The following is a 60948-nucleotide window of genomic DNA, read 5'->3' on the forward strand; positions in this document are numbered from 1 at the left end:
AAAAAAAAAAGAAACTTACAAGAAATGACAAGAACCATATTTAACGAACATAGCCTACCCAAATATTTTTGGGCCAAAGCCGTTAATATGGCATGCTATGTCATGAATAAAGTTCTAGTAAGACTATTACTTTCCAAAACTCCTTATGAATTAAAAAACAACAAAAAACCTAACGTTTCATATTTTAAAGTTTTCAGTTGTAAATATTTTATCTTGAATAAGAAAGATACCTTAGGAAAGTTTGATGAAGAGATTTTTCTTGGCTATTCTTATATTTCTAAAGCCTTTTGTATTTTAACAAAAGAACTTTGGTTATAGAAGAATTTATTCATGTTGTCTTTAATAAAGTTTTCAAATTTAAGAAAAATGAGTTTGATGATGATCTTAATTTTGATGCTTTGAATTTAAATAAACCTTCTCCTTCAACTAGCAACTTGGATGTATCTTCTTCCAAAACATTCTTACCCAAGGAATGAAAGTATATAGATACTCATCCTAAGGAGCTAATTATATGAGACACATCAAAAGGGGTTCAAACTCATTCTTCTCCTAAAAATTTTTGTGCAAATGCTGCTTTTCTTTCTCAAATTGAACCTAACTGCATTGACAAGGCCATGAAAGATTATTCATGGGTTATCACAATGCAAGAAGAGTTGAACCAATTTCAGATAAATGAGATGTGGAAGCTTGTTCCGAGGTCAAATGACCATTTAGTTATTGGTACTAAATGGGTTTTTAGAAACAAGCAAGATGAATTTGGTATCGTAGTTAGAAACAAGGCTAGATTAATGGCCAAATATTTCAACTAAGAAGAATGTATCGATTATGAAGAAACCTTCACTCCTATGGCATGATTAGAAGCCATAAGGATGCTCCTTGCCTATGCTAGTTGTAGTAACTTAAAGTTATTTCAAATGGATGTTAAAAGTGCTTTTCTTAATGACTTTATTTTCGAAATAGTTTATGTTGAATAACCTCCCAGATTTGAGAATGATAATTTTTTTAATCATATGTTTAAATTGACTAAAACTCTCTATCGATTAAAATAAGCCCCAAGGGCTTGGTATGAGAGACTTAGCTCCTTTCTTATCCAAAATAATTTCTTTATTAATTAAATTTATGTTGATGATATTATTTTTGGTTTTACAAATGAATCTTTATGTGAATCGTTTACCAAGAGTATGAGCCTAGAGTTTGAAATAAGTTTAATGGGTGAACAAACCTTTTTTTTTTAGGATTACAAATCAAACAACTTAATGATGATATTTTTCTTAGTCAAACAATATATGCATTAGACTTGCTAAAATGGTTTAATATAGGTGGTTCAAAGGCTATCAATACTCGTATGAGTACCTCAACTAAGTTAGACATTGATGAAGTAGAGAAGCTTTGATCAAAAAGCTTATAGGGGTATGATAAGTAGTTTACTATACCTCATCGTAACTAGACCGGACATTATGTTTAGCGTAGGACTTTGTGCTAGGTTTCAATTTAATCCTAAGCTATCTCATATTAAAGCATATTAAAACAGTTAAAAGAATTCTTAGATATCTTAAAGGAACCACTAATCTAGAATTATGGTATCTAAAATTTGAAAACCTCGAATTAATTGCTTATGCTAGTGCGAATTTTGCTAGATGTAGATTAAATAGAAAAAGTATATCTGAAACATATCAATTCTTAGGTCATGCACTCATCTCTTGGTCTTCCAAGAAATAAAACTCGGTTGCACTATCCACGATCGAAGCCAAATACATAGCAGCTAGTGCATGTTGTGCACAAGTCGTATGGATGAAAAATACATTAGAAGATTATAGAATTTATCTTAAGAATATTTTAATAAAATGTGATAACACAAGCACAATATGTTTAACGAAAAATCTGATTCAACACTCTAGAACTAAACATATTAACATTAGGCATCACTATATATGAGATTATGTTAATAATCATAATGTAGTCTTAGAATTCATTGATACGAAACATCAATTGGTCGATATTTTTATAAAACTCTTGATTGAGGAATAATTTAATTTTATAAGAAGAGAATTAGGTATGCTGAATTTCTCTGATACATGAGTTCCTCTTTAAATTTTTTCTAGATTTTCTTAATTGAGTTCTATTTTTTGAGATCATTTACTATTTTTTCTTTACTTGAGATAAGATTTGAATCATGAAATTATGGTATACTTAATGAGCCATATGAATTCTCCTCTTACGAAAGTAGAACTTCAAAAATCTTATATGATATTGGTGTAAATAAGTATGTGCACCACATAATGATAAAGATCTTGTACGATGAAAACAAATAATGTCAGCACCACACAAATATGCACTACACCACAATGCAGTCAATGCTCACTGCCTGTAGGTGGTGGCACCACCCAGCTGGCGGTAGCACCGCTAGTGGTCACTGCTTGTAGGCGGTGTCACCGCCCGCAACCTTCCCTATATAAAGACAAGTTAGGGCTGGCGATAGAACCGACCCCAACTCACTCTACACCTCTCCAAAAAGCCCCAAATCCTTTATTCCTCTTGCTCTCTCTCTACTAACTCAAAAAAGTTCTCATTCTCTACTAAATCAAGGATCAATATCAAGAAGGTTAAACTACTAAGGTAATCCCTAAACCAAATCATTTCCTTCTTTGCATTACTTATTCTTGCCTCTCATTTGCTCTTAATAAATGTAGTCTCTATGACTTCTAGAATATCCTCAAGAGACAAAGGTAAGAGGGGGTTAGATAAAACCTATGACTCCCTACTTTTTTATTCTCCTCAACATGCCCTTAAACTTCCAACCATAGAGATTAGAAATGTTCATAAGGGAAAATATGTAGACTTAGAGGAATTGAACAATTTGGAACAAATTCAATGGTTTGCTAACCTAAATATCCTCTCAATCTTTCAAATAAGTGAACCTATCTATCCTAGACTTGTTAGGTTGGTTTACAACAACTTGCATGTGGATGAACATGATAAGGTCTCCACGTATCTCTTAGGACATCATATGCCCATTACGGATAGCGTAATTTATAACCTCATAGGAATTATTGAGAAAAGAAGAGGTTGTTACTTTAGAGGTCAATAAGAATCAGTTGGGACCACTTATTTTGATGCCTTAGGTATAATTTTTTATAATCCAAACTTGTCTATTCTTCCAAAAAGCTATAAATATTTACTACCCTTCAACACCAAATTGCTTCATCACATTTTGATCAGTATTATACTCCCAAAACAATATTATCATGATGAAGTTAGTTAAATGGAATTAGGTACGATGTATTGGATTATGAAGGGACATGATAATTGTTTTGGTTATCTAATACAACAAAACATGATCGAACTATTAAAAAAGGATATGATGCTTCCATATGGTGGCTTGATCACTAGACTAATCCATGCATATGACATAGTCATTCCACCTGACGAAGAAATCTTGAAACTAGATAGGTTTAATATCATAAATAGAAACCTGCTAAGAAGGTTAAGATGTATAGTCAGAAATAGGACTTGGACTAGATTACCTAGAAAGACTGATCTCCTCCCACCTGATCCAGAACCTGAAATACCAATATTTAGGAAACATCAATCTCCTCCTATTGGTCCCTTTGAGGCAACACCTCCAATAGAGAAAGCACCCTCCTCATTTATCGATGACATAGGGACTCGAATGGATCGATTTGAACAATGTCAAGATCAAATTTTAACTGAGTTGACTTGCCACCACTTGAATGACTATGCATGTCTTTTTGCTGATAATAAAGGGGGAGAAGTTGATGGAATCTTTCACTTAAATGTTGTGATCTCTTCTATGTTGAAAACCTTTAATATTGTGAACTTTTGATGTTATGATCTTTTTAATGCTGAGAATTTTTAATGTTACCATATAATTATGCAATATTGTGATTCTTAATACTGAGAATTTTTTAATGCTATCACACAAATTATATCATGATGACATTTCATGTAAGGCAATGCCCGAAGCATTTTATCATGAAAGAAGTGATGAAATTGTGTATTTAATATCTTGATGACTTAAAACTATGATGATGCATAATGCATGTGATTTCTATTTAAAATCGATTAAAGTTTGAATTCAAGGTTGTGAATTCAAGTTTGTAATCTCTCAAGTATGTCATATAGATAGGGGAGTTAAGGTTAACTCCGTTACCAATAAGTTGTCGTCATAAAAAATGGGGAGATTGTTGAATCTCGGATTTTAATGATAAAATCAATTAGTAAAATTGTTTGATCTAATCTATGTGTTGAGATAAGTATGCAGGATTAACTACGTAAGACATAAAGCAAATGTTGTGCCAAAGTCAAGATCGAGATTTCATTGGGAGTTTGAGAGTTCGTTGGAAGTCCGAATGTTCGTCAGAAGTTCCGCCAGAATTAACCGAGAAGTCCAGGAGATTACCAAAGAAGCTCATCGAAACTCGTCAAGAAGATCATCAAGAAGTCCAGGAGCTTACCGGAAGTCCATCGGAACATTACCGAGAGATCGTCGGAAGTTCGTCGGAAGATCATCGAAAACTCACCGGAAGAACAATTGACGAACCGAAACAAAAATCCTTTATTAAATATCTTAATTATTATAATTAGTCCTTAAGTTGAGTTAGGAATGGGGTACAATCCCACTAACTCAATTGAGGGTCAACTAGGCCCTTTCCAAGGCTAAATTGGGCTGATTGAAATAGCTCATTAAGTACTTGAAGTCATAGCCAGCGGTGGCACCGCTTGGTGACCCAATCTCCCAAGTGGTCTGGGCGGTGGTACCGTCGGCAGTTAATGCTGCCAGCGGTGGTACCGCCCTTGTTAGGCGATGGTACCACCAGAGCTCAGTCTCCGAGCTCTATCAGGTAGTCATACCACCTAGTGTCAGAATATCAAGCGATGGTACCTCCCAATAATGATGGTGGTACCACCAGTATCCCAAAATATGAGGATGTGACACTTTTTTGCTCCAATTCTGAAGCCATTAGGGCCTATAAATACCCCACCCTTTTCTGAATGAAAGGGCACGAAAGTGTTAACATAATCTTGAATTCTTGGGGTGTTAAAGTGTTGTAAAAGTGTAAGAGTCCTCCAACTCCCTTACTAAGAGTTGAGATCATTCAAGAGAGGTGTGAGGCTTGTAAAGGTTACCTCCTAAACCTATGAAAAGGAGAAAGCACTGTAAATAGATGGTTGGTCTTTGCCCATTGAAGAAGGACCATTAATGGACGTCGGTAACCTCAATGGAGGAGGAATTGAAAGTTGATGTATGTCATAACGATCGAACCACTATAAATTCCGATGTGTTCTTTTCTTACTACAAATTCTCTTTACTGCATTCAACTTTACTACATTGCAAACTGCCCAAACTTTTTTTTTTCTACTTATTCAAAGTGAAACAAACGATTTGAGTCAAAACTGGTTTTTATCATATGAAGTTTCTCAAATCGACATAATTTTTACCCCTGGTTTTTATTATATGAAATTTCTCGAATCGACATAATTTTTAACCCCCCCCCCCCCCCCCCAATGTAAAATTCTAAACCTTTAAAAGATAAAACAAGTTTTAGAAACTTTCTATGACATGAATAATTATAACATGTTTTAATTTAAAAATAAATGTTCAAACATTTAAAGGAATCAAAGAAAAATTTTATTTTTCAAGAAAGATAAAAGAATCTATCTCTCTTCAATGGGATGCAACTCTTGGTTTCTCTTATTGCTAGACTTGTTTAGTGAGAAATGAAGGAGAGGAATCCCTCCCATTGAATAAGAGGAGATGAGCCCTCCAAATAAGGTAAGATTTTTATTTTTATATTTATTTAATCTTTATTTTATTTAATTTATTAATAAAATGATATCACCTTACTTGAAATGTTGAAATGTTATTTTTTAAATTTCATTAGCAAGAAATAAAATAAAAAATTATGTCTAAATTTGGGATTCGATTATATTTCTCCAAAAAATAAAGATACTGCTCTTTCACATCTTTTTCTCTTTTCTAAGTTACCTCTTAATTTGAATGGTGCTATCAACAGATTTTTACCAAAAGTATAACTTTATTCTTCAAAACATACTCTTTCTAAGATCTAGATTGGTTGCTCTATAAAGATGGCATCGTCTATTAGTTATAGAGGTTGGGAGGATATAGCATGGGATGGATCCTTGGTATACCTCTAGAGCATAAAGACGTGAAATACATCATAGATGCCAGCTAAAGCCTAGGGTAATGCCAATCTGTATACTATACGTCTAATCTTCTATAAGATCTTAAATGCTTCATTGAATCTAGGGGCTAGCTTCCTCCTTTAGCCAAATCTCATGACTCCCTTAGTTGACGACACATTCAAGAAGATATGATTATCAACTTTAAATTCTAGATCTCTTTGCCTTCAATCTGCATAACTTTTCTAGCAATGTTGAGCTATTAACATTATTAACATCTTATTTAATCAATTGAGATCTCAAAAACTTTTGTTTTCTCACTTCATCTAGGTACATAGGAGATATATACTTTCTCCCATAAAGAGCTTCCAATGGGGCCATCTATATATTAGAATGATAGTTATTTTTGTAAGCAAACTCAATTATATACAAATGCATATCCCAACTTGTACCAAAGTTCAAGACACAGGCTCTTAAGAGATCTTCCAGAGTTTGTATTATTCTCTCATATTGATAGTCCATTTGGGGATGAAAAGCTAAGCTAAACTTTTAGTGTGTGCTCAAGTAAATCTTTGATCTCAAACAGAGATAATACTAACTGATACCCCGTGATATCAAATAATATTTTTAATATATAAACTTGCTAATATATCTAGGAGATACTTTTTATTAACAAGAAAAAAGTGAGCAAAATTAGTGACTCTATACACTACTATCCAAATTCCATCTTATCCTTTCGGTCTTAGATAGTCTCATTATAAAATTCATAGTGACCTACTCTCACCTATATTCAGGAATTTGAATCTTTTACAATCTTCCTACGAGCACTTTATGTTCTACCTTTACCTGTTGGTAAATCAAACAACTATGCCTCTCTTCATACTATGTCACCAAGAGCTTTGATGCAAATCTTGATACATCTTGATAGTCTTAAGATAGATATTAAATCTTAATCTATTGGCCTCCTCCACCAGTTGTATCTTTCTTTGATGACTTTTGGGAATACAATGTTGATTATGGAACCTAATAGAACCATCCTCGACTTGGAGAAATTCTGATCAGATTCCTAAACTACCTCCTTAGCTATCATCTAAAGATATTTATCTTCATTTTAACTTTTTTTACCTTTTTATTAAAAATAATTGTGTCATCAAACATGACAAAAAAATTTTATGTCTCAAATAAAAGTTCAAGCTTCATATTTACTAAGTTTGTCATCATAGAATTTCTTTGAATATTCATATAAGCTATAAAACTTGAAGATTTTCTATTTAAGGTATTAGTAACTACATTAGCCTCCCCATAATGGTAATTGATATTAAGATTATAATCCTTTAAAAAGTCTACTCATCTTTTCTATCTTATATTCAAATCCTTCTGAGTGAAGATATACTTGAGACTCTTATGATCGATGAAGATTTCAAAAGTATATCCATAGAGATAATGTCTTAAACTTTTTAGTCCAAAAATGATAATGTTAGCTCTAAGTCATGAGTAGGATAATTTTCCTCAGAAAGTTTTAGTTATCTAGATGCATAAGTAACCATCCTCTCATTTTGTATTAGAACATAACTAAGGAATCACCAGGATAGGAGTATTGGTTAATTCTCCCTTAGTTCTTGAAAACTTTATTAACATTTATCGACCTAAATGAATTTCACATTTTTTGTATCAACTTAGTCAAGGTTGCTATTATTTTGGAAAAATTTTTTACAAATATTCTATAATATCCAACCAAACCCAAAAAGCTTCTAATCTTCAAAACATTAAATGGTTGCTTCTAGTTCATCACAACTTTAATATTTAAGGGGCTAATACATATACTAGTACTAGAAATTACATAATAGAGAAACTTAACTTCATTGAGCTGAAAATTATACCTACTCAATTTCGTATATAATTTCTCTTATCTTAGGATTTTCAAAACTATTCTAAGATTGTATTCATGTTTCACCCTACTTTTGCAGTATATCAAAATGTCATAAATAAATGTTATTACAAATTTATTAAGATAAGGGTGAAATACTATTCATGAGATCCATGAAGAAAGCTGGTATATTTGTGAGTCTAAAATGCATTACTAAAAATTTATACTAATTATATCTTGTTTTAAAAGTAGATTTTTTATATCTCCTTCCATTTATCTGTAGTTGATGATATCCAAACCTCAAATCAATCTTCGAGTATATTTGACTATTGATCGAATATGTCATCTATTAAGGGAAAATAATACTTATTCTTGATGGTTACTTGGTTGAGCTGCTTATGATCAATGCATAGCCGTATAGATCTATCTTTTTTTCTTCACCAATAGGACAAAAATACTCTAAGCTGATACACTGGGTCAAATGAAGCCCTTGACTAAAAGCTTCTGAATATATTTCTTTAACTCATCTAACTTAATTGGTATTATTTGATAAGAAGGTTTAGAAATAAGTGCATTGCTTAGTAGAAGATTAATTACAAATTCAATTTGCTGGGCAAGTGATAGTCCAAGCATATCCTTAGAAAAAATATCTGAAAAATCGTGTATAATAGGGATGTCTTTTAATAATAGCTTCTTTGATTCTTCTTTAGAAATGAAAACTAAGCACCCCTAACATCCTTTTAGTTATAATTGGATAGTAATCAAAGTTGAAATAATATGAGAGAGCTTTTCTTGAATTCTAATAAATTGAAAATGTGATTAGTCTAAGAAAGTAAGTCTTACAAAAACAATTTAACACTTACATTATATGCTAAAAGTCAATCTATACCCAATATGGCATCGAAGTTGTGAAATATTAATAGAATAAGGTCTACGCAAATCATGACTTTCAATAATAATAATATAATTTTTAAATATCTGATCATCTATCATAGTGTTTCTAACTAGTATTGTTACCATTAATGCATTATCATTGTCTTAGGATTTTTATGTAGTCTCGTACCAAAATAAGATAATAAAAAAGAATATGTATAACTAGAATCTATAAGCACAATATAAGACATTTCATAGAGTGATTATAACTTGAATGATGAATTCTAAGGCTTCAACATTCTGATAGGTGAGTGCATAGACCCTTACTTGACCTCTCCCTCTAGGTCTTGGCTATTATTGCTCAAACGTTTATTAAGGAACTCCACGTTGATATTATTTCCATTGGCAGTCCCTCTACATGTGTCCCGATTGTTAATAAAAGAAGCATATACATTATCTCATGAGGCATGAGGTGAAATCATGATCAGTATTTCTATAAAAATAACATCTTATGCTAACTTGATTACTTTGAGCTCCTAGTTGAGACTTATAAAATTAAAGTTAGAACAAAACTCATATCTTCTATCGCTTCTAGCTCGGACCTTTGTAGCTGTTTTGAGTGTGGAGTTTATGAAAATAAAGCAAGTTGGAACCTTCTACCTCTATTTTGAATGCAGAGTTTGTGAAAATAAAGTAAGATCGGACAAAATATTTTGAATGTGGAGTTTGTGGAAATAAAGCAAGCTGAGACCTTTTGTCCTTATTTTGAGTGTGAAGAATGAGGTAATAAAGCAAGCTAGCACCTTCTATCTTTGTTTTGAGTGTGGAGTTTATGGAAATAAAGCAAGCCGAGACTTTCTATCCCTGTTTTGAGTGTGGAGTTTGTGGAAATAGATGTTATGAGTGTTTTATTATTGTTAGTTTCAAAGTTGATCATCAATCTGAATTATAGAGACAACTTGATTCGATACACCTTTAAATCTTTAAGCATAATATGAATCAATCAACAATACAAATTTCGAGATGAGAATGTCCATGATGATATTAAGGTTTAGATGAAACTATGCGCTCCCTGGTGTAAAAAAAAAAAAATACTCGTTAAGAGGTTCTCGATATGATTCCTCAAATCAACCTATATATATAGAGAGAGAGAGAGAAAATAAAATTAGTATCAAAAATAGGAGAGAGAATCTACAGTTGAATGATCCTTCTTTGTTCAGGGTCTTTAATCTCTTATCATTAGAAAAATATTTTTTAATTATTTATAATTTAGATAATATATTCTTTTGTGATTTGTGATGACGATCTTGTTAGCTTATTTTTATCATATTTGTTGGTTGATGTATATGTGTCATGTAATATCCTGATTAATCTCACATTGAAAATAGATAAAATTAAATTTATCTTATAAAAGTTTGATGAATATTATATTATTAATTTAAAACTTAAATGTTTGACTAGTAGTTTGAGTTAAACGAAATTGATAAAATCAATTAGCCTATCAAGTACAAGTCATAATATTTGATATCAAAACCTAGCATTTTGAAATATTATAAAGAGGGTAATTATATATGACCCGATCCGAAGGTGAAATATTTAATCCCTTCTTGCCCTAATCGTAATTTTATTATTTTTTAATCATTAAATTTATACACCTGCTCGATTGTATTGCTCCTGCACCACTCGATCATCGCCGCACTTGCATCGCTCGCCAGTGTTGCACTTGAACCGTTCGTCGTCGCCGCACCTGCATGGAGGGTTGGGGAGCTTTTTCATTGCATGTGAGGATAGCGATCTTGGAGTCTTGCAGGCAGGTGATGAGGTCATCTGGGTTCATGTTCAGGGATGACTGGGTTTCCACGATCATTGGTTCATCTGTTTGCTTTTGCTTCTCCTTGCATGTTCACTCAGTTGCATCAAATTGTTTACCTGCATAGATGAATTATGCTCTTTATTCTTCTGTATATAGCGACTTTTAAACTATAGATGTCATTTTCTTTCGTTCGTGTACAACCAGCCTTAGAATATTGCAAATCAAAGAGAATTGTTACTGGTGATCATAGAATATTTGTATGTGCTTTAGCAATTTGGTAGTTATATAACCCTTATGGCGCACAATCGCTAATCTTCGACATTGTAGCACAGATCAGTGTATTGGGGCATGATTATTTGACATTATTTTGAACTTTCCCATACTATTTTCAACTTTTTGAGAATTCATGAGTAACTCAGTAGGTTTCATTCTAATTGTTGATTTGGGGGGTTTTCTGTACTATACACGTCAGGCTTCGATTCTACCTTATAGAATTCGGAAGTAACTCATCAGGTTTAACTCAGTAGGATGTTCTCCTGTCCACAGTGTGCTACTTGTCTCTCATAGATTTGATTCAACTTGTAGTATTTTACAAGCAATGCTGGTCCGACATATTTTGACCTCCGCAGATCAAATAGTTCTTGACATATTTTGACATAAAAGGAAAAGTTAATTCATTTTTAAATTATATTATCTATCAGAATTTTGACAATGGTTTTAGGATATTCACTAAATTTTATACTTTATTATAGTATTTTTTATAAAATTTTAATTTAAGAATATAACACATATTATGATTTAACAAATATGCATTCAACATACTAACTCAAAATAAAAAAATTTAAACACATTAAGAAGGTTTCATCGTTTAATAACTCAATAATAGGATCTTTGTCTTTATGCCTCATCCTCACTCTTCTCATGATGTACTAAAATTACTATTAGGGCCATTACACTCAGATTATTGATTTTCATCGATATTATACTCAACGAGATTCAAAAATTTATTGACCTCGATGAATAGCGGGAGCACCATGGTATAAGTGGAGACGCACAGGCAGCAAGCTTCTTTGATGATGATGAGATTGTCATCGGCCAAGGCGGGGATGATGGATTGGCTGGTGAGCAGGGTGCAACGAGTGAGCTAGGTCCGGTGCGACAGTTGAGCAGTTTCGATGCAACAACAATGAGTGGTGTAAGAGAGGCGACGATCGAGCGGTATAGAGGTAACGATAATCGAGTAGGTCTAGTGTGATGGGCTCGAGCGATACAGGAGTGACAATGATGAGCGGTTCAAGTGCGACGGCAACGAGCATTACAAGTGCAACAATGGTCGAGTAGTGCAAGAGTGACAATAGTCGAGTAGGTGTGATGGACGAGCGATTGGAAGTAGGTCAAAAAGAGGAGAGGAAGAGAAATCGATTAAGACAAGAAGTGGATACAAATTTAATAATTCAAACAATAATAAAATTATATTTTTTATATTTTTCATTTGCGCTTTTTTGTGCGTTACAACATAAAAAAATTTGGGATCAAATGTTTCATCTTCGTAAATATAGGGATCCCAAATTTTTAAAATATAACAATTGGAATGCTAACCATAGTTAACTATAAGGGATAATCTGTAATTATCCCTATTATAAATAATAAAACCAACTCTTAGTCTAAAAATTTGGTAAAGTTTATTGAATAATAATAATGAAAGATATAATATTATGTCACTTATACTTATTTTCCAATAGCTTTATAATATCTTCAGCACCTTAACAAAAAAAAATTATAATTCTATTGGAAAATATTTTTCAATAGCTTTATAATATCTTCAACACCTCAAAAAAAAAATTATAATGCTATTGGAAAATATCCTAAGTGAGCCTGATAAAATCAGAATATATTAGAAACTATTAATAAGATTCAAATGGGTATTTAAGAACATTATCACTCAAATGGGATCAAGAGCTCTTAAATCATTGGATGACTAGGCACATTACATCAACCAATACATCAACCAATGATTTAAGAACATTATCACTCAAATCATTGGATGACTAGGCACATTACATCAACCAATAAAAATGATAAAAGTAGGCTGACTAAATCCAAATCACAAATCACAAAAGGATAGATTCTCTAAATTATGAATGATTAGAAAATATTTTTATAATGACAAAAGATTAAAGATCTTGAATTACAAACAAGGATAGATAGATTCTCTCCTACTTCTTATACTTATTATTTTGAGATTTTTACTTTTTCGATTTATATATTGATTTAAATGTCAAGAGAATTAAGTTGAGAATCTCTTAATGGATATGCATAAGATTCATCTAAACCTTAGTCTCAATAGTCTAATCTCGAAATTCATGTTATACCTGATGATTCTATGTATAGGTTGACTTTAAATCTTGATCTATAGTAGAATGATTTCTACCATGGATCAAGATTTAAAGTCAAATCAAATCAAACACATCGGTGATCAGCTTTAGAACCAACAAAAGAAAGAAAAAAAAAACACTCATAACATCTATTTCCACAAATTCCTCACTCAAAATAGGGAAAGGTCCTACTTTATTTCCGCCATCCTCCACACTCAAAATAGGGACAAAAGGTCCTAGCCTCATTTATTTTCACAAATTTCACACTTAATACAAGGACAGAAGTTCCCAGAAGCAAAAGAAGATATATTTTTGTTCTAACTCCAATTTCAATCCCACGGTAAAAATAAACCTAATCTTCCTCAAAAAGCTTTTGTCAAAAAACAAAGAAAAGCAAAGACAAGACAAATCATCAACTCTCCTTTTTGGATATTATCTAAAAGTAGCAGTTAAAAGAATTAAGGATGATTTTTTTAAAATTTATGTATTTTCACAAAGAGTTGTTTTATTTTTATTTTTATTTTATTTTTTGCAAATAGTATCTTATGTTTTAATTAATATCTGAAATACTTCTGCTGTTATAATGTTTTGGTTTGTTATAGTATTCTGACTATCACAACAAAAATATTGTTAAGTTTATTTAAAAATATTATAAATTATACAACTGAACTTATAACATTAGCCAAACTATTATAATGGTTTATGAGTAATGATAATCAAAGAGACATAATATTATATTACTTATAATATTTTTTAATAGTTTTATAATATTTTCGGTATATCTCAACGAAACATTGTAACACTATCGGAAAACATTGTAAGTGAGCCCAATGAAATCAGAACATATTAGAAAATATTGATAGGATTCAAATAAGTATTTATAATAGTTTAGGAACATCATCACCCAAATAGGATAAAAAATTGACTTCTTACATTATTTTGACCACTACAATAAAAATATTATAACACCTGCTTAAAAATATTATAAATGATTCAAATGAACTCCTAACATCAACTAAAATAATCACCAATCTAAAAATATGGTGTCATAATTGTCTACAAGTAATGACAACCAAAGAGTAACAATATCACTTATATTATTTTTCAATAACTTTATAGTGCTTTCAGCATCTCAATAAAACTATTATAAATACTATTGAAAAATACTGTGCATCAGCAAAATAAAAACATAGTGTTTTGACCAAAACATTATACCATCTCCTAACCTTGAAAGTCAAAAGAAAAAAAAGTCATCCGCATTATGTTTGAACCATCCCAGAAAGATCCAATTAGAGAAAACAGAAACGACCTCATAATGGATCTAGAGAGGATCAGTAGCAACAAAAGTTATCTTATTAAAAGATAGAATAAGAAATTAATTTTTTTTTAATCACTAAACAAGCATCATTAAGTCTCCCATTGACTCAGCAGAAATAACATGTAAAGAAGAATGGCCATTTGGTTTGACCAAATTGTCTCTAGAGAGGATACTATTTTCTTGAGAGGCGGGCAATTGAAAGCCGACTTTGTCGTGAGGCAACTGCTTGTCAAATCCCAAGTGATCAAGTCGCTGATGACACCATCACTGATGAGAATAAATAGGCGCCACAGAGTGCACTAATCATTGGCATCATCAACAGCACAAGAAAAAAGAACACTCATCAGAGCTTGATTAGTCCACCCTAAATCTAATATTTTATTGGACTTTCCCCTATTCTCCTCCATGATCCCTTGCAACTATGTAAAGATTAAAGGACTGAGCTGATAGAGGGCTTCACCTCTACTGATATCAGTCATCTTCGGAGCACATTGAAAGCATAACCTCTTTTCAAAAAGCTGAGCCATGCTTGAACTTGTCAAATTTTCCAAAAACCTAAAATAATCAACTGAATATAATATGCATATCAAATTATTATTATTATTTTTTTTTCTGTACTATGATTCAAGTATTTTATTTCTTTCATTTAAACATTATATAATATGCCTATTAGACATCTGATGACCCTGCAAAGTTTGTTTTAAATTTAATCACTTCACTTTTGTACATTATTCGTAGGTGACAAAGATAGAATTTGAGCCCCGGGACATTGTTTTTGTTTTGATGGAGGGACAATGACAAATTTACATGTAGGTTTGCTCATCACCAATCTATTTTCTTCTATATAGATGGTTATATGAAGATTAGGGTAAAGTTCGATTCTTTACGAGCAGGTGTCGTAATGTGATCCTTTGCTGATGCCTATCATTGTGGAAGGATAGTTGTCTTGTATCCGAGAATACATCCCTCAACGTAGCTTTGCGAGCTTCGATCAGTTCCCTACTGATCGTTGATGGTCACCATGGGCGAGTTTTAGGGGCGGAAAGGAGATGGAAGATTGCGGAGGGTGAGGCCGGAGGAAGTGTTGACATGGGAAGCTAAAAACATCATTCGAAGTGTTAGTTTGGCAAGTCTCATAGTCCCACATCGGGAAAATCAGACTTGTTGTCTCGTCTTGGAACTATAAATAAGGGCCTGAGCTTTGAAGTCAGATGCACCACAAGAAAACCTAAGTATTTACTTTGGTTTAAGTTCACACTCGGTTAAATAGGTGGACTTATAGTTTGGGTTTTTCTTGTTTAGTATTTTTGGGTGTTTTATGGCCTAGGAACATCTTCCTAAGGCATTTGTAATAGTTCCTTTTCATAGTAGTGATTTGCTCCTCTTTAAGTTAATTGACCGAACCACGTAAATCTGGTATTCTTGTCGCTTTTATCTTTTCGCTTTATTGTTTTTATTGTGTTGCCAAAATTACATTATGGTAAATATCTTGAGGTCAGCTCTAACAAACTGGTATCAGAGCTTGGTTTCAGGATCTTTTGGCAACGATGATAATAACAAAGATCGTTGTCGAGAAATTCGACAGAAATGTCAACTTCGGCATGTAGCAACTCAAGATGAAGGTCATTCTGATTTAAGACGGAGTTGATTTGACACTTCAGGGTGCTGAGAATATTCCAGATGGTACGTCAAAGGAAGATCTTACGGGTATGGATAAGAAGGCCCAATCCAACATCATTTTAAATCTCTCTGATGAGGTTTTACGGGAGGTAGCTACGGAGACTATGACTAAGAGCATGTGGGACAAACTTAAAGCCTTGTATATGAAGAGGACAGTGGAGAATCGTCTCTACTTGAAGTAGAGTCTATATATGCTTCGGATGACTGAAGGTACATCTATACTCTCACATCTTGATATGTTTGATTCTTTGGTTATGGATTTGGAGAATATAGATGCAAAAATTGATGATAAGGATAAAGCTTTGTTACTCTTGTGTTCTCTTCCCCAATCTTTTAAGCATTTCCATGATACTTTGATTTATGGAAAAGAAACAGTTTTGTATCAAGAAATTAAATCTGCATTGAAATCTAAGGAGCAGATAGACAGGAATATCACTGGGGAAAGTAGAGGGAATCAGGCTGAAGGTATGGTTATTAGGGGGAGAATGGATAAAAAAGAATTTGATAGTAGTAGATCTAAATCTAGATCTAAATCCAGACATAGAAATTTGAAATGCAGATATTGTCATAAAATGGGGCACATTAAGACTGATTGTTTTAAATTGAAAAATAAATCAAAACAAAAGGAAAAACTTGTTGAGAAAACTATTGAGTCCGTTGAAGCTAGTGTAGCATCTGATGAGAATGTTGAAAATATTTTCTTTGCTACTCATGATAGGAGGATGTCTAAAATTGAATGGATTTTAGATTCAGGTTGTTATTATCACATGTGTCCCAACAGGGATTTGTTTTCCACATATGAATCTTGTAATGGTGGAATTGTTTTGATGGGCAATAATGCCGCGTGTGATGTTGTTGGTAGAGGAACAATCCGAATTAAAATGCATGATGGTATTGTGAGGACGCTCACTAATGTTAGACATGTTCCTGATTTAAAAAAGAATCTCATCTCTTTAGGCACCCTAGAGGCTCTTGGGTGTAAATACACAGCTGAAGGTGGAGTTATGAAAGTTTCTAGAAGTGCTCTTGTTGTTATGAAAGCTTGTAGGTCTGGTAGCTTGTATATTCTGCAGGGAACTACTGTCATAGGTTCGGTTGCAGTTTCGTCATCATCATTGTCTGATTCTAACATCACCAAATTATGGCATATGCGTTTGGGTCATATGAGCGAAAAAGGTTTGAGCATATTGAGCAAAAGGGGTCTACTTTGCAGACAGAGTACTAGGCCACCTGATTTTTGTGAACACTGCATTTTTAGAAAGTAGAAAAGAGTCAGCTTCACTTCTCCGGTAGTTCACAAAACGAAAGGTACTCTTGACTATATTCATTCAGACCTTTAGGGTCCAGCTCATGTTCAGTCTAAGGGTGGTGCCCGGTATATGTTGACTTTCATTGATGATTATTCCAGGAAAGTTTAGGCTTATTTTTTGAAGCATAAAAATGATGTTTTTCTAACCTTTAAACAATGGAAGGCTTTGATTGAGAAACAAACAGGTAAATAGATTAAGCGGCTTCGAACAAATAATGGCATGGAATTTTGTGAAGGTGACTTTGAAGAATTTTACAAAAATGAAGGAATTGCTCGGCATCGCACTATTAGGATGACGCCTCAACAAAATGGTGTGGCCGAACGTATGAACAGAACACTTGAAGAGAGCAAGGTATATGATCTCAAATGTAGGGTTGACAAAGGACTTTTGGGCAGAGGCGATTAATATAGCCTGTTACGTTGTCAACCGCGCTCTTTCTACAGCACTTAACTTTAAAACTCCAGAGGAAGTTTGGTCAGGTACTCCTGCTGATTACTCTGATTTTAAAATTTTTGGGTATCCAGCATACATGCATGTAAATGAAGGAAAATTAGAGCCTCGAGCTAAAAAATATATTTTCCTTGGGTATGCTTCTAGGGTGAAAGGATACAGATTATGGTGTTCTAATCCCAAATCCCCAAAATTTGTAATCAGTAGAGATGTTACTTTTGATGAATTGTTTATGTTATCTTCTAAAGAGGATTCTACTAGTTGTACAAATGATAGTGCGCAGAAGTAGGTGGAGCTTGAGATTGGTAGTTCAGATTCTTTTAAGTCGAACTTTTCTACTCAAAGAATGCTAGTAGATGGTCCCGAGTCTACTAACGCAGATGATCCAGAGGAAGAGCAATATTCCATAGCCAAGGATAGACCACGGAGAGATATTTGACCACCACAAAGATATGCAAATTTGGTTGCATATGCTTTGTTTGTTGTAAAAGAGACAAGTGAAGTTGGTGAGCCTACTTCCTACTCAGATGTAGTTTCTTGTGATAATTCCGCTAAGTGGTTGATTGCGATAAATGAAGAAATTGAATCTCTCCATTGGAATAGAACTTGGGATCTTGTGAAGCCGCCTTTGGGGAAGAAAATTGTTGGATTCAAATGGGTCTTCAAAAGGAAGGAAGGTATTCCAGGGGTTGAAGATGCAAGGTACAAAGCACGATTGGTTGCAAAGGGCTATAGTCAGGTACATGGTATTGATTTTAATGACGTATTTTCACCTGTTGTTAAACATAGCTCTATTCGTGTTTTGCTTGCTTTAGTTGCCATATATGATTTGGAATTGGAGCAACTTGATGTCAAGACAGCTTTCTTACATGGTGAACTTGAAGAACAAATTTATATGGAGCAACCTCATGGATTTGAAGTTGATGGTAAGGAAGACCATGTTTGTTTGTTAAAGAAATCCTTGTATGGATTGAAACAGTCTCCACGACAGTGGTATAAGAGGTTTGATTCTTTTATGTTAGGTTATGGTTACACGAGGAGCATGTATGATAGTTGTGTTTACTTCCGGAAGTTAACTGATGGCTCTTTTGTATATTTGTTGCTTTATGTTGATGACATGCTTATTGCAGCTAAGAATTTGTCAAAAATTCACACTTTGAAAATGCAACTGAGTAGTGAATTTGAAATGAAAGATTTGGGAGCAGCTAAGAAAATTCTTGGCATGGAGATCAAAAGAGATCGAGGAGTTAGAAAATTATTTCTGACTCAGAAAAATTACCTCAAGAAAGTCTTGGAGAGGTTTGGCATGAAAAATGCTAAGCCAGTGAGTACTCCTCTTGCTAGCCATTTTCGGCTATGTGCTGCTCAGTCACCACAGTCAGTTGAAGAGGAAGAATATATGGTGAAAATTCCATATTCTAATGCCATCGGCAGTATTATGTATGCAATGGTTTGTACTCGTCCAGATATTTCACAACCAGTCAGTGTGGTTAGTAGATATATGTCTCGCCTGGGTAAAACACATTAGTAGGCTGTGAAGTGGATTCTCATATACTTACAAGGGACTTCAAATGCTTGTTTAGAATTTGGGAAAAATCGTGACACTTTGGTTGGTTACGTCGACTCTGATTATGCTGCGGATCTTGATAAACGAAGATCTTTGACAGGCTATGTATTTTGCGTTGGCGATTGTGCAGTTAGTTGGAAAGCTTCCTTATAACCTGTCGTAGCTTTATCTACTACAGAGGCAGAATATATGGCAATGACAGAGGCGATCAAAGAAGTTATATGGTTAAGAGGATTATTTAGCGAATTATGTCTGCATCAAAGTGTTACTACAATTTACTGTGATAGTCAAAGTGCTATTCATTTGACTAAAGACCAGATGTATCATGAGAGGACAAAACACATCGATGTGAAGTTTCATTTTATTCGGGATATCATTGCTGAGGGAAAAGTCCTTGTTCAGAAAATTCATACGAAGGACAATCCAGCTGATATGTTTACGAAGCCTCTTCCGGTTTACAAGTTCAAGCAGTGCTTAGACTTGGTTGGTGTTCATTATTGGTGATTGCCCGTTGGGGCTTTTATGAAGAAGGTGGAGCAAGTTTTGTTGGGACATGCCATGGTGGAGATTTGTTAGTTTGGCAAGTCCCATAGTCTCACATCGGGAAAATCAGACTTGTTGTCTCGTCTTGGAACTATAAATAAGGGCCTGAGCTTTGAAGTCAGATGCACCACAAGAAAACCTAAGTATTTACTTTGGTTTAAGTCCACACTCAGTTAAATAGGTGGACTTATAGTTTGGATTTTTCTTGTTTAGTATTTTTGGGTGTTTTATGGCCTAGGAACATCTTCCTTCCTATGGCATTTGTAATAGTTCCTTTTCATAGTAGTGATTTGCTTCTCTTTCGTCCGTGGATGTAAGTCAAAATTAATTGACCGAACCACGTAAATCTGGTGTTCTTGTCGCTTTTATCTTTCGCTTTATTGTCTTTGTTGTGTTGTCAAAATTATCTTATGGTAAATATCCTGAAGTCAGCTCTAACACGAAGAAGTTCGGATCCTCGATCGTGAGGAAGAAGATGAGGAGGGAAGAAGGAAGAGTGACTTCTGCTTGCTTGTTCTAAAGGTTGGGGTGAGTTCTTGAAGAGGCGGAGAGGAAGACTCAATATGCTTCTCCACCATGAAGTCAACGCCAAAAGCATCGTCTTCCTCCACTTCATGTGTTCGTCCTCCGAAGGAGAAGGAGAAGGAGAAGACGCAATAGGCTTCTCCACCATGATGTCAACGCGAAAAACATCGTCTTCGTCCACTTCATGCGTTCGTCCTACTTCGGAGGCCAACGCGGCGTGCGACTCGGACTGCGCCTTCTGCTCTGATTCTCTGTCAACCCGCTCGGTCAGTGGGTCCGGTACGGGCCCCACACCAAGAGCTCCAATCGCGAGGCGGTCGGGCGACGACGCAGCGTTTGCGAGAGGCATTACGTCGTCGCCCGCCAGAGCTTCCAGAACGTGATAGACGCTTCCCTTGCGCCGCCGCGTCGCGTCCGTGCGAGGCCATGCAGGAGGAAGCGCCACTGCCATACGCTCACTCACTATATGTTCTGAGCGTCCCCTTCCCATTGCTCACCCGCGCAGACAACTTCCTGTATCCCACACACTCCATGGGGCGGCACTCCTCAGCAGCAGCCACAAACGAGCACGGCAAGGCACCGCCGCCGATCCGCATCATCCGCATGCCCTTATCGAAGCCGTGGCGGCGCCCCGCGCGCCCTTCGCCAGCGGTCTACCACGTGCACCGCAGCGGCTTCCGCCAGTTGGTCCAGATGCTCACCGGCGCGTCACCGCCGCTGCTCCACGCCCCACAGGCGAAGAGGGGCTTTATGACGCCAGCTCTGCCGCTTAACTCGGATTCTCCTCCGCCAGAACTAGGTGACAACCTCGGGGACCACAACAACCGCGACCCAGCGATTAAGGCGGGGATTGCGGTGCCTATCGATTGGAATGCTGTAGCTACATCGCCATGGGAGCACACAGTATTCCCGGCTTGGAATGCTTCTCCTGCTTGGACTCCGGAGACTGCGGCACCTCGGGACCCTTTTCCTTGAGAAGCATGCATAGCTCTCCTCATATGGTGCCATTCTCATCTGCTACTGCTGCAGTGCTACTACTACTACTACTACTACGTCTTGGATTCCTAATACAAACTCACGTCTCGTTGAGCAAGTGAGGTATATAAGCATATGGCATAGAAGGTAAGAATAAAAGAAGGTGGCACCCAATGGATGCTTATTATCAATATATACACATTTCCTTGGAAAATAAGAGCAGAAGACATGTAATTTGTTCTGCTTCACCATCAAATACTGAGTGAAAAATCAAGAACTCTTTGAGACCTTAATTTTAAAGATAAAAAATGTAATGTAAAAAAAATATAAAAACATATGCCCTCAAATTCAAAATATTCTTAAACGTTTTGATTGGTTCCTAAGAAAGAATGAGAAGAGCATGACCCTCAAATTCAAAATACCCTTTTAATATTCTTGTATGACTTTCCTATATGAAAGTTATTATTTCCAATGAAAATCTCTCCTTATTTACAGTCTGATCTTTGTAGATCGAGAAACACAAAAGGATGAAGACTATTCTACAATATTCTATCTAGTTTAACCCTTTTTGACTTTCTATGATTTTGTTGGTGCAGATAATTGTCCATCATCTCCACTATCTTTGTAGTTATGTCTTATGAAGATGATATTCCATTCTAACCTACAGGAAAGATTTGGAATTTGTCTTAGAACAATGATTCATGTCTTCAGATTTCTTCTAACCCAACCCTTTATTATATCTTCATTTAATATTTGATAAGATATTTTGTTCAATTTTATTATAATTTCTTTATCATTGTTTGACACAGATAACATGAAATTTTCGAGACCAGAACTCATGTTGATGTAAACGAGAATATTAAACGATCAATTATCATGTAGCACATTAACGGATGAGTCGTCACCGATCACATAGAGAAACGTCTAATCAACTCGGATCGATAAAGTCAACATGTGCCATTTCCACTTCCAACAAAATGATATCGAGCTGATCCAATCCATTCACATAATTAAAGTTGGTATCTCAAAGTGCTTACGATCCTAATTGATGAGCACGCGCTTCCAATTTCGAATACGATTAACCATAACTTGTTGTTTCCTAACAACAATTGAAATCTGACTCTTTCTCATCCCTACAATGGCCTGTTTCTGATCTGGCACAGAGTGAATCCACCAAAGAACTAATGACGTGTCAGAATGACAGCGTTGACATCGGCAAAGTCGTCAAACTGCTGTCAAGATTGAGTTGTGTGGCCGCCACGTTATATTACGCATGCCAAATCGTCATAAAAGAGACCGCGTAGGTCAAAAGTATTTAGTACGTGGGAGACTCGTGCTGACATCTCTCCTTCTCACGCTTTTAGTTCGACTTTGATTTCTAGAACTTGAAACTTAAACTGAGAGGATAAAAAAAACAATCACATGTCCACTAGCTATCAATGATGGTCAACTTGATTTCTATTTGGGTCAAATGATCATTCGGGGAATATTTTTTTAAATATTAAAGATTAATAAGAAAAAATAATTTTGAATTAATGACCATTCCATCCCTTTCAACCAATTAATAAGAGAAATATTAAAAATAAATAAATAAATAATAATAATTAAATATTTAAAAGATAATTCTGAATCGTAATTAGAAATGGAATCAGAACTTATATCGTCCGTTCTTGAACCAAAACTAGAATTGGAATTAGCTGTAAGTTTTGCAGGATAAATTATCGATTCCTAGTTGGGTTAGATCCGATCAAAAGCTGGCACTTGTTTGCACCGATGTAATCCTTTTGTAGCGTGATCGTCGACACCCAGCTCATCTTAGCCGTGGCAGCACAAGTGTCTTGGCTTGGACAGGCTTCTGATTAGATTCCTCTTTCATTGCGGTTCATCTATCTGGCCCCAAACAGGGTTCACAAAAACATCACGGTGTAATCACTCGCCGTATAAACAATGAACGAGGATTCTTCTATCAAAATGGATTTTTGCATGTCTAAAAACAATAGCAGGAGACTAATCACATTCTTTTGATGTAGGGTTTGATCCATTCATGCAAACTCGTTGAAATTATGCCACTGCATTGACCGCATTTAGTCAACTTTTAAAAGCCTATGTATTCGACAAAAAACCAACTACACCACTTCTACTAACCGGCAACTAATGCATCACTTTATGATGTAAATTCATCTAAGCATATATGTACTATTATAATTATTTATGGCTTGAATATATGAGTAGTTAGCGTGTCAAAGCCTCTTATCATTAACTTTTAATATGGAGATGGTGACATGAAAAAAACTATTGACATTTCATCTAGAGGTGGTAGACTCATCATCTCCGAGTCATAATGTCATTGTCATCCGATTAACATATCAGTATTACTCGATTGATATCCTACCACCACTTGACCAATACCTTAATTTATTTGATCTACTTGTAGCTATGAGGTAGACAGTATAGCACCAATGGAGACTGCTTGGTCCAACTATTAATTATTCTATCATCCCAAAATTTGACGTATGATTCTATGTCATTATTTATGATTGGACGGGGTATGTAAACCATTTGCAATATTCAATCATGACCCTAAGCTCATTAACCATTTGCAATATCTTCATCTTTCTTGAAAATTATAAATTATAATACGTAGGAATTTCTTCATAATTTAAACATAGAATGAGCTTTGTCGAGTACGCCTCTAACATAGTTTTGTAGGTCTTATTCAATCGTTTCATGTGATGTATTAGAATAAAATTAAATAAAATTATTCTGATTAAAAAATCTGCCTTTTGAAAATGAGAAAAAAATAGAAAACCTACTTGCACAATATTTTTAGCTTCCTAAGATACAATTGGGAATCCTAAAATTATAAAAACATACAAGAGAAAAAGGATGAAAATAGAGGAAAGATGAGTTCCGCCCTCTCGTAGAAGCATGAAGAAGAATTTATATCTTCCTTCCTCCGACCAAACATCGCGCATGTGCAGCGCAACGATGAGAAAATAATTGAGACATGCGTGGAGGTAGTGTGCACGCGAGTCACGTGCATGGGAAACCTCCGCTTTGACTTAGTAACTTAGAAGGTAAGAGCATCAAGGAAATTTTAATATGTTTTCCCTTCCAATCCCCAAACAAAATATAAAATTTTCCTTTAAACTAATAAAACAATCATACTAGATATATTAATCAATCAAAAGAAATGTTGATGCATGTATTATGCGATTAATAAAGTATTTTATTAAAGAGTTAATCTTATTTAGTGAAGTAAGTATTTGTATAAAGGAAACGAAGTAAATTAAGTACCCAAATTTTAATTAACTCACATGATATGAAATTTGGCTTGATGGTGTGAGTAGATACTCACACCATACTCGTGATCGTTTACAAATTTTTTTTTTTATGTATAAGAGTTTCTACCGAAGGATGTGTGTAGAGTTATATCTAATAAAATTATTATTTTAGATTTATTTTAAAGTAATACTTTTTTTTATTTCTCTAAATATGGGCACTGACCACCGTGGGGATAGGATTGGAGTGATAGTCCTATAGTATAATTATCATGATGTATTACTATTCTTATTGGTCAACAAATCAACTTGTTATTAACATCATATAGGTTAGGTTCTCGCCATCGGAGAATCTCCCTCTATAACATTAGGACATTGGTCTTATTGAATCAATTAAGCATGCAATAATAAATCAAAATGATATAACAAATAGGCTAAAAAATTATAGTTTCATGATTATCCTAAAAATATTTATATGCATAAATATATTAAAAGATTTAGTTTTTCATCATTAATGTGCATCATCTTTCTCATCCATCAGACAATAATATAAAATAGTAAAACATATATGCTGAAGTCCCAATAATTTGAAAAATTATTCCAACGCATTATTTTTTTTAGCCCCATATTTTAGAGGTTAAAGAGCCATAAAGTTTTAGCACAATAACCATGTATCATAAATTATCACAAACATATATTCCAACGAGTATATCACATGTATCATATTTAGATATGATGCTTTAACGATGTCATTGAAGTATGCACTTACAAAATAATTATATTATCCACTTCATTAAGATAAATACTGATATGCATTAGAGAATATTAACAAACACACAAAAGTGCATTAATATGATATATTACAACAACCCATTTTACCAAATTAACAGGAATCAAAGAAGAGTATACAGTGCAATACCAAAATGCTTTAACGAGAGATGATACTTCCTAGATAAAATAGTTACAAACAACTAATATATAGAGAAATTATCGTATCCCAATGCTTCTACCCACTGTACTCAACAGCATAAATCTCTTCCACCCTCGAACGGGCAAAAAAAACTATTGCATAGAGAAAGCAGTCATACACTCGGTGAATTATGAAATAGCTTACAAAAAAAGAAAAAGAATGTTGTTATAGATGCGTTTTCGTAACTACTCGAGCAAGTTGAATTTTCGATCGTTTTACTTCCAACCTACGACTTCCTCGAGGATATTAAGATGAAATGACAAGAAGATTCGGAGACCAGTAAAATTATAAAAAAATTATCATTTAAGACATAAATAACTTTGGGTATTAATTTTCTTGGGCCTGTACTTATAAGCAAAACTCAATATGATCTGAATCCTTATCAAACCATCATAATTTGATTTAATAAATTTTAATACAAAATCCAAAGTAACTTGACGAAAAGCATATTCATCCATTCATTCATTACTATCATCTAGTTTTTATTAATAAGATAGAGAATTAAAAACTTAAAAATAAAAAAAATCTAGAGATTAACAATTTAGAGAACATAAAAGAAAGCTTATGAAAAATGTAATGTGATTCAAAAACTTACGTCAACATCTATAGGAAAAAAAAAATCTTTAATATATCAAATCAATTATAAGATCCCTAAGTTATCTCTACTAAAGTACGCAACTCCCCTTATATACTCTTTCACATATTATTTAAAAAATTCTTTTTTTAATTCTCTCTAGATCTACTAAACGGAAACTCTTAGGATAATTCAAACTCTCTTGGCTTTTTCTCTCACTAAAACATTAAGATTTAAGGTGTATTTATAAGAATAAATCATAATCATCTAGGGACTTTTTCTACTTGAATATTTAATTAAATCTAAATTCTAATCTACGAAGAAGTTTGAATTTAATTAGGAATCCTCCTAAGTAGCTAAAATCTGTTAAAATAGTTATCAATCATAACAATCTTTATAGTATTTTTTAACTAAGTGCCTCTAATAAAAATTGAACCATTGACTTCAAGAATTTACCATAGTCATACAAACTGAATCAATTCATAGTCCAACATCTGATTCCAATAAGCTGGTGAATGCTCATGTGTGATTGGAATTAAATTAATGACACTATTTGATTCCAACTAAAGATCTTCATCTCATCATTTTATCACCAGTAAGATTTTTTTCCTCATACATCCTAAAGACCAAGAATATCATCCTTTATTTTTTGCTTCATGAATGAAGCTCTACTGTAGGTACATATCATTTTACGCCTATATAACCTATTTTCAACTCTTTGAGATCTTTATTGCATTTAATTATATATGATACAACCCTTTATATAATCTTTCATTCATCAACATCATACAACTCGAAGTATTTTTAAAACTTTACCTTTATCCTTATAGTCATAATCTTATGAATCTAAAAGATTCAACGAAATTAGATTCTTTAGCATCTTTAGAATATAAGCCACATTCTTCAAAGTATGTAGCACCCAATTAAACATTTTAATTTTCACTTTCCAAACACCCATGACCTACATTGTTGAATTATCACCCAGACTCAACTTAGTTAACTTGTTATTCAAAGAATCAAAACAATACTCTAAATCTAAATATGAGTAACAAAAGTAAAATCTAAAAGCAAACTCTTTTTGAAATATATATCTTTACATTCGAAGATTGTAACGACATCTCAATCATTATCTTTTCTTTCTATTTCTTTTTCCCTAGATAATTTTATCTATGTTCATATTCTTTGCATCTACAATATTGAACATCATCCAAAGATCTACCATCATTAGTAAACTATTATTGTCAACCTCGACCATGAATAGCTAATATCTCACCATCTATATTTTCATATTTATATTTTTTCCTAGTAACATGAGATATTAAAGCTTCTTTAACTTGTTCTAGAGTTACTATATCATTCCCACTTAATATCATCTCTACAAAATTATTATAAGAGTCAATGAGCGATATAAAAAGCAACAAAGTCTTTATCTTTTTTATTAATCTTCACATCAATTTTCTTTAGTTGATCTAATATTTTCTTGAATATGTTTAGAGGCTTTACGAAATCTTTATCTTCCTTCATTCTCAACCTAAATAACTTTCACTTTAGATATAACTTATTAGTTAAGATTTTAGTAAGATAAAGCTTTTTTAACTTATCCAAAATAACTATGGTGGAATCAACAGTAATAATATTATTTATAATATTATTAGTGATGCAAGGATGAATAATACTTATACACTTTGCCTTAATCACCTCTCAATCTTAATTGTTTATCTTTTCTAATTTGTCTCCTCGGTCCTTCAACATTCTTGTTAGACATTATTAAATAAGAAGATTCTTTACCCTCCCCTATTATAATGTGAAATTATTTTTTTAATAAACTTCTCCGTAATAAAACTAATAAAAAAACTAATGATATTCTTGTTAAATATTTTATCTTCAATCGTTTTGACTTTGATACTATTTGTTGGGGAGGGAAAAAACCAAAAAAATTAAAAACCAAAAGAATTTCTAAATATTAATAATCAAGATAACATACCATAAACCTGATGTAACATGGTTCGACAACTCATGCTTACATCAATGAAGGAAAAATTAAAATTTTTAATATATAAGATCAATTATAAGACTCTTGAGTTATTATCACTCAAGCTTCCAAAATTTTATGCTTTTCTTTAAGACCTAATGTTTATTTATAGGAGCAAATTGTAGTCCTCTAAAGACTTTTCCCACTTGAATCCTTAATTAAATCCAAATCCCAATCCACCAAAAAGTTTAAATTTAATTAATACTCCTAGATACTCCTAATCTTTACAATTAATTATTCTATAAATAAATAAAGTATCATATGTTTAGTCCAGCTCAACTCTATAGAAGAAAGATATTTTATGCCTTTGCACTAATTGTTTTAACTTATATAATTTACATATTAATCACATGAACTAATTATCACTATTAGTCATACGTGTGAGTGATCGTACATGTGACATAATATGCATTCTTTTTTCTTATGATATTGTTTGATATTTTATCACTTTATATTACATGTTATCTGTGCAATGAGAATCGAATCATGATGGGATCATAATAATGAGACAGTCCATCATATAGACTGGTGTGCTGTATACCCGTCTATATGATGGAGACAACAAGTCTCATAGTTGTATGTGTGGGGATAGTAAGGATATAATGTAGGTACTCATTGGAGAATGAGTTCACTAATTGATCCGCTTACAGAATACTAGATGGTTGATGATGCCTTCTTGTCAAACAGCGATTCCGTCGTCCCAATAGTATATTTGTTCCTTAGACTTGAGACATCAAGGATGTCCTATATAAGTACTCTGCTTTTTGATACTAGAATTATTGGCTTGGAAGTTTCAAATCTAGCACAATTGATCATCGGGTGTGGCAACCAACCTTATGAGGACTATTGAGTGTCGATAGAGGATCATCTACTTTCGGTATCATGAGAGGAATATTTCATGTGTTCTTGCTTAAATAAATCCCTAGCCAGGGTTATTTGGATTGATAGAGAAAGAGTTCTCCGAGAGAATCCGATTAGAGTGAGACTCAAGTAGAAATTGTATAAGTCTAATAATACCATGCCCGGTATACAGTTTTTGGGGTATTAGATGAATAAGAAACTATAGATATACGGTAACTGAGGATAGACAAGTTCAATTGATTGAATTCCTCTATATCGTTTGAGAACTATGATGTAATGACCTAGTATGTCTGTAATCGATGAGTCGAGTAAATTATTATGAAGATAATAATTCATTGAGCTAGAAAGAGTTCTGATAAGTATGACTCATGACCAGCTCGATATTGAGCCTAGAAGATAACACACATATGGTATGTATTGTAACGAATAAAAGTTCGGATATGAAATATCTACAAGAGCCCCTATCTTATTGGATATCCAATAAGCAACTGGATTATTGTATCCTATAGATGAGATCTAATAAGAGCCAATGACAGATTATTATATAGAGATCCACTAATCTAAGAGGCCTAAGTAGTTGGATGAAGATCTAATACCAAATAGGGTAGGATCCATTATGGTTAAGTTAACAAGGAACATCTATAAATAGGAGGGAACCAAAGGCTTATAGGTTAGAGGTTTTCTTAGTTGCTACCTCTTATTCTCCTCTCCCCTTCTCCTCCTCAGATAGCAAGTGTGGAGATTTGGGCAGCAATTAGAGGAGCATCATCGCAGCCCTACTATGTGGATTACCGCTAGAGAGGATGACACTTGACCTCCTTCATCCTCTCCTAAAGATCTGTAGGGATTTAGGGATATACGATCTCCCTAGGTAAAATATAACTACCTCACACGTGGATTTAAGTTTCATGAATTTTTACGTATCACTCTTCACATGTTTTTTGTTCTTCCGGCGTATGTGACATCGCTCCTAGATTTCCCTATAATCACTATATAGTTTAACACCATAATGTTTGGATCGATTATATGTATAGTTCTATTATCATACCCCAAAAGAACATTCATAGATAAAGATATATTAAGGTGTGAATCTATCTTTGATTTGAAAATTTCAACTATAAACAATCAAATCATATAATCCATAACATAGAATTAAGGACACCAAAAGCATTCAGCTCTCATGATACACAATAAAACTTATATATATTACTTGATAACTCCATAAAACCTAGAGTCAATCATTTTCCATAAGATGAATGAAACATCACATCCATAAGCCAATCATTCATCACAAGTTGAATCAAAGCATGAGATATCGTATTTAACATATTTAAACTTTCAAATCACGTGATATCTTTTGACATTCAAAATAACAAATACCAACTTAGATTTTTGGACAACCACACAACCAATGCCCTTTTATAATAATACAAAAAAAACACAAAACAAATCATAATATTCTAATATTTTATTGCCTTGGCCCAATCTAACATGAGTCTAAGTGACAAGTTAACTTATAAATTTTATTTAATAATAAGATGAGCTATAAAGCTTAGTAAATGACTATTATATCCATAGCAAAAGAGATGACAAATTATATAACATAAGGATCAAGATGCAAAGCATGATTTCAATAGTCATATTTAACATTTCATATGATTCATACTTAACAAAAGCGAAAGAGTAATATATAAGCAAATCAAAATCAAAATACAAGGCATGAGGTCAAGGGTTATATTTATCATTTCGTTTGATTCATTAATAGCAAATGTGCGAAAAGCAACGTATTAGTAAATCAAGATCAAAATTTATGAGCTTAATATTTTATTTATTTTTTTAATATTAAATGAGCATACAATAACATATAAGCAAAGAACAACATATAAGCATGTCTTTTAGAATCATATCAAAGGAAAATAGAAAACGAAGTTAGGATCATAACATAACATATCTACCAACTTTTAGATGATAATTGATATTAGTCTTCTATGTTTGGGAGTTCTATTTACCCATGATAAAGTCATTAGAGTCGATAAGAGTATAGGCTTCATATCATAATATAATTTTCTTCTCATTTCTGGCAAAGAAACCAAAGTATATCATAAATGCTAAAGTAAATAAGGACTTTCTAATTAAAAAAAATATCAAAAACATATATGAAAGAACAAAAATATATATATTCATGAAGCAATATCAAGCCTAACATGAACATTTGCATAACTTATTTGATTATAACAAGAATCAATGACTAAGAAATAAAAGAGATTTTATAGCAGTAATATGAGACTCATTTGATAAAGGATTTTAGATGAAATCATATTCCAATCATATCAAAGGAACATTGATAATATAGTGGAATCATAAAATAATATAATTTTAACTATTTCTGGATGAACATAACATAAGTCTAGAGCTTGTCATGGCTCCATGGCTCCACAAGTATAATATATCCACTTTCCATTTCGAAAAAAGAGATCAAAGTATTCAATAATATCGGAGTACAATAAAGATATTCTCATAAAAAAAAGGGAGTAGATATGAGACAATAAAAACATACATATTTATGTATGAAGTAATATCAAAGTTAATTGAAACATATGCACAACTTATTCAATTATAATATAAATTAATGAGTAAGAGATAAAAGAGTTTAAAGTAGCAACATGAGTCCCATTTGAGGGAATATTTTAGTTAAAATGAAACTACCCAAAGGTGGAGGCAAGAATTATGTAAATATGAGAGCAATTTCTTCTGATAGAATCTGTAAGGTAAGATGTAGTAGACTTCCATATTCACAATTGTACTCCAATTTATTCAAGGTGTTTTAGAAAGACATATGAGCCTAATTTCTAATAAAACAAGTTTTATGTAAATTAAAGTTGTTTAAAGAAAGTCACTCATAATTTCATAATTATAAGTTTATAATTTAATTAAGGTGGCAAAGCTCAATTAATTACTCATAATAAGAAAGAGTCAGCTCAAGCATAGTATAAGATTAAATAGAACACTCACTTTAGAGCTAATTCCGAAGATCTTGAATTAATCCAAATTCCTCAAGCAAAAGTTAAAACAAATTTCTTCTTCTTCTCCTCCAATGCTTCTCTTATCTGATAGAGTGTAGAAAGGCTCTAATTAAGTAAGGTTTCTTACTTTTAATTTTTAATTATAAATATTTAGATAACACATAATATTACATGGTGACAAGCATCAATCAAAATGCCACTACGCTGCCAACAAGAAGCAAGCATGAGGTGACACACTCCTTTTTTTTTTACTAACTTAACATAAAACCTTTATAAATCACATTCAAATTTTAGGATGAATACAAAATTACTAAATAAATTCTCATATTAAAATAATAAAAAATTATTTATGATCACTAACAATTTAAAAATGAATAATATTACACCTATCGATAACGAGATACTTGCATAATAAAAAAAGAAAGAGATAATTACATATTATCCCCTTGCAGTAACTATCATGTTCCCTATATTTTAAAAAATAATATTAGGATATCTATACTTACGAAAGTAAAATATTTAATTTTAATTCTCTTTACGTCGTTAATTTCGTTAACGAAAAAAAATCGCACATATTGTCATGTGCAAAAAGGGCATGAAAGAAAAGGATAAAAATATAAATTTATTATTTTTAAATTATTAATTTTATATAACCTTCTTTTTCCTGTCGATTTTTTCCTCCCCTCCTCCTTCTAACATGCTCATATCACTTATCGCACTTATTGTTGATCTTGCTCGCCCATCGCTCACCCATCGCACTTACTCGCCATATGATGAATCGATTGGATCGATCCATACAAGGAATCGATTCAATTCCTCAATTATAATATTTTTAATATACTTATAATATTTTTTAAAATAATATAAATCTATTAAAAAATCTATTTATATGATTGTTCTTATTCCTAAATTCATAATGATACTTATTTGCAATTCTTATTTTCTATATATGATTTGATTTATATTAAGTTTTGAATGAATTTATCTCGATTATAATATTTTTAAATAGATTTATAATATTTTGATGGAGGTTCTAAATATATTATAAATATATTCAAATTTTATAATAGGAAAATTTTCTAATTATTTTGTAAGGGTGCATTTCAAATATTAGGAACACTCCTTTGAGGAACATGAAAAAAGGGCATTTTGAGAGAAGTCCAAAAAATGATTTTATTTTTGGAATTTATCCAATATATAAATAATTGAAAAAAGGAAGAATGGTTTAAGGTGACCGACGAGGTTTGGATCCAGTCTTGGATCTGCGCGTCGTCGATAGCAGCGCGTGGCCGTTGCACGACGAACCGAAGCGGCTCTCCGACCGGCGCTCGTGTTCGATTCCGTTTCTGTCAGCGAGCTCGTCTTCGGAACCCTAGAAATTAAGAGTCGGTGTTGGACTGTCGCCCTCCCTTCCCGGGCGACCACGGAGGGGGATGCTGTAGCGATGGCCGGCGAGAAGCCGATCTCGATCTCGAGTGGTTTCTCCGATGGCGAGGCCCCTTCCAGGTACCCGCCCCTTTCGCTCAATTCGGGACTTTTGAGGTCTGTTATGCTGTTTTATGCGCCTGGAAGTAGGGTTTCGATGGAGCTTATCTCTTGATGACCTGTGCAAATTGGCGTCTTGGAACCACTTGTCCTCGGAAGTTCTTACCAGAAATTGCTAGTGGTTGAATTGAAGTTAGCAAAATTTACATATTTGTGTTCTTACTGCAATTTTTATCGTCTGGACTCATTTACGTGTTGGAGTGCCAGATTAAGGTCGTTATTCTTTGCCGCAAGCAACGCAAAGATTCTATAACTTGTTACCAAATGGTCTTTTTGTCATGATTTCTCAAAATTTAAGTTTTGTTGACAGGAACCCATATGAAGTTCATTGCTTATATACTTTTGTCATGTACAGACTTTTGTTGATTGAACCTCTAGTTTTTGTTGGCAATTATAATCATTGGCAATCTCAACTGAACTTTTGAATGGAGTCTATTTACCCTTTTCATCAAACTATACACATTTATATTTGCAAATAATGATATTGTTGCTAGGTGTGAATTGTTGAGTATGGTGAAGAAACATTCAAACCTACTGGGTGATTCGGTACATGATGAACAGGATGCTTCAGATGTTGTAATGGACAACGAGTTCTGGCATGAGGTCCTGGATCTGTATTTTCTACGTGGGAGGGTATCAAAGGGACGTGAAGAGGATGACCTTGTGTTTTTTGTGAGAAAGATGGTAATGTTCAATTACCTGAGATGATTCGAGCGTATGTAATGTTTTCTCCATGTCCCTTCTCCATTATTGTGCCCAACTGTTCTTTTTGTCTTTACTTCCAGAATTTACATGGATATGGATATAGTGATGATGTGGAAGATGGTTCTCCTTTCTTTGTCCGTAGATGGGCCCCCAGGGTAACTAACATGTAGTTCAATTTTCTTATATATTGTGCTTGCCGTAGCTGTGAAGTTCTGTAAACTTTCATAGTTCCATGTAGTTCATTTTGGTGGATGATTTAATAACCAAACCTAAGATTTTCAGTTGAACTTAATCATTCAAAAATACAACTTTATATAGCACTCATTTACATTACTTCAGGTCCTTTTGTGACCTGGAAATGCTCAAGTGCATACATATTTCTTCAGTTTCATGTAATATGTGCTTTTGCATTTGAAAATTAGAATATCACCGTTTTCCACATTGTAGTTACTAGGTTGTCAAACATGATTTTGATTCTGTGGATTGCATAAGGAACTTGAGGAACTTTGTGTAAGAACAACTTCACAAGTTCATCATCTTTCCATTGCTTTAATTTCTTTTGATTTAAATTGGAATTATAGTTGGTTAGGTTTTAACTTTTTTTGGTAAATGGTTTTATTTAATGTTCTAAATCTCAATGGAAGTCCATATGACATATGCAGATTAATGGATGCACTTTTGAGTTTCAACATGGCATGCCTTTAAAAATAGAGTGAATATTGAACTGACAGGAACACTGTTAGTATGTTTTACTATGAAATATAACCACATAAATTTCTTGTTCTTAATGTGCTGCAGTTGGAGAAAGTAGTTGGTGAAGATTCTGCATGTGTGGATTGGAGACGTTCCTTTTACTTAAATTTGATTGCCCACACATCATATACTGTCACAGTTGCAATTTGCAGGTACCTTTCTTTTGACTTACTTTTGAAAATGATAGTATTTTTCTTGTGGCAATAGAAACTTATTGTTATTGGTAAATGATCCCATTTGTTTACTGTCTGAACTTATATTCATCGATTTATTAGCCTTTCTACCTGCTTTATAAGAAATCAAATCAATAATGAATTAGCCTTTTCGATTTTCTAGTGTCACTTAGTGAATGCAGACTCTAATTTGTTTAATATGCATTTTTCTTCTCTCATGTGTCCCTAGCACATGTATGCTTTCACTCTGATCTTTTGTCTTAAAAGTCTGTTGTAGCTTGTTGTTAAGGATTATTAGTTGTAGCTTGTTGTTAGGGATAAGTACAGTCTTTCACTCGGAGAAAAGCTTGATGTCCTCTTGATGTTGATTTTTGTGGGATTCTGTAACTGCTCATGCCTGATACAGAATACTCTTGTCTATTGTTTTGTGTGTCCAACCTAATTAAGAACAGAATACGGACATTCTTTTAGGTTTCTAATGTGTTTTTTGAATATATGAATTACCTGGATTGGCTATGTAATATTTTCACCCGTATGCAAAATGATGGTCATAAGTTGATCTCCAAATCTTTTGATTCAAGTTGTGTAGTGAATGAGATTGCCCAGTTAGGGTAAAAAGAGAAGACTTTACAGTTTACAGAGTTACCCTGATGCTTACTGATCCTAAAGAACTGAATTTACTTGGAAACCTATAAAGATTGTTGTGGAATTGCTCCAAGAAAATGATTAGACAATAATGCATTCTAATACTACATCTGAAGAACTGAAGTTGGATTTTTAGATGTTAATCATTCTATTTTCTCAACCATATTAGATTCATGAAGATTCTTGTCTTTTGCTTTTATTTGGTAATTCACTGTCAGTAAACAAGATCTGGAGCAACGTCAAAGTGGGCAGGACATATCACTTTCACCAATATATAAGGTATTTATACCAATGAACTCTCTCTCTATCACACGTGCTCATATGTTTAACTTGATGATTTTTTTTCTGCAAAAAAGTTGATTAACATCTTGGGATTAACTTTTATTCAAACTAATTAATACTTGATTTATTCAAATAAATTCTTTGTCTTCTGAAAGAAAGATTGCATGCTTTTTCAAATTTTGTTGATATATTCATGAAAAGGAAATGTCACTAAACCACACTTGTGGATACTCTCAAAGAATGGAAGTGTTAGACTAGTGCATATTTTCATTTTTTAAACAAATCCTTACCTTTTTTTGGCACTGGAAATTCACTGTTTTACATGTGTTGTAAATACTTACCATTATTTATTTGGGAAAAATGTATTTGGTCATGAATTTCAATCTCTTTACTTCCATCTAGTCCAACTAGAATGTAATTCTAAAGTCAATTTGTTAACAAATTATAATTTCAATTATTTTATTATTGTTTCATAATTTTCTTATTTCTATTCCCTTGTTTCTGAATTTTTATGTTTGGCTTGACATGGCTTGTTTTCTGATTGGAAGTTGAAAATGGTTCTGCATCTTTAAAATCATTCTGAGCTTCAATTGCCTAAGCTTACAACAGTTCAGATTAAATAAATTTGTGTTGAGGCCAACTGGTCTATCATGTTATGGAACATCACCAAATTTTCTAAACTAAACACACTTTATAAATTTTCGTTTACACACATTAATTAGTCACACTTTATATGACCACTTTTTCATAGGACAAATGTCAGAGGTTAGGAATGTTCATTTTGGTGCTTGGACATTTATTGTTGATCATGTTAAATAAGTTGTGTCTTGCTTTGCATCCTTTTTAAGTTTATTACGCTTTGTGTGTCTATGTGCTAATAAGACTAAAGAGGGATATATATGCAAAATGAAACCAGTAGGCATATGTATGTGATAATCCAACACATCATTAACTTTTCAGGAAATGACTAGAATTTATATTAACATAGAAAGGCCTCTAATTATAGCCGTTCTTTCAACTTTCAACCATATTTTGCATATCTTGGCCAATCATCCTAGGGTCAAATACCAATTTTGAGTTTCTTTTGTCATTGTTTCTTATTTATTGAAAGTGAGTGTTATCCATTGCCTGTTGAATATTTTGTTTTCCCCTTAATCATACAATTACTGGATCAGGTTGTAAAGACTGTTTATGCATCGCCAAGCCGTGTTGATTTTCAGTTGGACCATAAAAAGGTTAGTCCTATAATTGTCAGGTTCAGTCCCTATCTTTCTTCTTCTAATATCCATCTCTCTTTTTTCAGGCTGCAGAAACTTTACCTGCATACCCAAATATCTGTTTTTCAGTTGATGATTTTGATGACACTTTTGATGCTGTGGTAATATGTCTTAATTTGTTTTTGAGAAAATTTCAGTTATTTTTATTCTAAGCTCATTGTCATGCTCTGATGAATTCAATTTTCAGCACTAGTTCCATGTCCTTATATAGGTTTCCTTGTGAAAAAGATGGTGGTGATGTGTAGTTCTAGAAGCTTATCATTTTCTCGACTGATTTTGTCACATTTAATTCTTGTTCAACTAGATTATGAAGGCTACATTGGTTATCATTTCAAATTTATTTTATTTGTTCAATCATTGAGGTCAATTCATTTAAGTTAATAAAAAGCTAGGTTTTCCTTTTGACCACTGATGTTATTCATTTTGTGAACTTCATTGTATATTTATCACCAATAAATCCCCAAATATTTGGGAAATTATGGCTTATTTTTGTTGGTATTATTAATTATTTTTAGGAGAAGTTTATTGGTAAAAAATGTTGGAAATAAAAATGTCCATAATATATTTTAGATTGGTGAGTCATGTTGCTTTCACATGAGAACAAAAGGTCAGGCTTTAGGAGGTTTCATTTAATTTCATTCTTATACATCCTAGAAAAAGTTTGTGCCAACAATGGAATTGACTTTGTGGTCCTGGTCCAGGCCCAAACAGTTACAGGTCTTGTATGAATCAGCATACCAACACATGGTATGCTGGTTTGTACAATGGTACCAAAAGAAAAAAGACTTGGATTGGTATAGGTCTTGTACATATTGGTTGACACCAACATGGTTTGTAGTACGTATCGCAGTTACAGGAAAAAGGTCCAAAATTTTAAAAATAAAAACTCTAATTTATTTCTTTTATCATATATTCTTGACAAATACGATCAATTACAATAGTGATCAAGTGATTTTAATTTAGATTACAATAAAATACAATATAGAAACACATAAATATATATATATAGGATTGAAAGTAGTATCTTAAAGAATACATATACACAGAAAGAAGTTTAATGAGTTAGATATAAAACTGAACATATATTTGCTCTTTCCACAGTAAGTGATAGGTGAATCGGGGTCCTCAGTATGGTGAAAATGGAGATTAATATAGTGCATCTATAAGACCGATGAATAGAACTGCTACTATGAGATCTAATACTGGTAAATAATGTGACACTGATGCAATAGTGTGTTAGTAGTCAGTGCCGTCGATTTACGTGGATCTGGGTAGATTAGCACAGATCTAGGCAAGATCCTCAGGGATCAATGCTAGATTCATTCTGATTTACAAGAATCTAGACCTTTAAATCAAGCCCAATATTAGATTTAAATAAAAATGATCTAGGCTAAGGATGGAACAGTACCCATGAATCCTAACTAATTGCTTGAGATACGCTTAGAGATTGGGTTCTGGTTTACCTTGATTTGAGGAGAAATCAGATTGGGTTTTTGAATTCAATCTTCTTGAGCAAAGAGCCCTCCCTTAATGTTCTTTAATAATTTTGGAAGAGAGTTGACAGAGATTTAGAAGAGATTTGTGAGTAAAGGAAAGGGAGGGAGCTTTAAACCTGCAATGGGTCTCTTTGGATTGGTCTAAACTGAGAAGGCTTATCGTCTCAACTCTGGTGTAGACCCATGTTATCGTGCTTGTACTGGGTGGTAATCCCTTACACCAGTCTTGAATAACATGGTAAAGGCTTGTCCAAGTCTCGATCGGCTGCTGGACTGATAAATATCGCCCATACCATACTGATCCAGGCAGTAAAGAGTTCCTTGGTGCCAATCACAAATGCCTCAATCTTGTCTGGTTAATATGATTGTATATTATTCATTACTTTACCACTAGTTGGTATGCCATGCGTGTTGATGCTGATTTCTTTATCCTTCTTTGTCATTGGGATTTCTAAAGATATATTATCGTGTTTTTGGATTCAGTTGTCTTTTCTTATTCATTCCTTTTCTCTACTTGAAAGATCTTAGAAAAAGATTTGGATTCGATTTGGTTAGGTTTTGTCCGAAAGAAATCATTGCTACTGTGTACTTCTCAATGCACATGGTGGACCAGCTTTTCCAACAGATGAGGATCTCCCAGAGTGCAACTCTAGTAGGCCTGTAAATGTACACAAGGATGTGGAGGAAGCCAAGCCATCTAAGGTTTAGTTGTTTAATAGTCTAATTCTGTTGCAATATAGTATCCCTCATTCCGTATGTAGTGTTTCGTGGCTGCATGTGGTGATCATTATTGTTGCTGTTGATATTCATTTAAATTTGATTTGTGAATTTCATGCTCTGAGTGAAGCATGCTGACCATGCCATACCATGGCAGCAAGGCACTAACATTTGCATGACCACATGACATAAAGGTGCCTGTGTTTAATATTAGGTTTGTCCATAAGCATACTGCCAACACTGGCATGATATTATTCAGCATGGTGGGACACTGTTTTATTCTTTTGATGCAAAATAGAGCATGCCCCATATGATGCACTCAAAATTTCTATTTAGTCGTGAACTGAAGTAAGTTAGCATTAAAGATTCTTTCTGTCAGTTATATAAGTTTATTTACTGCATATTTGAATCTGCAAATATTTAAAATAAAGATTTTGATCCTTTGATCTATCATGTGGTTGGAAAAAGTAGAATGGTTTTTAATGTTGTTATAGCATCTTATGGAACCAACACAAGATCTGGCTTGTGGACACAATATTAGCAATATTCATTACAAAGCACTCCTCATTGCATGGATTCTTTTTTAATGTTGTCAAGTCGCATATAGAATCAGAAAGCGATGGAATTGTGGCACAACTTTGCAATATACATTACAAATACAAACTACAAAGTGCTTCTCATTGCATTGATTTTAAATAAGGATTTGTATGCTACATATTGACTAATATTACTAGTTTGTCTAAGAATTAGTATTGAGTCATATGGTACTTTTTTGTTATTTTTTATGGGTGATAGTATCACCCGGTAAACTACTACTACAATATTAAAACAATAGGAACATCTTTAGTTATAATTGTTGAGATCTTCATGAGATATTCACAAGAAAAGTGAACCACAAACTTACAAGGATTTTTCTGCTTCAAAAACTACTATAATTTCTGTGAAGTTTTTTATATCATATTTCCACAACAGTATCAATGACAAGAAACTGTGCTGAACTACCAGAGACCAACATTCAAAGTCTACGTTTTGCAATATCTGTAAAACAATCATTAAAATCTTATCAGTTAGATTTTTATGGTTCAAATTATCACCTGGTGTACCAGTAGTCTACCAGTCAGATTACTAAAACCAAGATTTGCATTTTCTTATTTTATATATTAATGCTAAAATGATCAAATAGATGTATGTTTTCTTATTTTTATTTACCCTTTCCATGAGCAGGCATGAATTGGCTTGATTAAAGAAAATATTTAGATATGTACATCAATTGTGTGGTTTCTTCTCATTGGGGTATTTTTTGGTCAGGGTGTCTATTAATAAATAGCCATAAACTACCATTAATTGTTAATGGAATTTGATGGACAAGTTATTCATTCATATTTAGGCATCAAGACTGGATAAGTATCAGTAAAGAGACTATAATTGCATGTGACCAGCAGATGGATCTAGTCAAGCACTAAATTGTTAGATTTGTATCATTAAAATAGTAAGATTGACCAGCACTTTCCCCCACAAAATGTCAGAGCCACTTAAATGATAAGAGGAGCCATGTAAAAGGAATTTTAATGAGTGTTCTGCAAAAATTTCAAACCGTAAAATTTGAGAGTTGACCTCTAATAGTTTAGGGTAGTTTTTTGTCATTGAAAATAAATTTACAAAAATGAACTTAATGGTCATGATTATGAAATGAAGAACTTCACGGAAGTTGTTGTAGTTTATGAAGGAGAAAATTCCTTATGAGTTATAAAATAATATATTACTTTCATGGAAAATTATGAAATAAAGAACTTCACAGAAGTTGTTGTAGTTTATGAAGGAGAAAATTCCTTATAAGTTTGTGGTTTACAGATGTTTTATGGAGAATTTTCTTTTGTCATGTTATCTATTCCTTCTTCTGAATGAATTATAGCTGATATGCTGATTGCCCTTGGTCCTGCAGTTTTTAAAGAATATATGGGTGAACTTTTGACAATAGCATTATTTATGATTGCAGCTTACTCTCTTCTCAGGATTCGTCAGCTATCAGATGGTTAGAGAAGCATATGATGGTGAGTATTTCATAGTTTCTTGTTTATGGATAGACGTAAGGTGTGGAAATTTTGAACTTCAAGATAAGTTGAATGGCCTTCCAAGTATTTGTTTTAGGGAAAAGTATCTTGAGCCCTTTTAAGATTATGATATCACAAAAGGTGCCTGGTCTTATCAAAATTCGCACTTAAAACTTTCTGGTAATATCCTTTGTCAGATAATTACATTTTAAATCCTCTATTATTGTTATGTTACGAGAAGCACCTTTCTGTTATTTACTTGATTAAGATGTATATTTGAACAGAATTACAACTGCTCCTTCCAAAATATCAGCTAACTTGAAAATTGTGTTAAAAGACCTACAGATCAAATGACCAAAATACCCCTATGTTCAAATTGCCTAACTCAACTCCTCTTCGAAAACTTTCAAATCCCTAGATACTCCGCTCGTCTCAGACTCCCTACCTACTTTTGAATCCACCATCAGTGAGCCTACTTGAACTCCAAATTTGCACCCAAAAGTTCCAATTAGCCATTCTGTCAGTCTGACTTTCTTGCAAAAATGTTGATTGCAACTCAAAATGTGCATTAATGTGAACAGCTTTGCAATGTGAACACTGTTTTTCACACTGCCTCATGACTAAGGTGGAAGCGGTTTCATGTATTCCAAAGTCCATACAGTTATCTAAGTAATCAAAATTCAATTGCAATGATTAATACAGAGTCATATTTATTTATCTGATAAATGATCACTGCCTGACCATATAGGTGTGGCCTAGTGCTTGCGGTATTTATTCTTTTATTATTTTTTCTGGTGGTTGCAATGATCAATACACACTTGTATTTTATTGATCCTGATCAGTGCCAAACCATATAGGTGTGGCCTAGCGCCTGTGGTATTTATTATTTTGTTATCTTTTTCTAGTAAGTGATACAGGTCAACAGTGCTATTTGTGTGCTATCAGTCCAATTGCTTATGAAAACCAGTATTGGACTGAGATTTAAGTCCTTGCAATTGCCTTGCCTATGACTTTTGGTGTCTGAATGGAGTTTTAGAGTCGGTGCAAAGAAGAAAAAGAGGAACAGCCATGACAACTGGGAAATGTTAAGGTGAATAGCATTCACAAGTTAGTGTAAAAGAAAAAGGTGGAGGGATGGGGACCTATTTGTAATTTAAGAACTTGGAGGTAGTATTGACATTTTGGTAGTAGGATATTTTGTTATGTTCAAATTGTAAAATTTAAAGAACATTATCTTTTTTGCTAGCAGCAGTATATTAGAGGGTCTTATTTGGCACATGTCTAACTTATTTGAGTCAATTCTTGATCAGTAAAGTAAGCAGGTTGCAGAGTAAAAGGAATAATCTGATGTTGCACATTCTATTTTTGGTATAACGAGAAGGAGAGAGACACAAGAAAATAACATCATATTTTGCATATGCTGCTATCTGTGCGACCTATGTGACTGCACAGTCAACATCAGCAGGATGCATGCAAAGTCATCACAATAGTTTAGCAAGATCACAGGAGCAATTTACAAGACTGTCTCTAGCACATTGAACTTGCTTACGTAGCTACTGGGTATATAGGCAGGCCTATGCTGGTTAGCTGCATATGGAGGCTGCATAGTCCTCAAGCAAGGCAACAAAGATGTCTCCTGACATATGCCTCATATACTGCAATTAGAATTATATTGCTGACAAAGAAGTCACTGCATTCTAATTATTGAGAACTTTAATGGATTAGTACCTACTGGTACTGATGCATTGCCTTCGATTTGTCTTCGGATCCTAGAATTAAAGTTTTGCCAAACTTATATTTGATGTAATCAGGGTCCAGTATCTTTTGGAGATCTTTGACTTTGTAAATAATTGTTGTGAGTTATTTCTCTTCATTGGTTGATGTGCTACAGAAACTAAGATTACTCTGTGTTTTGCATATATCAGTTGAAGGATTAGTTATTAGGTCATGATCACTCATAATTTTCTCTATATAAAATCTCCTTTAGATGAACTTGTATGATGATAAAACTAAGTTGGATTCCTGTAAGTCTGCGCACATGTTAATATTGGATCTTTTTATTTGCTTACCATGATATCTTTTGATGTATATTGGCTTGTCTTAGTTGGAATTATGTAAAATCCTTCTTGCTGTTATCAAGTTATTTTAGTTACACTGGTTATCCTACAATTCTCTTGTTTTAGAGTGGGAAAAAGTATTTGCACCTGATTGATGGTAAGCATGAGCAGTTGAAAATAAAATGGTAAATCTGATCATAAAACTTTGAACAGATCTGCTTTTGTCCCACCTCTTGTTTTGAGTATGATGCCTTAATTGATTAGTTATATTTACCTAGCTAAAAGTTTCTCATCATGAATTTTCTTTTTTTACTTTTGAAGCTGGAAAGTCTAGATTTGGGAGCCTTCTGTCAATGGGCCATGGTCATACAAAAACTGACAAGATTTACATGCGGGGCCCTGGTGGACGTGGGGAGGTTGAAGTGGCAGTTTCTGGAATAGCAGGTCCATGACATTTTCTTTCTGAAATTTTTTTATGAATTTTGCATGTTCCAAGGTTATTTGGGGAAAAAAAGGAGAAATTAAATATCTAGTTAATATCTAATTAAAAAAGATTGGCATGAAAACATAGTTTCAACATGTGTCACTTGAAAGATGAAAGTTTGAAGTTTTAATACACTTCTAAGAGACCTTAGGTAAGGTGGTTCTCCTGTGACGACAGATTTTTTTAAAACATTAACTTTGCTGTATTATAGATCAAAGCCACCAGAATGCAGCTCTTTCTTCAGCAGTTCATTTATCTAGGAAAGGCTCAGGGATCGACCTAGGAACTATTGTCCACAGAGCTGCTTCTGCTGCTTCTGTGTTGGCAAAGCATGCTTATGCTGCTACATCTCCCAACAGGCAATCTGATGGTGAACTTCTACCCCTAAAGTGCTGCCTGATGTCCATCTCATTGCCTTGGGAATACATTGCACATGATTTGTTGTTCAAGGTAAGTTCATCCTGTATCCAGAACACAACAAAAACCTTCTTGTTGATATTGATGAATAAACTGATCATATTAGGTTTTTAGCATAGTTTGGTTTGAAGGTTATACCATCATACCATGCAATGATCGAATTGTATGTGAACATGAATAGGTAGTAGATATTATGAAATGGAAAAGGAATGCATGGAGAGCTTAAACCTCTAATGCTGGATGAGAATATTATGAAGTCAAAATAATAATGAGTTTTCTGATTATCCTCATATGGTTTTCTCGGTCATGTGGTGCATGCTTGCTATACTTCATGCTATTTTTCTTTTTTGTTTTGGCATCAATAGAGAAGGCTGTTAGGATGAGACTGTTGAAAATTGTAATTTTTTTACTCTCTTTGATGCATTGTTGTTTTACTCTTTTCTTCAGTATGTTTAATATTGATGCCATAGAATATTTTGCATCTTAGTTTTCTGAATGCCTAGATTAAATGCTTTCCAAATGTCAGATCTTAAATCACTGAGTTGAACAATTAAATGAATTTTTGTGTTATGTGCCATTATTTTGTAGACTTCTGTTCCTGTTCCCATTTTGGTCCAAGGATTGATTCTGCTGACAAGTATTTACTAGACATATTCGGTGATCAGATACAGTCAAACTTGCCTTAACTGCACTTGGAAGCTTGATTTTTTATGTTATTAGTTGTAGTAGTTATGCAAATGAGTTTGGGATTAATAGCTAGTATGTCTCTTTCTCATAATGACATCTTTTTGAGATGCTATATTCTGATGTATGAAAATTTTCACCCCAACTCATTTATAGGAATGCTGGGACAATCCTGAGAAACATACATTTGTTATCTTCTCAAGTCATTTTTTAGTATTCATGGTATTCTACTTGTTGATTCTTCCAGGTTAGTCCCCCGGTGGACATGTAGAAATCTCCGACCAGTTTCTGGAGTCATGATACTGTGACATCAAAGAGGGAGAATTGATGCAAATGGACGGGCTACTGGGAACTATGACCAAGAGGAATATGCTGCTATCATGACAGCCACATCAATTGTGCACCCAGCTAGTCAATTGTTGTTCATCATGATCTTATTGATTTGTTGTTTTAACAACTTTATTTAATTTGAACAGACACTCGAGCTAATGTGCTCAATGGGACTTGGGATCAAAGGCAGCTCAGGCAGATTTTGTAAATATGCCCACCAAGAAAAGCCGCAAGGACTCCTTGGTAAACTCTGTACTTTATTTCTTTGAATCATTTTGACATAAAAAAAACAAAATTTGTGGGTGTCTGGCTTAGATATGTCTTCTTTTAGTCAAATAGGAAAACATAGAAAAGTTTCAGACAGATACTACATGTTTGCATGCCATACAAATATATACATATCTAGTACTAGGCACATGCCCTAACTAGCTCTGATCACCCGTTACTTCAATATATGTTCTTTCTTTCTGGCTAACAATAGTCTGATTTGGAAGAAATGAGTTGGTCTTAAAAAGGTTGCAGAGATAAAACATTCAACAGGTAAGTTAAGTCGTGTCTGCCATACATATGTTCTGTCTTTGTTTGGTAAAGTTCATTGAAGGCATTACTTTCAGAACATTTATACTGCTTATTCTGAAATCTTCATAATTTTGATAATTGTTAAAAGATATTGGAAACCTAGAACTTTCTAAGATGCATAGAATTAACATACAGCTGTCTTTTGAGATATAGTCAGTCCCTTGTATTTATGATGCATTCACCTGTGGAGCCTCTTCAGAGGCTTAAGGTAGAACTAGCTTTTTGGATTCACATGGGTGTCTCCCCACTTTCCAGCTTCCAATTAAACCCTAACCTTAGTGCCAATAAAGATGCTTGGAATTGTGCTCCCATCTCTTCAGAACATAATGTCCACCATTGTGAGGTGTGTGGATTTCTTTGTTGGATTAGGATAGGATAGAACAATTAGTGGGAAGATACAAGAAAGAGAAAGACGGGGTCTTCTTTCCCCCCTGGTTACATAGAAATGAAAAGAATGTAAGGACCAACCAAAACATAATTTTCTTCTTTTAAACATAGTTTAGTTGTAGGTTCAATGAATTTTCATAATTTAAATTAAAGTCAGTTCTAGATTATTTGATTACAAAAATGCAACTTATTCATCAAAAGGAGGGGTAAATTATAAGTAGAAGCCTTGTTCTGTATTCCTTTGGCAAGCCTACCTATTCGGCCCGATTCGTCTAATTTTACCAACTGGAAACTGACATGAATCCGACCCAACCCTGCTTTGTTGCTTCGCGATTAAGCTAATATGGCCCAAGATCACGTCATAGCAGCGTTGGATCCGGTGTTTTACATATCGCACAAACAATGAACAATTTCATCTCCGCCGTCAATACCCACCCATGAACGGAAGAGATGGATTCGACGTCTGTCTCTCTTTCCGAACGGCAAACATTGGATCCATAGTGCCTTTTTAACGAGACCGGGCCCATCCAAGGTCCAACTAAAACTGTCCATGAGCACATTGCCACGTATGAATCTTCTTCCCGTTGGCTGACTCCCGCCCGTCACAGGTATAAATACTGTTCCCCCCATTGCCTCTTCTCCTCCCCCCCCCCCCCCTTTTCCTCCCGCTGACGGCGAACCGCACGGTCTATTTTTGCCCGCCGGTGCGCCACCATGTCGGACCACGAGCCGGTCCTCCTTGATCTCGACTTCCTTCTCCTCGACGAGCCCGAGCCGGCGCTCACCCGTGGGAACAAAACCCCACTGGTTCACGTCGCGGAGACCCGCCGGCTGGCGGTCTCGGTCGAGGAGGAGCGGCGACGCCTCCGCATCATCTCGAACCGGGAGTCCGCCAGACGGTCCCGTATACGGAGGCGGCGCCAACTCGAGGGTCTCCGGTCCGAGGCGGACCGACTCAGGGCGCAGAACCGAGCCGTTGCCGGCCGGCTCGGGCGTGTGAACCGTTCGGTCCTCCTTTTCCGCCGCGACAACGAGCGTCTTCGGTCCGAGTCCGCTGGGCTCCGACGGAGGCTGGCGGAGATCCGCCGCTTGGTGCTGTGCTGGTGGCTCCGGCGTTTGCCTCTGCCGTCCGCTGCGGCCGGCGGGGGATACCTGCTGGGAAACGAACTGATGTTGGCGTCACTGATGGTGTAGAAGCCTTCTTTCTATTTGCGAAACCGGGGAATCGGTTGGTGGTAACGGATCCGGCACGGAAACGGATGGGCGCCGAGAACTCTTTGTTATTTGGGAATGGATAATAATAATAACTAATTAACAACTTTAAATTGGCTCCAGTTTCTTTGGAATTTTATTTTATTTATATTTAAATAACTCAAAGCCTATATATATAAAATTGGGAATAAGCAAGCCAAGTATATCCCTTCACGAGGTTAGGTTTAGGGAGAGCGCATCTAAGTGGTTTTAGCTCTAAATATAGAGATGTTATTTTCTGGTCTCAGTTGATATGAGTATAGTTACTGGAACCAAATCAAACCGAGTAATTGGATTTAAAAAATTAGGAACCAAACCATTAATTGGTCCTATTTAATTATTGGATTCATACGTTGAAAAACTAGGATAAAAGTGATTAATCATTTTTGGATAACCCGCATGAACCAATCGAATTATATAAAATTGATCTAATTTTATAAAATAAGAAAAGATTAGTCAAATTTCTTTAACTTAATTTTTTTATTATTTATTTTAGCGGATATTTTTATGTCAATAATGAAATTAGGGTTGATATGAGAAACAAATTAAAACTAATATAGTTTAGAGTAATTAGTATCAATAGTTATGTTTATAATGTTGGTTAATGTTATCAATTTTGTCATTTACTATATATTTTTAAATTTTTTTAATATTTTAGATTTTAATTATATATAATTCTAAAATGTTTAATATATTTTAAAATATTTTTTCTGTCAAACATGTGGTTTGAGGGTTCAACCCGTGACTAAGGCTTATTCGGTTCGCTTTTTGATTGGGTATAAGATGAGCAACCTTATTGTTCACCCTTTCCAAACCAAACAACTTCAATTTATATTTAATCTTTTTGAGTTAAATATATGAAACTTAAATTTACGCTCTATTTAATTTTTAAATAACATAGGATTAGTGTCTGCCCCAATTGAAACTCAATCCTTTCCTATTCTTTCCCCTCTTGAATCAAAATCATTGGTGCTCGAAATACCAAATTAAAAGAGAGCCCAAAAGGTAGATTTTCAAATGTAATCGATGGAAGAAGTATCCTTGTACGAGCATCAAAATCAAGAACTAAAGTAATCAGAACATAAATTGTGATCATTGTTACCATCTAAAAACTTAAGCTACGTGAAGATCATACCGTGGTTTTTGGACACATCATGTTTTCACTGTGGTCAGCTGTTGCACTAGAACAATCTTTTTATTCCGAATCATGGAAATCTACTGTAGGGCAGAAATATCTAGTGTTAGACACACCAAAAGGCAAAGAGAAAGAGAAAGAGAGAGAGGAAAAAAAAATATACAAGGAAGGAATCAATCATCAAAGATTGTTTTGTTCTTTTAAGTGAGAGAGAGAGAGAGAGAGAGAGAGAGAGAGAGAGAGAGGGGCATATTCTTGGCATATCTGGTCACATACTGCTGTTTTGCAAGTGAGTTATTGATCGTCATCAAAATGTAGTGGCCTCGCCACCTTTTCCCCCTCCCTTTATTCCTCATCAAAGCAAAGATTAAGAACAACAGATCATCATGGCGAACCATCATACAACTTTTTATTTAGTGGGGTGACATCATGGGATAGTTCGATCATGATAACGAAACAGATACATATAGCCGAAGATTCTTTCTTTCTTTTTTTTTTCTTTCCCCTTTTTATTTTATTTTCGATGTGTGACGCCGCAAGAAGCTGCTTACGTCTGCTTGGATCGAGAAAATACTGCATGCAATTACTACGTAGCAACGCATCACCTGCGATGAAGAAATAGTTCTGCATCTATCTTCATGTATGGAGTTAACAAAGACACGATTAATTAGCCAAAACACGATAATTATTTCCTATGTTCTTTGCTCATCCCTTTTGTTTGGGAATCAAATCAGTTCATGTGGGGCTTGGCTTCTATTCTAACTTTTCATGATTGTACAAAGCATATTGGCGGCATATTGGAATTAATGCTCACTTCTTTAATGTAATAAGAGAGGAAATATGTGAGTTTGATTTACTCCAAGTCAATGTTCTTAGTGCAATTATGCTCTAAGAAGTTCATGCATTCTTGATGCTCACCACATGAAACAAGTAGAATTTTGAGAAATGTGTTAATTTTGTCAATTTGCTTAGCCTTTGGTGGTGCTTGCATGGCAGTAATAAGGCACTATGTAATGCTTTTCCTTTAAACATATGATGACATATGTGCAAAACCATACTTCAAAGCATATATGGTAGAATATCAAAATTTTATGCCATAACTCTTTACCTGTCTTGTTTTTTAAATCAATTAGTTTTGCTCTTAAAATAATTTAATCATTTTGATCAACATTAAAGAGAATATTGTAATATATTATTCTTCAAATAAAAATATCTCCGAGACACATCTATGAAGCATTAGATACTGTCATGTTTGTTATACAATTTATATTATTAGTGGTTGATGCATTACTTGTTATGAGGTTAGTTAATTCATGGTTTTGTTAAATGTTATGCAAATAAAGTGAGTCTATATATATTTAGCCATCCTAATGGGATAGATAATATTAATCACATGAGCATTCTTCCACTGTTCAAAAAGTTAGGTGGATCCATTTTTGTTGTCTGCATTTTACAAAAACTTGTTCTGAATAGTGTATACTTGTGGATATACATACAGTAGTATTTAACCATTTAGTAATATTCTGAGGTCCAATTTTTTAAGTTCGAATGTGATAGATACTCCAAGCATTAGCAACTCAGATATTAATGAACTCATGGACTCATATTGTGCCACTTGATGTCATAGGTGAACTTGGAAATCTTTTCCAATATAGTTTTTGAAATTTATATTATTATTATTTGGATAAATAGTTTTCTCTATCTACTCTCTTGAGATTGTATAACTTTAACAATCCATGACTATTAACAAGTACCAATTTCATTGACTAATTAATATATGATACTTTCAGCTTGGTTATGCCTAGCACCGCAGTTATATGAAATTGGTACATATATAAGATTGCATTCCGGTTTAAACTTGTAAAGACAAGTAATTAGAAAGCCAATGCTGCAGTGATATTATTCTTGGACCCTAAGTAATGTTTTCTTGCTACTAAGAAGCACCTTAGAAGTTGTTGTATCTATCTGATGAGGCTATGATTTGATGGTTCTTAGTATTATTACTCATTAGATATATTTTCTTTGCTAATAAATGATGTTAGCAATATGATGTAAAATCACTTGTACTATTGTATACTTCAATTAGTTCACTATGTTGTGTGTTAATTTTACCTTGGTTGTTACATGCGGTGGCTTTGGCAAATATTAATGCTGTGTCCTGTCAAGATTAGCCATTGTTTGATGTAGGATGCATAGAAATCATTCTACCATAATTTTTGTTTTGTTGTCTACACTAACTTGTTCCTATGACAGATGTTACATATGGTATATTGTAAATGGAGTTTAACTAAAGTCATATTATAAATTGTAGAACAAACATTACAGTATCTAATGCTTCATGGCTGTATCTTGGAGATATATTTTTATTTCAAGAATAACATATTACAACAGTCTCTTTAATGTTGATCAAAATGGTCAATTTATTTTAAGAGCAAAACTAATAATTGATTCCAAAAGCAAGACAGGTAAGAGTTATGACATAAAAAAATTAATATTCTACCATATATGTTTTGTAAGTATGTTTTGCACATATGTCATCACAACTAATTGATTTCTCCTGGCATCTCTAAGACAACAGATCTATTTTTAAAAAGGAAAAAACATTACATAGTGTCTTATTACTGCCATGCAAGCACCAAAGGCTAAGCAAATCGAGAAAGCTAACACATTAAGCAATTGATCACAGTGTCATGATGAGTGCTGATGATTTAAGATAGATAGAGTCTATGTGTAATTAATTGGTCATTCTTTCATTGCCTTCAAATTCTACCTGTTTTACGTGGTGATGGTGGTATCTATCAAAAGAGAAGAAACAATAAGTAACTAAGGGCTATATTGCACCACATTTGCATAATGACGACGTACGTTAGTTCATAATATATAAGTGGTTGATGCAATTAGAAAGTCCAAAGAAATCTCCCTCCCCACATAATTCCAAACGCTTAAGCGTTTTCATTTACCTTTACCTTATGTAGATGCATAAATGAAATAATGTTATGCATATTAATAAAATATATCATGCAGTATGTTACATTTTTTATATGCTGAATTGTTTTATAAATGTGGGGGCATTTTAAATTTCCGTACACCAATATCATATTTATATTTATGAATTTATTTAATACGTATAATTATTTATATACTGACTTGCTTATTGATTGATATTTGATGATGTGCGTCAGTTATTTATGGATGAGTATTCGCATTTACATGCATTATATAAAATTGATATAACTATATAATATATTATGATAGCTTTTATAAAAGTATAAATGAAAGGATTATTGTCTATAAAAAGCCTTCCAATGGTGTTTAATTTGATAATAACAGGTCGATTAATTGGCTAAGGAAAAAATTAAAAATTAAAAATATATTTGTGCATAAATGGAGTTTAACTACAACTCCTATCTTTATAGTGATAACTTATTGCTCCTATATAGAGGCATAAAAATAATATAACTTTGAAAGCGACTTAAAACGATAATTTTCGTGAGATATAACTCTATACACATTTTTAGTTGGAACTCGTATATGAGTAACCGCATATGACTACGGCTAGAGATTCGGATAATCCCTAAATACTCTGATAAATAATCAAGGTATAGTACATGGAATGCAACACTATGGGGTAGATTTCAATGTTGTGTATGGTAGTTGAAATTTGAATAAAAAAACTATAGTTCAAGACCTTGTTCACTTTGTTTGCTTTGTAGAAGTATCAAGTAGCTTATTTCAATAAATGTTTTACGTCTTAATGATTTTGTTAACTAAAAAATTTTGAGATTTGTGAGGGATCGTTAGATATTTTATATTTAAAGAAATAAAAATCTTATTTTTTTTCTTATTTTATTTATTTTATTAATTATTTATTGGTGTTTGGTATTATTTATTTATTTATTTGATGTTCTAATAGTATTTATTGGCTATGATTACACATATTCATTATATGATCATTATTATCCTAGTAGTTGTAGATTTTTCTCAAGAAGATCGATAACTTGGTTTGAGACGAAAAAAAAAAAATCTTTTCCTTACTTTTTCATATATGTTCTTTGAATTTTCCGCTTATCTTTATGTTCTTGATATTGTATTAATCTTTTTATGATTGTGCTCACAAAGGAGGAATTCCAGTGTCATCCTCAAGAAATAGATTTATCCATGAACCTGTAAGAAGGGATGGATTCCATGAGACGTCAAATATGATTTCAAGTGATTCCTGAACTTATTATTTTTTTATTTTATTAATTAATATTTAATGTTATTATTTAGTTTTGATCCCAACAAGAAGAGAGAGGAAGAAGAGGTAAGAAGAAGAGAAGAGAAGATGATGACGATGAAGGAAGAGGAGATAGTACAATAGCAAAGAAGAGACAAAGAGGAGGGTATAATGATGTTGGAGAAGGATGATGATAAAAAGAGTACGGATCGATAGGGCCTAATGGCGATAGTTGTTGATAACATCTAATAAGGGTAGTCACAAGTAGTTTTTGTCGATGGCGATAATTATAGATGTGGACAACAATAGATAAAGACACGAGTGAGTAGCGAAAGAATGCATATATTAGGAGTTTTAAAATTTTTTATTCTTAAGATTAAAAATAAAAAATAGATGAGTCTTCAGACCATTATATTATGTTTAGAACATCTAAAAGTGGATGATCCATATGTCAAGTCGTATATAAATCAATACATACCCAATAAAAAACATGAATGAATAAATTCCTAATCACATGATAGATATTATTGATAAAAGAAGATGAAGAAAGAAAGAGGTGGTGGTGGCAGTATGTCATAGAAGATTATAAATAATTTTTAATAGAAATTTCTCATATAATTATAATTTTCTCCACATATATATATCATGAATCCATCGTCTATTTATAGGGTTAGAAGATAATTTCAAATCAAATACACTTTTCCAATGATGTCTTGAGAAGTCCCCATTTATATTTTATTTAATTAGGTTATAATTATATACTTAGTCCTACTACATCTCATAATTATATGTTGTGGTGGTTGAAGTAGAGGGTTATCAGTACCAGCCAAAATAAAAAAAGCTCCAGCTTTTGGTCCATGGCTTCATGTTGGTGGTGTGAAAAGAGAGACACAAATAAGATTTCTGATACTAAAACATGTTGGTGGTGTGAAAAGAGAGAACAATAAGACTTCTGATACTGGGGTTATTTGCAGGAGCTGACCAAGTCTCACCGTACTTCTTGCACAGGAGATGCAGGTTGATGAAAGAGCAGCTTCTGTCTTTATTTCCAGGTGATGTGGTTGACAGTCCTGTTACTGTCTGTGTATGATACTGCCACAATTGCTGCTGTAGCTCAATAGCAATACCAGCTTTCCTGTGTTTGGTTTGATCTGTTCAAATATATTGATCTCCATTGTTTTCCTTTTTCATGTCTCTTGTACCCAAACATTGTTAAAGGTTTTCTTTTTCTAACTTCAAATTTTTTTTTTATGATATTATAATAACTACCTCAATGAAAATGTGTGTCCCTTTGGATAATTAATTGTAACCTTTGCATAATTTGAGGTTTACAAATAGAATCTTGAACAATCCTCCTTCTCATTTTTTATTTTTAAATTATTTGTATTTTATTATTCGATTTACTAGAAGATGTTAAATCAAATTAGTACGCGATGGTAATATCAATAAAATATCGAATAATTCTGGTGCATAATAACAAGATTTTTGTCTTAAAACAATGTCTAGGCACCTCCAGATGTTTTTCATAGACTTTCCTTAGTATTATGCTATTTTAATATTGATTAATTTTCTTAATTGAAATCTGCATATTTTAATTTCTGTTCCGACAAATATGTTTACAAATATTTCCTTGTGATCAGAGACATGATCATGGTCTCTGTTTCCTTCTTCATCAACTCTCTTTGCTGGAGTTGTGTCACCACAATTTGAAGCATTGCAAGATCAACCCTATGGACATGGAGGTCTGTGGAGTACAATGTTGTTCAGGTCCTGCAGTCCCCAGAGGAAGGAGCAGATTAAAAGTACTCAGGCAGGAGGCTCTCTGTCCACTGTGACTGAGGCATACAAGAGTGATTCCTGCTCATCAACACATGGCTGCTGATTAGAGAGTTGAATGAGAGCAGCTGCCAAAACAAATCCCCATCTCTCCCCCAAATCCCAACACTGAGTAACATAGGGTTTGTCCATTTGCTCAGTCCTCTCTGTTCATGGTCACATGGCCTCCTCTGTTAGGTGACAAAGTTTGTAGTGTTCTCAGAACATATGCACACCAAGAAATCTGAGCTGAATCAGCTTAGATATGAGGAGAATCAAGAGAGACATATCCAGGCACTATTGCATGTCAAGCATAAGGATGTTTTGGTTAAATATGAGCAGAAATAGAACACATCTGAAATTTTTTCCATGGATTTTCTGCAGTTTATATATCTTAGTGATGAGTAAAACCAGATGTAACAGGATGGAGTTGACAACTAATGTAAATTTTTTGAAGGCTATCAGAGGCCAATTTATGCAAATCCTATTTTCCTTTTTAAATTCTTATGATAAATATTTTGAATTGAGTAACAATACTCATAAAAGTTTAAGCTGTTCGAAAAATAAATAAATATATTTATAAAACTTAATATTCTCTCTAACATGCAACTCTATTTAGATTTGATGTATAGACAAAATACACCTTCGGTATAGGATCAAATAAACTCGATGAATATTTTTAATTAAATACTAGAAAAAGATAGATATAAAATCGAAACTCATAACCTATTATAGGACCATCGTAAAGAATTTGATTGAGTTATCGAATTTCAAAAACTTAATCAAATATATAAGATTTATATTTATTTTGTGAATGAAACCTAATTATATAGTGTAGATGGAAGATAAGAATGAATAATACATAAATATTTTTAATCAAACACCTACTTTGTTAAAGAATCTGATTAGATTACTATAGATTTTCAAAAGTTTTTTAAGTTATCACTAATAGGAGAAGAATTTTACATCTTCCTTCTTCGGTAAAAAAAATGATCATGCATGCAATAGATAATGGCATCAATGAAATGTCTCCCTCTCCAGCAAACATTCGACTTTGCAACAGGAGATTGAGCACAAAGTGGTGTTCACCTCATGATTTGATGTGGGGTTGGTGGGTGCTCAGAAGAGCTTACAAGGTGGTGTGGGTATGGCTGCATGACAAGGCTCTTCATGCCACCCCCACCAATCCCCCACAAAATTCCAAGCTCGCCATGGATCCTCCTCTGTTTCAGCTCCCACCACCACCATTAATTCCTCTCCTTGCCTGCCCTCGGGGGAGCGCAGCATCACGGGGAATGCATATTTAACCCTCCCACCTCCCCTTCCCACTCTCCATTTATACCACCTGCACACCAATCATCACCTCCCCTTTTGAAATCTCTCTTCCTCGTCTCTCTCTCATCTACGAGCTGGAAGTCTAATGGCTGCCTGTCTTCCCAACTTATCATCACCTGGCCGGGAAAGGCGGCTCTCCGAGCTGCTGCAGGAGCAACAAGAGCCCTTCTTGTTGGATGTTTACCTCCTGGAGAAAGGGTACTCAGACAAGCTCCTCGCTTCCCCGGCCACCAGCCTGTGCTGGCCCATCAACGACGCATTCAAGAGGGTGCAGCGGATCGCAAGCCATGGTTTCAGGAGGAGTTGCTGGAGGAGGAGGAGATGTCAGCTGCTGAGGTGCATGCTCGCCAAGTTTCTCAGCGGGAGGGTCGTCAGGCAGGCCTTCTTGGGCCGGGACAAGAAGGTCCTTCATTTGTCTGAGGCCGACGAGGTCTTGTCTTTGTCTTCCAGATGCAGCGATGGAGGAGAGATCCCATGGAAATCCCATCAGGTGGATGATCCAAAGCAGCTCAGCCCTGTGTCGGTTCTCGAGCTGCACTCTTACGAAGGCTCTCCAGTTCATCCTACCAGTGAGTTCTAAAGCTTTGTAAGCTCTTTCAGATTTGCCAGTATCTCATCTAACTCATCATCACAGATACAGAAGAGGATACATCAACACTGCACCTCTTCAAGGAGCTACTTGAGCTCTCTTGCGTTACTCCTCCTGCTCTCAACCAGTTTGGTACATCAAAGAAGCAGCTTGATCTACCAGAGAAGCTTCACTTGGACCGTGAACAGGAAGACAAAAGCACGAAGGATTCTCATGAAAGTTCAGGCCATGAGATTTTTGAAACTGTGATCCGCGACGATGAGACCTCTTCATGGCAGAGGCAGAGAGGAGTTCGTACTAGCATCAGCCAGCTGACATTCTCAGACATCTCCAACTCCAAGAGGGAATGGCATGAATTCCAGCCTCAGGTTAGAGAGATTGCAGTTCAGATAGAAGAAGCCATTTTTGAGGGTATCAGAGAAGATGTAATCTCAGAGATGTTAGGCTCTCGTTGTACATTCTAAAGATGTTGATTAGCAGTATACCAATGCAGCTACTGAGTAGTTTCAGAAGGTTTCACTCTCTGGCTTTGACATCATTGTCTTACAACAAAGCTATGACATTATACTTCAGAAAATTAGGTAGAAGGTCAGATGTCTATTAGCTTGTCTCTCTGCCCATCATTGAAGTCTCAACCACCATTGCGAAGAACAAATTAAGTTTTCAGTTCATCACATCCTGCTTCTTTTTTGAACACAGAAGAAACAAAGAATGGATATGCATTAATGCTCATGACATAGATTTAAATTCAATTCACATGGTATGTATCACATGCCATTTATCATACTTGTCATAAGATTGACAGAATGAGTAGGAACTAAACCAAGTTTCCTTGGTAGAATGCCAAGAATTCAATCTGAAGCCAAAGTGATCATTGGGTCAAAATCAGCCACCCGATACATTGATTATTCTTTATGTTTCAGAGATCAACCACTATAGTTAATGGACAAGTACAGCAGTTCTAGCAACCATTGGGAAAATAATGAGATGGATTAGAACCTTTGTCACATCTTGAGCAGGACAAACATGTTCTAAGTAGTAAAATAACACCTCAGACTTCAGAATGTCTCCCTCCAAGAGGACAAAGCTTCCTACCAAAATGTAGTTTGTGTGTTAAGGGGAGCTGACATTTGAGCTCTTCAGGTAGGTTAATGAAGACAAAGTTGAATGAATAAAGCATAATGTATGGTGTGGAGAAGCATGGAGTTGGCACAAGATGATAAAGATTGACATCTCATTGCATTGTGTTGTCTGAACAAGTGCATCTTCCTTATGCAGTGTAAAAGTTTGAAGCCAATCATTCGAAGTATTCATGGCATATACTGATACCAAACAAGCCAGCAGTGGTTGCAGGCTAAGTAGCAACTAAAATCTGTGTCAACTACCACTGATCAAGATTGGAGATTGTCCTTTTTTCCTTCAGCTGCAATTCCCAAGTCAAGACTTGGGAGTTTTTGTGTCAGCAAGCATGAGAACTGCTGCTTAAGATAACACTTTGCCATATGCTGTGTAATGAGTCTTTGATAAGAATGTAATCACATTTCCAAATCTCAACCTCACCAAAACCTGGTTTATGTAAACTTTGATCCAGAATATAACCCTGATGCCACCATATATCTCATTAAATATTAAGATCCTTCATGTATATTTGTCCTATTAACATCCATTTAGGAAAGCTTAAGTTAGCAATTCTAACTTTTCAACATTAGTTATATTTTGGATAAGAAATATATGTGAATACCTAAAATATCCCTACAATAAACATAATTATATTGAATTTTTACAAAAGTTATTGATGTCATTTAAAATTTTAATTATTATATGTATATGTTTGTGTTTATCTGTTAAACCTAAATTTAGGATAATAAATACAAAAATGAATAATTTTGGAGGATATATTTGCAATCTGAACTAATGTTTTATTTATTTTGGCTTTTTTTTTGCATATGCACTTGTACCACTAAAAATTTGATATTGCACCATTACCTTCAAAAATATGGTATACATGAATTGATGGCCTTGCACTTTAATTTGGTGTCATGCCCCTTACATATCTTCGGACAACTACTCTTAATGATTTGTGTAATCTACATGCCATTTACCCCTCAAATCATCCTATGGTATGGTCATGTTCTTCTATACTATTGCCATGAGTGATCAACCTAACATTGGTTAAAATCTAGTTTTGTATGAATTTTCTCTCATAATAACTAAAGTTCTCCTGGTCGAATTGCTAATTTTGGATGAATAAACTAATAAAAGATTGTTATTATGAGCTTTGTTTTCTTCTCAGTCTATTGTTTAGTGTCTCTAAATATCGAGATCCCAATAAATATTTGTGAAATGTATTTAGGGTTGTAAGTGTCTTGTTTACCTTTTGATAGCAAGATTACTACAAATCCACTCAAGAGAGATGGAATGGAGGAGCATAGGCACAAATATTATGCATTAAAAGATGTATTAATGTACCACAAACACCAATATTTTGAGGAGTTTGATAACAAAGTAGAGATTTAAAGTTAAATAAACTTAGTATTCACTCCATTTTCACTGGTAATTCTTCAGACACAATTTTAAAGTGTGCTCTCTCAAGGATGGTAATAATATAAATATCAAAATTTTATTTATTACAATAAAAATATCACAAGATTTGAAATAGGCTTGCATATATGTAAGATTTGAACATCTTTGTTTCACTTGTTCTAATTATACACAATCCCAGTAACCTGAAATTTTAAAGTAATTTGTGCAAATAACTTTGTCGGTTAACAGTGAGACAATTTGTTGAGGATCACACAATCTCCAGCTTTCTGAAGATATTAAAATTGGATAGACTAAATGTTGAATATCGTATTTTGATGATGAAACAACTTGGATATGTGTTTATGTTTTAATCTACGTTTTGAGTGACGCAGGATGCTTCGATCAGGATGAGATAATTAAAGTAGGAAAAATCATGTTATGCCGAAAGAACATATTAGAAGATTGGATGTCGGGCCGGTGGATCGATCGACGTATCGACAGAAGGCTTCGGGCCGTGGGCTTGGGCATCGGGCTAAGAAGAGCGAGTATTATGCCAAGGATATCGGAGTTGCGGAGTCAATTGGCCGATTGGGCAATAGGCCACAGGAGAGGACGATGCGCCAAATAATCGGACTAAGCGTTGAGGGACCAATGACATGCCGGACAACTTGGTTAATTGTTTAGGATTAATTGTCATGATCGAAGTTTTGTTTTACATGTGCAGGATTAACTACAATGGAAGTAAGACATGCAGTAGGAGTTGTGCCAGAGTCAAGACTATGATCACGTTGGGGGTTCGAGAGTTCGACGGTCGTCGGAGATTCTGCGGGAACAAATCCAAGAAGTCCAGGAGCTTGCCAAAGAAGCTCGTCGGAACTCGCCAAGTGTATCATCGCAAGTCCAGGAGTTTGCCGGAAGTCCGTCGGAGCATCGCTGAAGGTTCGTCGGATGTTTGCCGGAAGATCGCCGGAAGAAGTGATTGACGCACCGGAGCAAGTTGTAGTAAATGTCTTAAGAAATATCGTAATTAGCATGTAGATTAAGTTAGGAATGGGAGGTGATCCCATTAACATAATCATGGGGTAATTGGGCCCTTGATAGACCCAAATTAGGCCGAATGGATCAACCCATTGGGACCAGAATTCCTGCTAGGCGGTGGCACCGCCCAGGAGATGGTCTCCTAGGAAAGTTGGGCAGTGCAACCGCCCTAGTCAGGCGGTGGCACCGCTTGGGCTCAGTCTCCGAGCGAGACTGGGCGGTGCAACCGCCCTTGTCAGGCGGTGGCATTGCCCGAGCTCGGTCT

General features: G+C 34.2%; 3 protein-coding genes across 4 annotated transcripts; all 3 read left to right on the forward strand.

The window, feature by feature from the left end:
* Window positions 1-33426: 33426 nt before the first annotated feature.
* Window positions 33427-46129, forward strand: LOC103974084 (uncharacterized). 2 transcript variants are annotated; one of them, XM_009388833.3, is made up of 12 exons: window positions 33427-33705; window positions 34239-34428; window positions 34530-34604; window positions 35248-35354; window positions 36239-36299; window positions 37478-37537; window positions 37606-37680; window positions 39631-39777; window positions 41789-41843; window positions 44222-44344; window positions 44596-44834; window positions 45733-46129. In XM_009388833.3, exons 1-12 carry the CDS (start codon window positions 33644-33646, stop codon window positions 45754-45756), a joined length of 1218 nt encoding a protein of 405 aa, XP_009387108.2. In that variant the 5' UTR covers window positions 33427-33643; the 3' UTR covers window positions 45757-46129. The 2 variants fall into 2 exon arrangements, with proteins under 2 accessions (XP_009387108.2, XP_064969798.1); XM_065113726.1 differs by having other exon boundaries at window positions 33569-33705; window positions 34306-34428.
* A 1366-nt stretch (window positions 46130-47495) lies between these two features.
* LOC103974090 (basic leucine zipper 4) lies at window positions 47496-47975 on the forward strand. The gene has a single exon (XM_009388840.2). It carries the CDS (start codon window positions 47496-47498, stop codon window positions 47973-47975), a length of 480 nt encoding a protein of 159 aa, XP_009387115.2.
* Window positions 47976-56398: 8423 nt separating this feature from the next.
* On the forward strand, window positions 56399-57749 carry LOC103974091 (uncharacterized). Its single transcript, XM_009388841.3, has 2 exons — window positions 56399-57102; window positions 57168-57749. Exons 1-2 carry the CDS (start codon window positions 56619-56621, stop codon window positions 57584-57586), a joined length of 903 nt encoding a protein of 300 aa, XP_009387116.2. The 5' UTR covers window positions 56399-56618; the 3' UTR covers window positions 57587-57749.
* Window positions 57750-60948: the final 3199 nt, after the last annotated feature.

Source organism: Musa acuminata, chromosome BXJ2-6, assembly GCF_036884655.1.
Source record: "Musa acuminata AAA Group cultivar baxijiao chromosome BXJ2-6, Cavendish_Baxijiao_AAA, whole genome shotgun sequence".
NCBI lineage: Eukaryota > Viridiplantae > Streptophyta > Magnoliopsida > Zingiberales > Musaceae > Musa > Musa acuminata.

What these genes read in the sequence shown, in the direction of transcription:
- LOC103974084 (XM_009388833.3), top strand. Translation starts at nt 33,644, where the DNA reads ATGGCCGGCGAGAAGCCGATCTCGATCTCGAGTGGTTTCTCCGATGGC. An exon ending in ATGACACTTTTGATGCTGTG is followed by an intron (nt 37,681 to 39,630) that starts GTAATATGTCTT and finishes CGATTTGGTTAG; the next exon opens with GTTTTGTCCGAAAGAAATCA. An exon ending in CACATGATTTGTTGTTCAAG is followed by an intron (nt 44,835 to 45,732) that starts GTAAGTTCATCC and finishes TGATTCTTCCAG; the next exon opens with GTTAGTCCCCCGGTGGACAT.
- LOC103974091 (XM_009388841.3), top strand. Translation starts at nt 56,619, where the DNA reads ATGGCTGCCTGTCTTCCCAACTTATCATCACCTGGCCGGGAAAGGCGG. An exon ending in CTCTCCAGTTCATCCTACCA is followed by an intron (nt 57,103 to 57,167) that starts GTGAGTTCTAAA and finishes TCATCATCACAG; the next exon opens with ATACAGAAGAGGATACATCA.
- LOC103974090 (XM_009388840.2), top strand. Translation starts at nt 47,496, where the DNA reads ATGTCGGACCACGAGCCGGTCCTCCTTGATCTCGACTTCCTTCTCCTC.